Genomic DNA, 72,089 nt, shown 5'->3' with positions numbered 1-72,089 from the left:
AATCCCAAATAAATAATTTGATGCCACAAAAGGTAAATTCTTTGGAAATGTAACACTTGCAGGCATTGCAACATATGCCTGTGTTTCATGCTAGGGGGTGTAATTACACATTGGAAGCAGGCCATTGTGTATCATTTCACATGGTGAGGTTCCAATGGACAAGTTTTATACAATACAATATTGAATATAAATATGTGCACTGAAAATGTTGGGTTAGGCATACGCTGCGTTATTTCAGACATAAGTGGAAATCATTTAGAGTCTTGACCAGACAAAATTCAGTAATGCAGAAATATATTTTTAACCCCAAACAGCCACCAGCAATACTTATTTTATTGCAGACATTCCGCACCTGCTTAAAGGTAGCAAAGAATCTCTGTTGTCAAATGTTACCATAACAACACCAGAAAAAAATTAATCAAAAACATTCTCTTCTCATAGAAACTGTGAACTGTCATCATATGAATTATCTTTACAATTTTGAGAAAGACAGTGACTTATAGCTAGCTCCTAAGATTGCTGCATATACATTAAGACAATGTGAATTTAGTAAGAAGAATGAGTCAGCAGCTCATACATTTCTGAGCCATAACACTACTTGTGGACTGAAGTTTACAGCTACTGACAATGAAAGCTGCGAATAACACCCTGGTTTCTTGAAATGTTGAACAACTGGCTCTCATTAGTGATAAGGAATGCTGTTACTGCTAGCATATTAGTAACACAGATCTGCAAATGTATGAAGAAAACCTGAATTTTCTGCCTGATGTACAAGAGGTGTTTCAGCATATGCTTATTAGGAGTAAATTCCTTCTGTCAGGCAATGGTGCCTTCAAAATTTGTTTTCTTGTGTAGAAGTCGCAAGAGGCTATTCTCATGGATGCATTTCTGCAAGTGGTTGAAATTACCTTGCAGAAGTACTAGTAAACTTGCATAAATTTCTCTTCTAGTGTAAACATCTCAGTAACATGCTACTGGACACACGCCTTAAGATGTGCTTTGCTGGAGTAATTTCCCATGAAAGACGAACCGACAGCCACTGCACTTTTGTTCATCTCAAGCAATATAAGCAGGACAAGGTTAGTTTATTCTACACTTATAATGAGAGTTACAACTTTTTTGTTTAACTGTAAATTTTCTTTTGCCAACTAGCCTCTACTCCAGGAAGGAATGAATGGTTTAATTCTTTTCAGTGTCTAACAAATAACATAATTGATAACTATGCCTTAAGCAGGTGGATTTTCTAACCTGCCATAATATAAAATTCAAATTAATGAAGAGATAGGTTTCATCTAAAAATATACATTTCAAAATTACCAAAAAAATAGCTTCCACAATATAATTTGTGGTAATTTGATGTCAAGAGCAACTTCTGCTAGGTATGCTTTACACGCCCCCCCCCCCCCCCCCCCCCCCCCCCCCCCGTCCCACCCAAAAAAGTTAAACATGTACTTTTGTGTGCTTTAATATCTCTCTGTGCTTTGTATGATGATTCAGTAATACGCCAACTATCCAACTTATCCAACTTGGGGAAAACCCAATATCAGTAAATGACAGTCTCACCTGATATATTTAGCTCTCCTTCATTATACATCCTCCTTTCCTTAATTGTACCATCATTAAATGCAATGTTTTGAAGATGTTCATCAGCTCCAAATTCTTAGATAATTACGAAAATCATCGCATCCCAGTTTCTTAAGTAGCAGAATGGGGGTGAATTCCTTTTGTTCTTGCATTAGGTGCTTCTTTCTCTCAGATCTTTTGACCTTGTTAGCTCTAAAATATCGTTTTTGTTCCTGAGTAAAACCTAGTGGCATCTCATAGAACATAAACACAGTGAACTTAAGATAAACAAATCTACATCTACATCTACATCCATACTCCAGTGTGGCGGAGAGTACCTTCAGTACCTCTATCGGTTCTCCCTTCTATTCCAGTCTCGTATAGTTCGTGGAAAGAAGGATTGTTGGTATGCCTCTGTGTGGGCTCTAATCTCTCTGATTTTATCCTCATGGTCTCTTCGCAAGATATATGTAGGAGGGAACAATATACTGCTTGACTCTTCGGTGAAGGTATGTTCTTGAAACGTTGACAAAAGCCCGTATTGAGCTACTGAGCGTCTCTCCTGCAGAGTCTTCCACTGGAGTTTATCTATCATCTCCGTAATGCTTTCGCGATTACTAAATGATCCTGTAACGAAGCGCGCTGCTCTCCGTTGGATCTTCTCTATGTCTTGTATCAACCCTATCTGGTACGGATCCCACACTGCTGAGCAGTATTCAAGCAGTGGGTGAACAAGCGTACTGTAACCTACTTCCTTTGTTTTCGGATTGCATTTCCTTAGGATTCTTCCAATGAATCTCAGTCTGGCATCTGCTTTACCGACAATCAACATTATATGATCATTCCATTTTAAATTACTCCTAAATCGTACTCCCAGATATTCACAACAATCACGACAACAGGGCGGCACTGTAATCACTGAGTGGAGTCGGTCAGGGCATGTGCATGCTGCCACAAAATTAGTCAGTCGGTATGTTGATTGGCCTATGAATTGGTACACGTGTAGTGGCCTTTTGCTTTGTGCAGCATTATTCCTTTCCAACTAGACACTTGCTTCATATGCACCGTCCGACAAACTGGATGAGTGTCGGCGTTTTGAACGAGCGACCTCTGAACATTTCTTCTCGGGATGTGGGATGAGTAGGACCACCCTAAACTTCCCAAGGTCCACTGTTTCTGATGTGATATTGAAGTGGGAAGGTGAAGGGACACATACAGCATAAAACCATACTGGCTGACTTTGTCTGTTGACTGGCAGAGACCACCAACAGTTGAAGAGGGTCGCAGTGTGTTATAGGTGGACATCTATCCAGACCATCACACAGGAATTCCAAACTGCATCAGGATCCACTGCAAGCACTATGACAGTTGGGTGGGAAGTGAGAAACCTTGTACTTCATTGTCGGGCAGCTGCTCATAAGCCACACATCAAACTGGTAAATACCGAACAATGCCTCACTTGGTCTAAGGAGCATAAACATTGGATGATTGAACAGTGGAAAAATGTTGTGTGGAGTGACGAATCAAAGTACACAATGTGGTAATACGATGGCAGGGTGTGGGTATGGAGAATGCACAGTGAACATCATCTGCCAGCGTGTGTAGCGCCAACAGTAAAATTTGTAGGTGGTGGTGTGCTCATGTTTTTCATGGAGGGGGTTTGCACCAATTGTTTTGTGTGGTACTATCACAGCACAGGCCTACATTGATGTTTTATGCACCTTGTTGCTTCCCACTGTTATAGAGAAATTCGGGGATGGCGATTGCATCTTCCAAAACTATCAAGCACATGTTCATAATTCACGGCCTGTGGCAGAGTCATAACATGACAATAACATCCCTGTCATGGATTGTCCTGCACAGAGCTCTGACGTGAATCCTATAGGACACCTCTGGGATGAAACTTCCTGGCAGATTAAAACTGTGTGCTGAACCGAGTCTCGAACTCGGGACCTTTGCCTTTCGTGGGCAAGTGCTCTACAAACTGAGCTACCAAAGCATGACTCATGCCCCGTCCTCACAGCTTCACTTCTGCCAGTACCTCGTTTCCTACCTTCCAGACTTTACAGATACAGAAGCTCTCCTGAGAACCTCTGGGATGTTTTGGAATGCCGACTTCATGCCAGGCCTCACCGACCGACATCGATACACCTCCTCAGTGCAGCACTCCATGAAGAATGGGCTGCCATTCCCCAAGAAACCTTCCAGCACCCGATTGAACCTATGCCAGCGAGAGTGGAAACTGTCATCGAGGCTAAGGGTGGGCCAACACCGAAATGAATTCCAACATTACCGATTTAGGGCGCCATGAACTTGTAAGTCTGTAACAACAATAATGCTGTACTATTGTACATATAAGTAAATTTTTTTTCCATCTGAATTTTCGATAAATTAGTCTAATTGATGTTCTGATTTCATTTCTTTTTTGTTTCATGCCATTATGTTAAGGAAACTGTAAACAATTTTCAATGTGAATATTAATGTTTATGTCAAATGTCAAACAATATTGTAATAGAATTGAAATGTAACAAATGTTGAAACTATTGTAAGATGTTTAAAATTGTAGCTGTGTGTCTGGTCCATACGTAGGCAATGTGTTAGGATATGTAGAATGCAAAACCTCGGGTGAATACCCTGTCTGTAAGGGAGCAGTAAAAGGTGGATGGCAGGCGAGCGCGGGAAAATGCGCATGGGCGCTGCACGGCACAACGGTCTCAGCAGTAGTAGTTGGAGTTCGGCACTGGTTTGAGTAACACCTTCTGGAGCGAGGAGGCTCTCCTGGAAGACGTAGTTTCATTGAGCCTCGGGTATGCCGTTCCAACACCCATACAGCATGGCAAAATTCCGTAGGCACTAAATGGAAAAGCATTGCGATGCTAAGAAGAATTAAAGTGCCGATACATCAAGAGCCATAGCTGTGGTTGTATGTGTGCTCTGTGCCTCGCCATCTCGCTACCCGCCAACCGCCACATCGATACAAACAGGTTGAAACTTTTAGTACTGTATTCATATGGACCAGTGTTACTTTTGTTCCATTCTGTTCAATAACAACTTAAATTTTACCAGAACTGTCCTATCATTTAATTATCCTCACAACTAACCTAGATAGGGTCCTTTCCAAATGTTGTGCAATCCGAGTGTCCCAAAATGAAAAATTAAATTTTGTGTTAATAATAATTACTTGCAGACCTAACTATGTAAGAATGGTGTTTAAAGAACTGTTTTGTTAATGAACCAGTAAATGAATAACGAAGGTCTAACGAAGTTGAAAGATAACTTTAATATTGATATAGTAATAAAGTTTAATTATTTCGAGACAGATATAAAGGTTTTTAAATGAGCAGGAAATAAGATAAAAAGAGTAGTAACTCATATATTGGAAATCTTGAGTGCATAATGATTTCAGTAATCAATTTTTTTAAAACAGTGATCATAACAGTTTCAGGGTCCACCCCCCTTTTTTTTTATTCATTTGAATTCTGAAGTGTTCTAAATTGGTTTGTCTAGCAAAAGTTAAAGTCAAAAAGCCAAAATTTATCAGTGTTTCACCTTTATCAAAATTGACATTGTGTGTGTGATTCGAAAGTGCTATTTCTAGGGTAACCTATGCCCGATTTTAATCAGATCAATAGACAGTATGAAGTTTTGTAGTAAACATTATAGTGTAGTGTTATGTATTTATGGTTCATCCATATCAGTACAGAAAGTGAAATTATCAGTTCAATAGATTTTCTGGTTCTAAAATTATACTATATAATGTAGTGTTACTACTTGTTGTGTTGCACGAATATCTGCCAACTTGTACAGGGAAGAAACTCAGTTAATGTCTAATTAGGCTGGCGACCGTATTATTAACAAATTGGTAGCATCTTCTGTATTGCTTTTTGTCCGTCCTGACGTGTAGTTGCATTTCGGACTTATTTGATGTATCATCGTTATTACAGAGTGGGTGTAAGTCTGATTAGCCACCATTCAGGTACATGCGGTCAATATCTATACAAAAATCCTGTCTTGTAAGGTGAACCCCACTCACTTACCGTAGTAAAGGCTTTAAGGAGTATTGTGTGCCCCATGCGCATGTTACAAGTCATTTTGTGAAAGGTGACCACAAATTTTTGATCACATAGTGTGTCTCAGTCTGACACACAGTTTTAATCTTCCAGGAAGTTTCGTATTAGTGCACACTCTGCTGCAGGGTGAAAATTTCATTCTGGAAACATCCTCCAGACTGTGGCTAAGCCATGTGTCTGCAAAATCCTTTCTTCCTGGTGTGCTAGTTCTGCAAGGTTTCTGGTGAGCTTCTGTGAAGTTTTGGAGGTAGGAGATGAGGTCGTTTGAAACAGTAATACACAAGGCTCAAGATTAGACAGAAGGGGGTTGGGGTGACGGGGGTGTGGGTGGCGGAAGTGAATGAAATTTTGTTCAGGGAGGAAGGAAAGAAATGGACATCGAGGCAGGGAAGTAGGCAGAGGAGATGGACAGAGGGAAGATAAGATCTGTATCAGTTCCATTACATATCTAGCAATTTTAGTAAGAGCAGATATTGCACTGAAAAGAATTTGTATTTCTATAATCAGGACTTACTAATTACTGATAGTTGAGTGATATTCAGACCTATCTGCGCCTGCTTTTTTTGAAACTGAAGTTATTACATTCTTCTTGAAGTCAGAGGATATTTCGCCACTCTCATAATGCTTCCATACCAGATGGAACAGTTTCATCATGGCTGGCTCTCCCGAGGCTTTCAGTCTGACAGAATATGGTCTAGCTCTGGGGCCTTGTTTCTTCTGTCTTTCAGTCCTCTGTCAAATTCCTCTCCCAATAGCATATCTCCCATCTCATCTTCATCTACAACATCTTCACTTTCGATAACATTACCTTGATACCTTCATCTCCATTGTATAGACTCTCTATATTCTTCTTTAACCTTGACCTGCGTTGCTTAGGACTAGTTTTTCGTCTGAGCTCTTGACAAACATCAGCTGCTTCTGATTTCTCCAAAGTTTTCTTTAATTTCTCTAGGATAAATCCTTCAAAATTTCAACATTCCTTTATTTGCAACATTACTTCATTATACAGAACGCTCAAGAATCATACACCAATCGCACGCTTTGCAATGTAGTTACTTAATGATGTTTATCAACTGTTTATGTTTTTTTTATTATTATTATTCTATTCCCCCCCCCCCCCCCCCCCCCCCCCAAGGGAGTGGGCTGGCAGAAGCTTAGTATGCTGCTCTTCACCCTACAGAATTTTAAAAACAAAATAAGAAGAATATAATGATAAAAGCAGGTCAGAAAGCGGTGACTTTTAAATTTTAAAAATGGTGGAAATTTGTGGGAGTTAAAATATAATACAAGAGTTGGTGATGATAGTTGAAAAACACAATAAGCAGACAGGTACAGTAGTAGACAGACACTTAAAAAACACGGCGACAGTCTCGTTCCTGTTAGCAAGAGATAAAAAAGTCACACCTAGTAACAGTGTGGTTTCTGTTTGCTACACTTCGGAAAAGATGCACAACAATGAACACTCACTTAACCCTTGCATGATGTCTGGAGTCTTTTCAGACCCCGAGGCTCTTTTAACCACAAATAAACATTTTCAATGTGGGTGTAGATTACTCATCCCCCAGATATGCTGTTCACAGACTTTTTATTATAACTGGGTAAAATATTTATGATTATATCACAGTTTGTAGTACAACAATTTCAAATTTTTGCAGTGGGGTCAGAAAATACCCCAGGTATGCAATGTGTGATTTTCAGCATTATATGTTAGTTTTGTTATGAAAATAAATCTTAGCTACAGTGGACCTCATCAACCAACATTCATTTGTACATTGTTCTAAACAATGAATAGAAAACACATTCACGTGCATTGTTACAACAAATTCACAGTTTATAATTGAATTTGGTGGAAAGAAGAAGTGGTGGTATAGTTTATTCATCACGGTGATATACTTTTTGCAAGGGGCTGCAGTCTCAAGCAGCATTTGGCAGACTTAGCAGAAGAGTGATAGAGACAATGAATCAATTTTTGGAAACAAGGCTGACAGTGATGCTGATGGAGTTATGATAGAGACAGATATATAAGTCAGAGATGAAGTGGATATGAGTGACTGTGAAGAAGATGATGATGGTATTCTGGTAACGTTTGTGTCTAGAAGTGGACAGATAACATATAACATAGTACAACTTGATGCACGCATGCTAGGTTTCAAGGAATGTGATATGCGAAACTGTGCATATTCCACGTCACCTTAGACCACAGTTACAGATAAGTACAGAAAGTTTCAAACTTTTTATCACCAATTACATGCAGAGTGCAATAATAATGTGTACCAATAATCATGCAAAAGATAGTAAAATTCTGTGCCCAACTCTTGAACACTGCATTGAACTTGATTCTACAGAGCTGCATGCATTCTTTGGTCTGCTTATAACAGCTGGCTTGCATAAGGCACGTGGGAAGCCTTTGGGTGAATTTTGGTGTACATTCCTTCGAAACCTGGAAAGTGTGGGATAAAACTGTGGGCTGCTGTAGATTGTGAGACCAGTTATGTCATGAATGCACAAGTGTATATGGAGAAATCTGCTGAAGGAAGGGAAATAAATCAATGGAAATGAGTGGTACATGATTTAGTTGATGACCTGAAGTCATCTGGTAGGAACATTACCACTGATAACTTATTCACAATTTTTGATTTGGGACAAGAACTTCTTTCTAAAAAATTGATGCTTGTGGGAACTCTTTAGGTCAACCAAAAAGAGATGCCACAAGAAATGTTGCCATCAAAACAGAGGCATCCATTATCGACCACAACAAAGTACTGTTGTAGCTTCATATGTTCCTACACAAAATAAATTGCTCATTTTGTTGTCTACTATGCACCATACATTTCAAGTAAGTGAGCATGAGTACAAAAAACCTGAAATAATAATGCTCTACAACTCAAGAAAGTCAGGGGTTCATACAATTGATAAGATAACTTGACATTATTCAGTGAAACGTGCAACAAGAAGGTAACCACTAACTGTATTTTTTTTGTATATTAGATTTAGCTTGTCTCAATGCTTAAGTTCTGTATTCCAAATTATTACGTGATATGAGAAGTAAAAATGCAAGGAAAGAATTCCTCTCAGAACTAGGAAATGAAGTAGTCATACCTCACATTGAACGACAAATCCTGTCGCTCCTGTGCAGAAAACAACTCATTCGTTCAGCAGTAATATCTTCAGGCTTCATGGATGATGTTCCAGATCTGAAAAGGTCAAAGGACAAGAAAGTGAATAAAAAATGTGATGGATGTCACAAGTTTGTCTGTAAAAAACATGCTAGGGTAAGTGTGTTATGTAATGATTGTTTGTCATATGACTCGGAAAGTGAATAGTAGTGTATTTCTAATAAAATTCCATATAAGTGATATTACACATAATATAATAAATTACAGTATTGTTACACATTCTGTAGGTGCATTATCTTGAAAAACTGAGGGAGATTAACGTCAGCCCATGTGATATTCTTGTGAGCTTTGATGTAGTATCATTGTTTACCATGGTGCCTGTAAACGAAACTATTTCATATATAGCAGATATTTTGAAGACTGACATAGTGGCTTTATTTAAACACTGCCTGACGACAACTTATTTCCAGTATAACAACGAGTTTTATGAACAGATCGATGGGGTGGCGATGGGAAGCCCTCTCAGCCCAGCTGTTGCCAATTTATTTATGGAGGTCTTCGAACAGCGAGCGCTGCAGACTGCCACTAAAAAGCCTGCTAAGTGGTACTGCTATGTTGATGACACATTTGTAGTGTGGACTCATGGTGAAGAAGAGTTGGATGTCTTCTTGGTGCACCTGAACAACATTAACCCGAAGATACAGTTTACGATGGAGAAAGAGAGCAACGGTCGACTCAATTTCCTGGATATGTTGGTAATTAAACGGAAGGATGGATATGCTGGGCCACAAGGTATATAGGAAGAACACTCACACAGATTGATACCTCCACAAGGAATCTAACCATCATCCTAGGCAAAAAAGAGGTGTAATGAAAACCTTGGTGGACAGAGCCAACAAAATTTGCAAGCCGGCTTACTTACAAGATGAACTGAATCACCTACGGTCATCCTTCATGAAAAACGGATATACCAGCAAGGAAATAGATCGGGCCCTCCATCAAAGAAGAAAAGAAGCCAGAAGACCAGAACAACAACGGACACCTACTGGAAAAGTTTTCCTATCATTCATTAATAAGGTCACGGACCATATCGGGAAAGTGCTGGCCAAGTACGGGATCGAAACAATCTTCAGACCCACCAGGAAGATTAAGGAATATTTAAGAACTGCAAAAGACGCCCAACATCCCCTAGCAACACCTGGGGTATACAAAATTCCATGCAGTTGTGGACAAGTATATATTGGAACAATGAAAAAAAGTGTAAATTTCCCCATTAGCCGAACATAAAAGAAACTGTCGCTTAGGACACATCAAAAAATCAGCCATAGCTGAGCACGTTTTTGCAAGATGGGAATCACGAAATTAAATTTAATGAGACAAGTGCTCTAGCACGAAATTCCCATTATCATGCACGCATGTATAGAGAAGCAATAGAAATTCACAAACACCATAACAATTTTAATAGAAAAGAAGAAGTTTTAAAGTTGGACAAATTATGGATGTCGACGTTGCGCCAGCAGTATGACAATCAATTACTCTTAATCAACAATGATGACACCTTCCAAAGATAGGCATACCGTCGGCATCATGTGACGAATGGTTGTGGCCTCCATATGCGCTATAAATGTGAGAGTACCTGGAGCCCCAGTGGCAGTAGCCAGAAGACCTCAGAAGACGTCTCCTGCAGATGGAGACAAAACGTCAGGTGGAAACTTTATACATTGACCACGGCCTCTCAGCCCGGAAGTTTCAAACTATGTATACTGTGTCACAGACACAGTTCTTTTGACTGTCCTATATACACTCCTGGAAATGGAAAAAAGAACACATTGACACCGGTGTGTCAGACCCACCATACTTGCTCTGGACACTGCGAGAGGGCTGTACAAGCAATGATCACACTCACGGCACAGCGGACACACCAGGAACCGCGGTGTTGGCCGTCGAATGGCGCTAGCTGCGCAGCATTTGTGCACCGCCGCCGTCAGTGTCACCAGTTTGCCGTGGCATACGGAGCTCCATCGCAGTCTTTAACACTGGTAGCATGCCGCGACAGCGTGGACGTGAACCGTATGTGCAGTTGACGGACTTTGAGCGAGGGCGTATAGTGGGCATGCGGGAGGCCGGGTGGACGTACCGCGAATTGCTCAACACGTGGGGCGTGAGGTCTCCACAGTACATCGATGTTGTCGCCAGTGGTCGGCGGAAGGTGCACGTGCCCGTCGACCTGGGACTGGACAGCAGCGACGCACGGATGCACGCCAAGACCGTAGGATCCTACGCAGTGCCGTAGGGGACCGCACCGCCACTTCCCAGCAAATTAGGGACACTGTTGCTCCTGGGGTATCGGCGAGGACCATTCGCAACCGTCTCCATGAAGCTGGGCTACGGTCCCTCACACCGTTAGGCCATCTTCCGCTCACGCCCCAACATCGTGCAGCCCGCCTCCAGTGGTGTCGCAACAGGCGTGAATGGAGGGACGAATGGAGACGTGTCATCTTCAGCGATAAGAGTCGCTTCTGCCTTGGTGCCAATGATGGTCGTATGCGTGTTTGGCGCCATGCAGGTGAGCGCCACAATCAGGACTGCATACGACCGAGGCACACAGGGCCAACACCCGGCATCATGGTGTGGGGAGCGATCTCCTACACTGGCCGTACACCACTGGTGATCGTCGAGGGGACACTGAATAGTGCATGGTACATCCAAACCATCATCGAACCCATCGTTCTACCATTCCTAGACCGGCAAGGGAACTTGCTGTTCCAACAGGACAATGCAGGTCCACATGTATCCCGTGCCACCCAACGTGCTCTAGAAGGTGTAAGTCAACTACCCTGGCCAGCAAGATCTCCGGATCTGTCCCCCATTGAGCATGTTTGGGACTGGATGAGGCGTCGTCTCACGTGGTCTGCACGTCCAGCACGAACGCTGGTCCAACTGAGGCGCCAGGTGGAAATGGCATGGCAAGCCGTTCCACAGGACTACATCCAGTATCTCTACGATCGTCTCCATGGGAGAATAGCAGCCTGCATTGCTGCGAAAGGTGGATATACACTGTACTAGTGCCGACATTGTGCATGCTCTGTTGCCTGTGTCTATGTGCCTGTGGTTCTGTCAGTGTGATCATGTGATGTATCTGACCCCAGGAATGTGTCAACAAAGTTTCCCCTTCCTGGGACAATGAATTCACAGTGTTCTTATTTCAATTTCCAGGAGTGTATATACAGGTCTATTACAAATGATTGAAGCGATTTCATAAATTCACTGTAGCTCCATTCATTGACATATGGTTGCGACACAGTACAGATACGTAGAAAAACTCATAAAGTTTCTTTCGGTTGAAGCCGCACTTCAGGTTTCTGCCGCCAGAGCGCTCGAGAGCGCAGTGAGACAAAATGGCGACAGGAGCCGAGAAAGCGTATGTCGTGCTTGAAATGCACTCACATCAGTCAATCATAACAGTGCAACAACACTTCAGAATGAAGTTCAACAAAGATCCACCAACTGCTAACTCCATTCAGCGATGGTATGCGCGGTTTAAAGTTTCTGGATGCCTCTGTAAGGGGAAATCAACGGGTCAGCCTGCAGTGAGCGAAGAAACGGTTGAACGCATGTGGGCAAGTTTCATGCGTAGCTGTGGAAGTCGACGAATAAAGCAAGCAGGGAGCTAAACGTGCCACAGCCGACGGTTTGGAAAATCTTACAGAAAAGGCTAAAGCAGAAGCCTTACCGTTTACAATTGCTACAAGCCCTGACACCTGATGACAAAGTCAAAAGCTTTGAATTTTCGGCGCGGTTGCAACAGCTCATGGAAGAGGATGCGTTCAGTGCGAAACTTGTTTTCAGTGATGAAGCAACATTTTTTCTGAATGGTGAAGTGAACAGACACAATGTGCGAATCTGAGCGGTAGAGAATCCTCACGCATTCGTGCAGCAAATTCGCAATTCACCAAAAGTTAACGTGTTTTGTGCAATCTCACGGTTTAAAGTTTACGGCCCCTTTTTCTTCTGCAAAAAAAAACGTTACAGGCACGTGTATCTGGACATGCTGGAAAATTGGGTCATGCCACAACTGGAGACCGACAGCGCCGACTTCATCTTTCAACAGGACGGTGCTCCACCGCACACTTCCATCATGATGTTCGGCATTTCTTAAACAGGAGATTGGAAAACCGATGGATCGGTCGTGGTGAAGATCATGATCAGCAATTCATGTCATGGCCTCCATGCTCTCCCGACTTAACCCCATGCGATTTCTTTCTGTGGGGTTATGTGAAAGATTCAGTGTTTAAACCTCCTCTACCAAGAAACGTGCCAGAACTGCGAGCTTGCATCAACGATGATTTCGAACTCATTGATGGGGACATGCTGCACCAAGTGTGGGAGGAACTTGATTATCGGCTTGATGTCTGCCAAATCACTAAAGGGGCATATATCGAACATTTGTGAATGCCTAAAAAAACTTTTTCAGTTTTTGTATATGTGTGCAAAGCATTGTGAAAATATCTCAAATAATAAAGTTATTGTAGAGCTGTGAAATCACTTCAATCATTTGTAATAACCCTGTATATATATATATATATATATATATATATTAAAATTGCTACACCATGAAGATGACATGCTGCAGATGCAAAATTTAATTGACAGGAAGAAGATGCTGTGATATGCAAATGACTAGATTTTCAGAGCATTCACACAAGGTTGGCACCAGTGGCAACACCTACAACGTACTGACATGAGGAAAGTTTCCAACCCATTTCTCATACACAAACAGCAGTTGACCGGTGTTGCTTGGTAGAACGTTGTTGTGATGCCTCGCGTAAGGAGGGGAAATGTGTACCTTCACATTTCCAACTTTCATAAAGGTGAGATTGTAGCCTATTGTGATTGCGGTTTATCATATCGAGACATTGCTGTTCGCATTGGTTGGGATACGGTGACTGTTAGCAGAATAAGGAATTGGTGGGTTCAGGAGGGTAATATGGAATGCCGTGCTAGATCCCAACAAGACAGATGACAGTCAACTTATCTGCATGGTTGTAACATATCGTGCAGCAATGTCTGGATCGCTGAGTCAACAGTTGGGTATGTCTGCAATACAACAACCACCTGCATGAACAGTTCAATGAAGTTTGCTGCCGCATGGACTATCAGGTCGGAGACCTTGGCTGCGGTTACCCTTGATGCTGCATCGCACACAGGAGCGCCTGCGATGGTGTACTCGACGACGAACCTGGGTGCACGAATGGCAAAATGTCATCTTTTCGGATGAATCCAAGTTCTGTTTACAGCATCATGATGCTCGTATTCACGTTTGGTGGCATCATGGTGAACACAAATTGGAAGCGTGCATTTGTCATCGCCATACTGGCGTATCACCCGGCGTGATAGTATGGGGTGCCATCGGTTACATGTCTTGGTCACCTCTTGTTTGCATTGACGCCACATTGAACAGTGGACATTACATTTCAGATGAGTTATGACCCGTGGCTCTACCCTTCATTCGATCCCTGCGAAATCCTACATTTCAGCAGGATAATGCACGACCGAATGTTGCTGGTCCTGAAGAGGCCTTTCTGGATACAGAAAATGTTCAACTGCTGCCCTGGGCAGCACGTTCTCCAGATCTCTCACCAATTGAAAGCGTCTGGTCAATGGAGGCCAAGCAACTGACTCGTCAAAATACCCCAGGCACTAATCTTGATGAACTGTGGTTCCGTGTTGAAGCTACATGGGCAGCTGTACCTGTACGCACCATCCAGGCTCTGTTTGACTCAATGCCCAGGCGTATCAAGGCCGTTATTATGGCCAGAGGTGGTTGTTATGGGTACTGATTTCTCAGGATCTATGCACCCAAATTGTGTAAAATGTAATCGCATGTCAGTTCTAGTACAATATATTTGTCCAATGAATATCCGTTTATCATCTGCATTTCTTCTTGGTGTAGCAATTTTAATCGCTAGTTGTGTGTGATATATGAAGATGATGTAAGCTTGAATTTTGTGTGTGTTTGCGTTTGTTTGTGTATCTATCAACATGCCAATGCATTCGTTTGGTAAGTTACATAATCCTTGTTTTTAGATATATTTTTCCCATGTGGAATGTTTCCCTCTATTTTTTATATATATATTAGAGTGAAACATTCCACCTGCGAAAATATATCTAAAAACAAAGATGATGTGACTTACCAAACGAAAGCACTGGCAGGTCGATGGACACAAACAAATATATATATATGGTTATATATATATATGGTTATAATAGAGGGCAGGTCGATGGACACAAACAAATATATATATATGGTTATATATATATATATATATATATATATATATATATATATATATATATATATATATATATATATATATATATATATATATGGTTATAATAGAGGGAAACACTCCATGTAGGAAAAATATATCTAAAAACAAAGATGATGTGACTTACCAAATGAAAGTATCCCTTTTTTGTCAACTCTGCCAATCTTAGCCTTCCAACCCATAGCAACCAGAATTCCAATTCAACACATACACCTATTTCTCACCCCATATCTGGCAGAAATTTTCAACAAAACATTACAAACATAGTGTCAGCTTGTAAATGGAGAGAAGTACAAGTAACTGATAGTATGTAGTCTTAGCACATGTAATAGTTCATGTGCTAAGACTACATACTTTGCATATGTGCATTCAATAATTAGTTATGGCATAACCTTCTGGGGTACAAATGTGCAGAACATACAAGCAATTTTCAAGCTGCAAAAGAGGGCTGTACGAATAATAACAAAAAGCAGCAAGAGAGCTCACTGTACTGATTTATTCAAAACCATGGGAATCTTGACTGTACCATGTGAATACATCTTTCAGACTGTGATATATATAAAGAAACACATTGACCAGTACACACAAAACAGATCTATACACCAACACTGGACTAGATCCTGCCACCATTTGCATCTCATACGAAAAAACAAAACAAAAACCCAAAATAGTTTATTATTTAATGGAATAAAAATGTATAATAGACTTCCAGAGGAGATCAAAGCTGAAACTGGAATACATGCCTTCAGGAAAGCTGCAAAAAATTATTTAGCAGATAAATGTTACTATACTGTCAAAGAATACTGTAAATGACATGTGTTCACCTCAATTCATGCAAGAGTACCTTTGTAAATTTATATATGTCTGTAATTAAGATTGGTGTGTATTTGTTTTGTGTAATCCATGCAAGAATACATTTGTAAATTTATATTTATTTGTAACTAAGATTGGTGTGTATTTATTTTGTGTACAAACGATTAAGTTGCACCATAGAAATATGTACTACCAGAAGTACTATTATGTATATACTCATTCCATGTATACAGTTGACGACATCCATACAACACAAGTTGTCTACGGATGAATAAATAAATAAATATAATTAAAGCAACCTCTAAATTAGGATACTCTAGATCTGAAGATGTGTATGGCCTGTCAAACTATGTAATTAAAAAACATACCCCCTTTGCATACTGATAAACTGGATGCTCTCGAGTGGACACTTTCCAGAATGTCTAAAAAAAAACAGTTGTCATACCATTATACAAAAAGGGTGACAAGTCCTGTATCAATAATTATAGACCAATTTCACTTGTGCCTATTCTTTCAAAAATAATAGAACATTGCATAATGCAGCAAATATGCATACACCTATCAGACAATAATATATTAAATGATTCTCAGTATGGATTCAGGTCAAACTTATCAACAGTCAAAGCAGTTGAAAACCTTATCTCTTTTGTACTAAGTGCATTTGAGTCAGAATTATCTGCTGAAGCCATTCTAATTGACTTGAGTAAGACTTTCGACTCAGTTAACCACAAATTATTATTAGATAAACTGTGTTGCTATGGAATCAAACACCTGGAACTCTCACTAATTGAATCATACCTCAGCAATAGAAAACAAATAGTAAAGCATAATGACCAACAGTCACAGACTTTAAGTATAAAACGAGGTGTTCCTCAGGGCTCAGTGCTTGGCCCTCTACTATTTATATTGTTTGTAAATGACTTTCTGAACAATTTACCCTGTAAATCTATCCTCTATGCTGATGACACAACATTAGCTAATTCTGGACAGGATATAAACATATTGAAGAAGGAAAGTGAAGAGTGTCTCAAAATATCTAATATCTGGTTTAAAGCTAATGACTTATCTATGAACCATGAAAAGACTGTCAAGATAATCTTCAGTTTATCAAACAGTAACATGGAGTTATCATATGTTAAACTACTAGGAATACACATTGACTCAAAATTAACTTGGGACACACATACAGATTATGTATGTCGAAAGCTATCACGAGTCATCTACCTACTAGCCAAACTACACACATGTGTTACACAAGATTTATTGCTTCAGTCATACTATGCCTTCTTTCATTGCCATCTACAATATGGCATTCTTTTATGGGGTAACTCTCCAGGAGCCAAAAAAATTTTCACTTGGCAGAAGAAAGCAATTAGACGTTTGTACGGAATGACTGACAACAAGACCTCATGTAGACCTTATTTTAGAGACTTAAAAATTCTCACAGTCCCATCTCTTTACATATATTGTTGCCTATTAAACATAAAAGAAAACTTAAACCACTACACTATAAGGAAATCAGTTCATCAACACAATACTCGACAAACAAATATGATTGATATACCCACAACCAGGCTTAAGAAAACCCAATCTAGCTATGAATATATAGGCACAAAATTATTCAACACTTTACCCGTACAGGCTCAATTGGTTTCAATGGGTATTTTCAAAACTAAAACCAAAGTGTGGATGAAGAAAAATACTTTCTACAGTGTAGAAGAATTTCAGAATAGTTGTAAAGATGATCTAATTTATTGATAAACTAAGGCTTACTATTATGTATAGTTATGGATGTAGAGGCAGCTAGCTATAAGCTAATAGGGTACAACACTATCTTTTTTTTCCATGTAATATTTTTGCTATATGAAACATAATGTACAAATAGCTATAATACTTCTGACAACATTGATTGCATGTTAATGCTGATAAATTATGGCTTACTGTTATGTATGGATCTAGGTGTAGAGGCTGTTGTAAGCTAATAGTTTATAACATTGCTATATTTTTACTATGTAATATTTTGGTATGTAAAACATAATGTACAAATAGCTGTAACTCTTCTGACAACATCGATTGCATGTAGGTGCTGAAAGATGGATAAAATAAATAAATAAATAAATAAATAAATAAATAAAAGTGCTGGCAGGTCGACAGACACACAAACAAACACAAACATACACACAAAATTCAAGCTTTCGCAACAAACTGTTGCTTCATCAGGAAAGAGGGAAGGAGAGGGAAAGACGAAAGGATGTGGGTTTTAAGGGAGAGGGTAAGGAGTCATTCCAGTCCCGGGAGTGGAAAGACTTACCTTAGGGGGAAAAAAGGATGGGAATACACTCGCACACACACACACACACACATATCCATCCACACATATGCAGATACAAGCAGACATATTTAAAGACAAACTCTTTGGGACGTGGGATTGAACCGTCGTCCTCCCGAATGCGAGTCCAGTGTCTAACCACTGCGCCACCTCGCTCGGTGTTAGAGGAGGAGAGGATGTCATCTGGAGTGGTATTGGATTCAGGGCAGGTGTACTGGAGAATGGGAATGCGGCTGCCTTGGAGGGTGTGGGCTGAAGAAAGGTTTCATTGAGGAGGAACGCATCCACGCGGTGGGTTGTGAGGGTATGCAGCAGGAGGTTCTTATTGGTGGGAAGGGAATGGATATTACTGAACAAGATACGGTGCTGTCGCGCTATGTCAGGGATTTAGACAAGGATGTCGAGACGGGAGAAGGTGAAGTGGGCTTGGTTAAGGGAGTAGGTGGTATAATTTTTAAGGTGGAAGAGAGATCGGGTGGTGAGGGATATCTGCTGGAGGGTGTGGGGGTGCTGGTATGGGTGGACGTTCTGGGGGACAATGGTGAAAAACGTGATGATAACCTCGGCAGTGGGGGGGGGGGAGGGGGGGAGGGTTAAGGGAATTGCCAGGAGGGGTGCGGGCATCCAGAGGGCAGTCGGGGATGGTGAGATCAGGAGTGGTGTGGGAAGTCGGGCCTTGCTCTTCTGGGAGTAAGCGGGGTGTGGGAGGTTGCAGGTGTTGCAGGAAGGAGTGGACTAGAGGTTGGGACACTGCCAGAGGAAGTGCGCCTGTTTACAGTGCAGGCAGACAGGTGCCTCGCGGCAATCAGATGTAGGGTGTGAGTTATAACGCAGGCAACTCTGGCAGTGGAGGGATTGAGGAGGAAAACAGGAGGAGTCTACTTTGCACTGTTGATGGAATAGGAGGGCACCCTCCTTCAGGAGAAGGTCAATGGAAGCAGCGTGTTTGGAGAAGACCTGCATAAGGCGGGTGATGCTGGGGGGGCCGACTGGATTGAAAAATCCTGGGTACTGCCCTTATTTCTAAGTACGGCTGCATCTTAAACTCCACCAACACCTCCTCCTGTGATTCTCAGACTAAGCCAGGTGATAACAGAGGAACTTATGCCACCACCGTAACCGGGCAGCGGAACAACTATGAATATTCAGGTCGGTGGTGATCATGTAGGAGGAGAAGGTATGGCCAATGATGGAAAGGAAATCAAAAGGAATAGGGTCATTAGGGCAGACATAGATGGTGGCACAGGTAATGGTAAGGCTGGGGAAGAGACTAAGGATGAGGTGTTCTGTGGGGTCGGGAAGGAGGGGTTGGAGCAGAACAGGGATCTGGTGGTGGTGGCCGATGGTTACCTCACCTCGCACTATCGGGGAGGGGTTATCGGAGTGGTGGAGGAGGTAGGGCCACGTGTGTATGGTATGTTGGGGCTGAAAAAAGGTTTCATTGAGGTGGAAGGCATCCACACGGTGGGTTCTGAGGGTGTGCAGGAGGAGGTTCTAATTGGAGGGAAGGGAAAGGATGTTATTGGACAAGATACAGTGCTGTAGCACCATGACAGGGGTTTAGACAAGGGTGTCAAGACGGAAGAAGGTGAACAGGGCTTGATTATGTGAATAGGTGGCATAAGTGTTAAGGTGGAAGATGGATCGGGTGATTAGGGATATCTGCTGGAGGGTGTTGGGGCGCTGGAATGGGTGGACCTTATAGAGGACAATGGTAATGAACCTGATGATTTCCTCAGCAGAGGGGGGAAGGGGGGACAAAGGGAATTGCCAGGAGGGATGAGGGAAAATGGGGATGGTGAGTTCTGGAGCGGCGGGGGGGTGGGGGGGGGGGGTTGGGCATTGCACTTCTGGGAGTATAGGAGGGCACCCACCTTCAGCAGATGGTTTATGGAAGGGGTGTGTTCAGAGAAGACCCGCATAAGTTGGGTGGCACTGGCTGGGATGAAAAATCCGGCATACCGCATGTATTTCTGAGTTCAGGTGCGCCTTAAACTCCACCAACACCTCCTCCTCAGTGATCTTCGGACTAAGCTGAGTGATCACGGTGGTCGGGAGGAGGAAGAAGCTGGGATTTTTTGGGAGCAGGGGAGGCGGGGTGCCGCTGGGACACTTAACCATGATGGAATGGTGAGAATGTGTGTGGGGGACAGGAGCAACCGGAAGATGGCAGGAGGTGGCAGGTCCCAGTGTGGGAGCCGGAGCTGGTGTGGATGACAATGTCAGAGAAGGCGATGGTGATGGTGATGGTGACGGCGACAGTTATGCGTGGGCCATGGCCCTGCGGGACACCACCCTGGCTGGGGTCACAGGACTGGTGGCAACAGTGTGAGGGACAGGAGGGAAGGGATCAGAGGAGGAGGCAAGGGGGAAGGAGCCGGGGACAGGGCGACAAAGAGTGCAGGAGAGGGGAGGGTGATAAGTGGGTGATGCAACGGCGGGGGGGGGGGGGGGGGTTCAGCAACTGGACACACCATGTAATAGTGTTGGCAGTGGTGGACGGCCAAGTAAAGATGATAGCAGTGGTGGTGGCAGTGGTGGTGGGCATAGTCATGATTTGAGGGGAATAAGAAAAGGACAGGACTGGATAAAACGTAAGAAGAAAAGGGACACATAGACGGACGGACCAATGTAGACAGACAGACGAAGACAGACGGACGAAGATGGACAGATGAGGACAGATGGACGAAGACGCTGACTGGGGGCAAAGCCCCACTCCACTGTCGCCGGCGGGAGGGTGACCATCAGGACTGCCGGGCGGCAGGGCTGCAGCAGGGACAGCTGGGCTGTAGGGACAGCTGGGCTGCAGCTGCTGCTGCCCAGGGACAGCTGCTACTGCTCGTGCTGTCTGGCAGGCTGGCTGGCCGGCTGGCTGGTCCTGGAACACCTAACACTTCGATAAATGCCTATGCACTCATAGAAGGGCGGTACTCTTTCGTGGTACCGCGGGAGATGTTCAAACGTACCTACATTCTGTATTTTAATTTAAAAAAACCTACCTGTTACCAACTGTTCGTCTAAAATTATGAACCATATGTTTGTGACTATTACAGCGCCATATATCACAAAACGAAAAAAGTGGTCCAACTAAAACATTCATATTTCTTTACGTACTACACGAATATGTAAAAAAAATGAGAGTTCCTATTAAAGAAAAGAAAAAACGCAGTTGGTATCCGTTTCACCTATGGCATCGCCATCTAGTGGGCCAACCATAGCGCCACCTGGTTTCGTCCTTCAAGCTAGACAAGTTTAGTTCTGAGCAATGTTTTCGTTTGAGAATTATTTCGTGAGATATTTGGCCTGGTCACGATCAATGGAGCATCCTATATACTATGTCTTAATCTATACGAAAAGGAAGCTACCTGAAGCTAAATGCAGAGAAAATATAAATTGCTACAACACTAGGATGAATAGATGTATTTATACTCCATTTCATTGACTCTCAAAATCACTGAACAGTTATGAACTAATTGGACACAAATTATTTAATAACTACCACTAGCTACGCAAGATACACTCCAGCAGATTTCCCATACCACCCGCTCTATTTTCCACTTAAACACCTACGGCACTGTAGGGAAGCAGCCTACTCACGCCTTATAAAATTCTCATCAGTCGTTCCATTGTGCGCCAGCCTAGTCCGCTGTAACTAGCTCTGACGTCATAAATGTTGCGCAATACTTTAAAAATCAAGTAAATAACCTGAAACAGTTCTACCATCTCAGGGGTAATACTAAATCAATATGTGTTGAATATAAGTTCGATAACTTTAACCATTTTCAAAATTTGGACGTTTTTCTGTAAAAATCATTGGCGCAACAGAAAAGAGCAAGAGACTTAAAAATTTACATTTAGATTCCTTTTTCATAATAATTTAATAGAAACAGTCTTCTGGATCGCACAAATTAAGATTTTAGTTGGAATTCATAATTTTCTGGCTTTGTATTAAAAATTAAGGAAGCAAGATAGATTAAGTAGGGTAATAAATAAGGCTAGGATGTTTATATTTAAGTAGAATGGAGATCCGCTATAATCATAAAGATGTGAGAAGTTTCAATTGAATAACTATAAAACTATAGCGATGCGTATCTCCAAAGGGCAAGTTCAGAGCTCGTCTACTGCGTGTAGTGTAATTAAATTAATTCTCTCGCCCAAAATATTTTACTTAGCCACGTCAGACTTTTATTATGATTACTTAGCTGTGTGCTGAATGCACATTTAAATTGAGAGCTTTATTGGCCATCAGTAAAGGAAGCGATGATTTATTCAATTACTTAAAGTGGTGCATTACTAGCCCAGCGGCTAGTTGGGAGAGCCGATTGGATCAGGCGTTCCCTTAGCCATCCGCACCGCGGCTTTATATATAAGAACGCTGCGCGAGGAAGAAAGGTGATCCGCCCTGCAGCTCCTCTCCCCTTCGATTTCATTTCCCATGTTGACCGTACCTTCTCCACCTATGTGATCGCCGCTGACCTCCACATCCACAGCCGTGACCCTGCCACCCTTCGGCGGTGGCATCAGTGCCATGCCACCCTCCATGGTGACCTTGTTCGTCTCCCACAGCACACCCGTCCTGAAAGTAACTCCACCCCCGATGTTATCCTCGCTTCCCCCAACCTCCTTGGTCGCATTGCCGTTGATGTCCTCGATCCCGTTGGTAGTGACCATCTCACTGTCCTTCTCACCATCTCCTCTACCCGTCTTGCCACTGCAGCCACCCGCCCAGCTGCCCCTCCAAAGTCTGTCCATGACTACCACCGTGCAAATTGGGATGCCTACCGCGAATCCATTGCCTTACGGGTCGAAAGCCACCCCCTCACTTTCCACCACCCTGATGACATCACCCATGCCTCTTCCTTCCTTCAGAAGACCATCACTGACGCAGTGGAGGCTCATATGCCTACCAAACTCATCCACCCTCACCGCCCTCCGCTTCCTCCACAGGCCGTCCTTCTTCTGCGTGAATCCCGCAGGCTCTACCGCTCCTTCCTCCACACTCGTGACCAGGATACTCTCACCCGCCACCGGCAATTACAGCGACATATCCGGAACCTCCTTACAGCAAAGAAACTCCGGTACTGGCGTCAGACATGCACACTCCTCAACTCCACCCTCCTCCATGACGATCGACCCTTTCCTGACAACCTCAGTAAGGCTAACCATTTTGCTTCCCACCTATCCGAGGTCTTCTCCATTCCTGACGATCCCCATTTTGATTAATCCCTCTTCCCCACCGTCCTTGACCGCACTGACACCTCTGTCCCCCTGCTCGCCCCTAGCTTCCAGTACTTGGATCGGTTACCCCCCTCAGACATCACACTCGTCCTCCACTTCAAACGCAACACCGCCCCTGGTCATGATAGCGTCACCTACCGTCACCTCAAGGAATCCCCTCCATCCCTCCTGTCTGTCCTTGCTACCCTGTACAATGTCCTCCTCTCCATTGGATTTTACACTGACCTGTGGAAGACTTCCCACGTCCTGCTGTTCCCTAAGCCTAACAAACCCACCTCTGCTACCTCTTCCTATCGTCCCATCTGCCTCACCTCCATGTTCAGTAAGGTCTTTGAGGCCATCGTCTCTCGCTGTATCCACCGCCACCTTAACCAGCACTGCCTCCTCCCTCTTACCCAATGTGGCTTCTGGCCTTCCTTCTCTGCCGACGACCGGCTCCTTAACCTTGCCAATCTCCTTTCCCTCCAACTTAACTCCTGTCACTCTGCTATCTTTGTTTCCCTTGATCTCCAGAACGCCTATGACCGTGTCTGGCATCCCGGGCTCCTTTTCAAACTCCAGACCTATGCTCTCCCCATCAGCTTTGTCCGTCTCATTGCTTCCTTCCTCTTCCATCGTCCCTCCTATGTGACTATCCACAATTCCAACTCCTGTACTTTCTACCCCTCTGCTGGTGTGCCTCAAGGTACTGTCCTTTCCCCTCTCCTCTATCTCCTGTACACTGCTGATATGCCCAAACCTCCCCCTCCTGTTCATCTTCTCCAGTTCGCTGATGACACTGCCTTCCTAGCCCTTTATCCTACCCTTCAACGGTCCCAACGTACCCTCCAAACCCACCTTGACCAATTCACCGCTTGGTGCAACCAGTGGTTCCTCCGTGTTAATCCCTCCAAGACCCAGGCGATCATCATAGGCCGCACCACCCGCTCCTTCCGCCTCCATGATTTCTATCTACCTCACCATTTATGGCCGTCCTATCCACCTCACTCCTACCCTCAAATACCTTGGCCTCACACTCGACCGCCACCTCACCTGGACTCCCCATCTCCTTACCATCCCAAACAAAGCTCACAACCGCCTCTGCCTCCTGAAACTCCTGTCCGGCCGGACGTGGGGTCTGCATCATTCCACCATCCTTCACACCTACAAATCCATGATCCACCCCATCCTTTGTTATGCCAGCATCGCTTGGATTTCCGCCCCTCCCCAGTTCTATAAAGCCCTCCAAATCCTCGAACGCCATACACTCCGCCTCGCCTTCCGCATCCGCCTTCCGTCCCCCACGCGCGTCCTCTATGACCTCATCCCCTTCCCCCACCTTCTCCTTTTCCTTGAACATATCCGCACACTATATATTGTCTGCCACCTTGATCCCCCTCACCCCCTGGTGTCTCCCTTCCTCTCCACTCCCAACCAGTTGCCGCGCCTTTACCATTGTGTCCCTCCCTCTCTCCATTTCCACACCCTCCATCTCCGTTCCCAACATAACTTCCACCGTCTACCCCCCCGGATGATGAGCTTCGCCCTGACATCTACCCTTCCTACCAACTCTAACCTCCTCTTCCTGCCTCCTCCTCAGGGCTCCCTCTCCTCCCCCTCCCTCCTTCTGAGAGGATTTCCCCTCCTACTCCCCCTCTATCTCTTGTGCCTCCTTTCAGTGTCTCTGCGCTCCCTCCTGCCCTTTCTTCCCTTTTCCTCTCCCGCCCCATGTGTCTCCTGCCTCTTCGTGAACCCACAGTTGCCCCTCCTCTCTTCATCCTGCTGCTTCCCCAGCTGTCCCATGCTCTCCCCTCCTTTTCCATCCCCTCTGACCTTTGTCCCACCTGGTAGTTTTATTCTTCGTTGTGTGTGCTCCAAGTGGGTTTTAAGTGTGTCGTTTCGGAGTGTTTTTAATACTGTGGCCAACTTTTAACCTGTGCATGAGCATCCAGTGTCTTCTCTGTGTTTTAAGAATCGCCAACTGTGTTTTTTAACTTTCTGTTGACTTTTTTAACTGTCCCCCATGAACGTCTACATGTCCATGTCTTTTTACCTCCATTTTCTCCCCTTACTCTGTTTTATGTTCCCCTTTTTTATCCTTATGTATGTATTATTTTATTCTTGTTTTAGTTGTCATGTCACTCGGCTGAAGAGCGGCGGATTGTGCTGCTGACAGCCCTCCCCTGCCCATATGGGGCAGGGGAATGAAATCACAATAAAGGAAAAAAAAAAAGAGGAAGAAAGGCGCCCGATTCCGAGCGGAGCAGCCGAGCGAAGTGGACGCAAGTTACAATGGGACCAGCATGTATGCGGGCTTCTGGACGCGTCAAAGCAGCCGCACAGGCGAGCCAGCGGGAAAGAAGATCGCTACGGACCCCCGGACTGCTACGACAGAAATACTCCGCTCCGGTCAACACCACAAACGATGTTGCACGCAAAAAAAAGCAAAACTATCGTGTTTTCTCAGTTCTTTATGCCATTAGCGACACAAAGAAGAAAAGCATATTGTCTGTTTCAGCTACCCTTAAGTGGCTGAAAAACTGTCGTGGCACACACAAACCAGTGTCGTATGGCAGAACAGTTCTGCCTACTCCGAGTATAGGGACAACTCCGTGTCAGGGCCGGTGGCGTCGCCCCGTTTCCCATGCACGTGTTTAAACAGGGCTGCTCAACCCGTGGAGACCTTCAGGCGAGGCTTCTGCCAAAGCAAGGTGCCAACTAAGCAGGTGTGTGGCATACCCCAGTACGACCACACACACAAAGAAGGGAACTGAAACAACATGGACCGCATCAGGCCCCTCAACCATCCACCCTCCACCAGGCAAGAAGGAACAGTACAAAACACGGACTCCCCCTCATCACCAACACCTGACGGCAGAAGGCGGAACATCTCCATCACCAGCCCGCCCTCACTAGCAGGGAGCTGCAGTCCAAATACGCCTGCACGCCCTATGTGCGACCTCATCTGCCACACGTACATGATAACGGGCTTGCCAAACGATATCACGCAACACGATCTCACCTCCACCATCCGCCGTTTCTGCAAGAGTGCGATTGCAACAAATGTTAAAAGCCTCACTGTTACAAGGTTTCAAAAGGCCTTCTTGGAGCTCAGGGTGAAAGGGATGGAAGGGGAACTACAAAAAGATCTTCGAAATTCCGGCTACCCCACGGCTAAAGTCCAGTGGCAAAAACCAAGAGGACCGAGGCCAAATCTCGACCGAAAAACCACACCATCCCTCTCAGTGATTCTGAAAAAATCCCAGTCACCACACCCGAGGAGGAGGTCAAGAATCAAATGGTAAAACAAGGACTACACGTGGAGAAAGCATGGCACTTCATCTCCAGGAAAAGCCAGCAGCCAACCGAGAAGTTTAGGGTCATAACACACGACCAGCAGACTGTCGACCAACTGCTAACAGAAGGCGTCGACATAGATTTCAAAAGAAGAATGGCCGAACCACCACACGACCCCCCACCCCCACCAGCACAGTGTGGCCGATGCTTATCTTTTGAGCACCCCACCAGAAAATTCACACAGCAACAAGCCGAATGTGCCAGGTGCGGAGGGCAGCACAACCTCTCACAGTGCAACCTGAAGGAGGAAAAATGCGCAAACTGCTCAGGACTGCACTCCTCCCTGTCTTACAAATCCCCCCGCAGACCCAAGGAACCATCAAATCCTGAAGTCCGCGCCCCAATCAAAACAATGGACGGGCCAGATCACCCACCTACAAAAGAAGACGAGAACGGAGAGTCGGTCTCAGCGAACCACATCGTCTTCAAGAACGACCTGGTATGCCTCATGACCACCATCCTGATCGGTCTCTTCCAGGACCGATGCGAGGACATAAAGAAAGCCATCGACGGCGCATCCAAAAAAATCCTTGAGAGGGGGATGATAGCAACACAAATCAGAAACACACTACACGTCACCATCACAGAGGCATGGGACCCAGAAAACTACATAGACACTGAACACTCAAGTACAAACATACCTCACCACTCCACCTCTCCCCAACCGTCCCCCATCCACCACTCCACTCCACACCATCCACAGCAAGAAAGCAGCGCCGTAAGACAAACACAACAGTAAACACTAACTCGCACTTACACACACACACACACACACACACACATACACACACATGCACACGCACACACACACACACACACACACACACACACACACACACCACCACCATCATTACCACCACCACCATGGAAAGCACGGACGACAGAAACCACTTGAAACTTCTCTTTGCAAATGCGCAAGGGATAAAAAATAAACGGACTGTCCTCACACACACACTTCACCTCGAGAAAATACACATCGCTGCAATTGCAGAGACCTGGATCCGCGACCATGACAAATGCCACTTCACGAAATATAACACCTACCGCAAAGACAGGCAAGACGGAAGAGGAGGCATTGCAATTTATATAAGCAACTCCATAGCAGCCCAGGAAATTGCGCTCCCACAGGCATACAACAACATTGAGGCCATAATAATTAAAATTAAAGACAGGGACAGAAGGACTCTCCAAATAGTTTGTATGTATAACCCGCAGGCACAGCACTGCCAGCACAATTCATACAACACATCATGACACAAAACCGCACCATCCTCCTTGCAGACCTAAACGCCAGACATCACCTACTAGGAGACAGACTAGACAATGGAAACGGCCGACTACTATTCGACCTCTTAACTACCGAACCCATACTCAGACTACCAGTTCATGAACCCACTTTCATAGGCTTCCAAGGCACATCAAACCCAGACCACATCCTCTACAGCCCAGATCTCCACGACATCATTACTGAACCTAAAGTAGGCGACTCCATCACAAGTGACCACCTCCCCATGACATTCACAACAACGGCCACACAACCACCTCCCCCTCACCCGACCAGCAGAACCATAAAACTATACAGAAACGCTGACTGGGACAAATATCAAGACATACTAACAGAAGAACTAACTGCCCCCGTCATTGTCACAGACCCAGATGACCTACAAATTGTTGCCCACAGACTCGAATCAGCCTTCCAAAGAGCCATAACAGAAGCAGTACCAACAAAAACAATAGAGAACTGGAAACCCTCGATCCCCCCAGAAGCATTAAGTCTCATTAGAATGAAAAAACGACTACATAGACAAATGAGACGTGGACACAACCCAGACCTTAAACGACAGTGGCATAGACTAAATGCTAGGGTCAAGAGAATCATCTCAACACACAAACAACAGCAATGGGACGACACCTGTGCTCATTTAAACTACAGGGAGGGCAGAAAGTTCTGGAATAGATTCAAGACCCTAACAGGACAACGAAAGACGACTCAATCCACACTACTGGTAAACAACGAGCCAACGACCGACCACAAAGAACAGGCAGAAGCTTTCAAACAAGTGCTGCAAGAAGTTTACTCATTTCCAGCTGACGATAAATTTGACGAACAATTCAGACAACATGTAGAGTCCCAACTACCACAAATCCTAGAAACCCCCACAACCGAAACAGAAGATCAACTAACCCTCACTAAAGACATAGCAGAGACTGAAATAGCAGATGCAATATACACGGGACGAAACTCTGCCCCTGGTGAAAATGGTATCCAACGACTCCACCTCCAAAAGGCTCCCTTCATATCCTCACCCCTTTACTATCCCTCAGCTTCAACTTTTGCATGACTCACGAAACTATCCCAACATATTGGAAAACCTGCAGAACAATAATGATCCCCAAACCCGACAAACCAAGGACTGACTCCCGTTCATACAGACCAATATCACTACTAGACGTAATAGGAAAGACATATGAACGGATACAGACAGACAGGATACGGAAATACACAGATGACAAAGGACTAATCCCCCCTATACAGGCAGGCTTTCGACAGAAGCACTCCACCAACGACCCCTTACTGAGACTGACTGACAGCATAGCGAAAGGATTTAACAAAGGACACTGCACGCTTGCTGTACTCCTGGACATCGAGCGCGCCTTTGACAAATTATGGCACAACGGACTACTTTACAAATTAACAGAAATAGGAATCCCAACGAAAATGACAAGAATTATAAAAGCTTACTTAACCGACAGAACCTGCATAGTACATGTAGGAAAAGAAAAATCCGAAGCCTTTACCCCACAAGCAGGGGTACCCCAAGGCGGAATATTATCGCCCCTACTCTACACGTTATATACAGCCGACATACTCACTGTCAGGACACAAACCGAAACCGTAGGACTGTATGCGGACGATACAGCTTACAGGTGCACAGAACTAAGAACAAACACTGTACAACGAAAGACGAACGACTACCTCACACGACTAGAGCAGTGGATGACCAAGTGGCGAATTCGGCCCAATCCCAACAAAACACAGACAGTTCTTTTCAAACACAGACATCTGACAAAAAAACGACAACAAGACGACAACGACATCCGACTAAGACTATGGAACACGCCACTCACACTGACCAACTCAGCCAGATACCTTGGAGTATATTTAGATCGACACATGAACTGGAAAACGCACCTAAATCACCTTCTGAACAAAACACGACTGCGACAAAACTTAATAAGACAGGATCAAGGACGCTTCCACGGCTGCAGCGACGAAACAGCCCTACATACATATAAAACATTTATAAGGCCAATACTCGAATACGCAGTCGCCTCAATCGGGGGAATACAGGCCCACGTAGCGGAAAAACTATACAAAACGGAATGGAGATTAATACGCAGCATCACCAAGCTACCCCATACAACCCCCAGCAACGAAGTATATACGAGCTCTGGTATAGAACCACTCCAAACCAGAATGACCAAACTAAGGGCGAGATATGGAAATCACATTATCCACAACAGACCAGACATGGAGGACATTCTCACCATAAACGCAAGGGAAAACAGAAAACCGAAATACAAATACATTCCCCCATCATGCACAATAGCCCAAAACACAGCCAAAACATACCCTGACCTCATCCCAATCCTACTACCCTTAACCACAGACACAACAACACCAACTCTCTCTCTCTCTCTCTCTCTCTCTCTCTCTCTCTCTCTCTCTCTCTCACACACACACACACACACACACACACACACACAGGAAACACAAAAAATCCAAACAACACCAAACAGCGCTCACCCCCTCTCAGGGAAAGGAAAAGAAGAAACAGGATAAATAATGTATTACATACACCTATTTGTTATGTATTCTTCAAATTAAACTATGGGAGAATATATATATATATATATATATATATATATATATATATATATATATATATATATTGTCTGTATATGTGTGGATGGATATGTGTGTGTGTGCGAGTGTATACCCGTCCTTTTTTCCCCCTAAGGTAAGTCTTTCCGCTCCCGGGATTGGAATGACTCCTTACCCTCTCCCTTAAAACCCAAATCCTCTCGTATATATATATATATATATATATATATATATATATATATATATATATATATATATATATATAGACAGACACACCCACACTCAACTTCACACACCACATTATCAACCACACACATAAGCACAAGACATGCATCTAACTAAATCATCCAATAAATTCCCATAATGTTAACATAAAATTACATTCTATATGTCTTTTGTACCCCATTTATTTTTTATTCTATATATCTCAGCTCTTTCATTGCTAATATACCTGGTTATTTTATCCTCATTCATCTTCACTCATCTTCATTTCTCGTAAACTTAAATTGTATCATGTTAAGAAAATTGTTTATGTTGCTTTCGTAATCTTTTCTTTTACTGTAAATTTAAATTTTATTATGTTAATATACTTGTTTATAATGTCTTCATTCTGCTAAAATACTGCAGTAACAAAATTGTCAACAAATTATAAAAATGCACTTGCAGGAAAAATAAATTGTACCAAATAAAAATAACCATGTAAAAACCCAACGGCTGAAAAGGGACGCCAGCATGCCCTCAAACAGCCCGCCCTCCTCCATCAGAGGAGGGAATGAAAAAAAAAAAAGGGGGGGGGGGGGAAGAAAGGCCCCAGTTCTCTCCAGACGCTGAATAGCACACCATCTGTGTCGGGAGTCGCGTCCCGTCGGTATCATTGCTATAAACAGCCTCGGATGCCGTATTAAATTACTCGGGATACGCGTAACCATGAAATCGTTTTCGAGTGAAGTGTAAATTCTGGGATGACTTTAATGATATATCTTCAGTTTGCGTATGTCGTATTTTCACGTGCCATCGCGGAACAGACATTCTACCATTATTTAGCATGGCGTTTGATGAACATTATCATCAAATTATTGCGAGCATTCATTTAAACATTTAATTTGGACAGTTATAGTTGCATCAGCGCATTAGACTCTGAACGGCTCGGTTAGTCAGGTTGTGTGGATTCTTTTTTTTTTTTCATCTGTGACTTTCAGAATATAACGAAGTTCTTTTTTTCACGATCGTTTTTGATTATGAGTCCCAGACAATCTCCTAATTCCTCAGAGCTATAAGCTGTAACTATAAGTATATTTCTCAGATGAGGTGGGCGCTAGAAATTCTAATTACAGGCTTCACGTTTTGCTAATCACTTTCTGGTTGCCAAAATTGTAGTTAGAGAGCCAGTGTTGAGAACGGCAAAACAACAGCATAAATAATAGGAACATTTAAATAACAATAATTCTACCAGCCGCCCCACATATGGTTAGACGGCAGGGAAATGCATCTTTTCTACATAACATTCTAAATATAATTAACAATTAAATTTCAACCAGCCGCCCCACAATTGGTGCATCGGCCGGGAAAAAACTGAGTTATAGTGAAAGTGATTTTTAAATATTCGGATTGGGAAGTGAAATGCAACACGCAGCTGAGTAATAGAACAGTGATAGTGTTACGTATGCATGTGGACGACGCAATTGGATTAACAACGCATCTGGATTGACGGAGCTGGCACTGAGTCTAGCGGCGCTGCCGGCATTGTGAGAAGCCAGTTTTGCCTCACCGCAGTCGTCCGCCGGAGCAACCAGAGTCGTGCCTGCCATTGCGGGCCACACAGCAGCCGTCGAAGTGCCGTCTGCAGTTCAACACGCCGCGTCGCATCAGTAATCCTGGTATGCCGCGCCGGCAACGCCATACGTCGTGCAGAAGGAACTAAGTTAAGTGAAAAGCTGTTAAAATTTTTACTAACCTGCACTAAAAGACTGTCGGCGATGGAACCGCCAAAAGAAACTGAGGTTAAACTTAAATCAGAACCTATGTCTGTTGAGGGAACTGTAAATCCACACAACAGTTCAAGTGTAAATATGCATGAAAGTAGTAATGTTAAAGTGAAATATGAAGTATTGTCTCCTGGCAGTAGTGTAAAAAGGAGCAATGATTCAATAATAGAGACTCCTGTAGTAAAGCAGAAAGCAGAAATTGTTAATTTATTGGATGATAGTTTATCTGATGAATTATAAACGAAACAGCCATCAGAGGTGGTAGAGTTTAAACAGGAGAAGTTAGATATGACTGATCAATCAGAAGTTTCATTTAGTTTTGATGACTCTGGTGTTGGAGCTAGTTTTTCGTCACCTGAGTGTGAAAAGAAACCAGCTAGTGAGCAACCCAAAGATACTGGGGCTATTAATTTAAATGTTATATTACAAGCAATAGCTACCAGCAATGCAAATGCTGAATTAAAGTCTGAAATAACTGAGGTCAAAAGCAGTAATGCAAAAATGTCAGCCAGTAATGCTAGAATGAGAGCTGAGTTAAAATCTGGTATAATTGAGGTAAATAACAGAATTGTGGCCAGCCAAACTAATTTTAATAAACGATTGGAGGAAATGGACAATACCTTCAAGGCTGGTTGCAATAAGTTGAAAGAGGATCTGGACAGTTTAAATTATAAAATTGATTACAACCATGAGGATATTAAGAAAAAGGTTGCTCAACAATTTTCTGAAATGTATAAAACAGTAAAATCTGAAGTTGTTGAGGTTCGCAAAGACTTCCAAATGGAAGATGCAAAGCTGGAGCACAAGTTAACAAAAAACATCGAGGCGGAATCTGAACTGTGCTCAGATAGGTTTAAAGATGTCAATATAAAAGTAAACATATGTCAAGCAGTAGTAGATGCAATCAAAACTGATACTACTCATATTGTGCAAAGAGTAGATAATGTTGAAATGAAAGTAGAAAATATTAGTACTAACATTGCTAACACTGAGAGTAAAGTAGCTTCAGTAACTTCTGGTAATGGTAGTATGCAACAAATTGTAGCTGCAAACGCCGCTTTTATCGGATGTCGGCAGTTCTTGAGGTTCGATCCAGATAAAAACATCCACCCGCTAGATATCTGGAACGATTTTGAAGATGTGATTCCATCAACTTGGTCTGAACGAGAGAAAATCTCATTTATTAGAAGCCATTTAGCAGGTGACGCCATGCGTTGGTCAGCTGATGTTATGTTGAAGTGTAAAACATTAGCGGAATTTAAAACAGCTTTCATTAATGAGTATTGGTCTAGTAATAATCAAAATGAAGTGTTGAGAGAGTTTTGGAGTGGAAAACGCTTCAATGCAGGCAAGGAATCTATTAAAGAGTTTTCCAGGTCATGGATCTCACGTTTGTCACATTTGGACGAAAAGCTAAAATCTGAAATGGTAATACTAGGTCTTGAAGCCAAACTGCCATGGTATTGGCAAACTAGAATTATATCTACCACTAGAGACAATCTGGATCGCTTCATTGAATATTTGGAACGTGTAGAGCGTGTTGCTGCCAATGAGGAGCAAGCACGTAACAACAGAAATGCTAATAACACTAGTAGTAATTTTAAGAACGAGCAGAATGGCAATGTAAACATCAGAACAGTAGGTGTTCGCCATTCTAAGAGAGGTAGGAATTGGAGAAATAATTATCAGAACCAACAATGGCATCCAAATGATAATAATTTTGTTCCGAACATAATTATGCAGGTAAACAACAGTGCGGAAAGCAATGCTGTGCCAGTTAACTATAATGTAAATAAAGGAAACAGTAGTAGGCCGAGGCAGGAAAACTAGTTCCCGTCCATGAGGACACTGGCGTTCACCAGGCGGTTACTTTTCCTAAGCCAGTAGTTACGGTAATTGGTAAGACAGATCAGAATATTCAGACTGAACATGTGGATGAAGGATCGGTAGCATCTAAGGATACAGCAGAAATATTAGATCACTCACAGTATTTGATAGATACCGTGTTAGAGACGCTTTCTAAGTGGGAAGAGAAAGAGAAGGCGCAGCAGTGTAATGGTAGGGAAGAGCTACAAAATACTGAATTGTCAGGTGAAGAAGCAGAAGAAATTCATGCTTATATTTACGATGAGGATGATGTGCTCTTATCTAAAGTGCCTGTGCAGGATGTTGATACTGTACTAATAGATTTAGGACAGGAGGTAAGTGAGAATGTAGAGGGTAGTCTGTTGGGGGTCAATGAACCCAGTAGCTGTGACCAGTTGTCACTTGAGAAGGAACCTGACGATATTAATGAAAGTGGTTTAGCTGTAACTAGTGTTATGCCCGGTCTGGAGGCGCAGAATCGCTCAGACTACAGAAATTTGGGTCATGTTCAGCAAACTAAATGTAATGAAGTCGTGCAGTGTTTCGATTTGAAATTAATAGTCCGACTGGAAAAGGCGGCTGAAAATGTAATTCAGGAAACCCCTACACACTTTGACCTAAATGTAATGAAGACAGATGTCGATCACTTTAGTTGGAGACAAATACAAAAGGAACTATTTGATGTGTTTGAGGAACCACCTGTACAACCTAGAATAAGCCACCCTATAATAATAGTGAATATGTTGGTTATCAATGTACGTTGTCTCTTAGACAGTGGAAGTGAGGTGAGTGCGATATCTCAGTCCTTTGATGCATTACCTGGTAAAGACAAGCTTAGAGTAATGAGGGTATCAGGACTAAGAATAATTGGTGCTACTGGCATTGTGTCAAAAACGGTAAAACAAGAAGCTTTGCTGCCCTTTGACATTAATGGTAATTTAATTGATCATCCATGCTTAATTGTTAATAATCTCAGTATTGAGGTTTTAATTGGCATAGATTTCTTGTCAAAATGTCAGAGTGTTGTTGGCTTTGAAAGAAGCCAGTTAAAAATGGTCTTGCCGATAACTGGAGTAATTACAGTACCTTTTAGTGATAAACATGTAGTAACTAATGATGGAACTTGGGAGCTGCCTATTACAAGTTCTGAGAAATAGGAGCCATTGGGACGAAGGTGTTAAACTTAGTAAAAGTAAGCTAAACACAGAAGAAGAAGAAGCAATTATTTTGGACAAAATAGAAGTTAAATTTCAGGAAATCAATAAAATTTCAGCTAATCAGAAGGAAGAACTAAGACAGGTTTTAAAAAGGCATCATAAGGTATTTTCAAATCGACCTGGCGTGGTCAAAGGTTACTAATGATTGCTGTAGGGAGGAGGTTGTTCTGTTAACTCTACACAGTGTGGCAGCTGTGCAGTCCCAGCTGTGTGAGATCTTCTTTCCTTTTCCGGTCTCACTCATTCTTCATCTTTCCTATCCACCTAAATTTCGGCTCTTCCTCTCAAATACTAAAATTTTCCGTTATGGTTATCAAACCAATAATAAACTAATGAATGCTGTAGGGAGGAGGTTGTTCTGTAACCTCTACACAGTGTGGCAGCTGTGCAGTCCCAGCTGTGTGAGATCTTGTTTTCCATTTCAGATCTCACTCATTATTCGTCTTTCCTATCCACCAAAGTTTCGACTCCTTCTTTGCAATACAAAAATTATCCGTCATGGCTATCAAGCCATGAGTTCTGTAACCATTCTATCCACCGATTAGTGAAGAAAATACCTAACTGTGACATAAACAATAGAGAAGTATGACATAATTAAGATACAAATGTATTTGAGTAACAAGTATGTATAGAACCCTGGTAATATTGTAAGTACAGAGTGTTGTTTTATTGGAAATGGTCCCACAATAATATTTTAAAAAATATGTACAAATTCGTGTTCAAGCAGGATCTGAAGTGGCAATGAAACCTGTTGTATGCTGTAGAGCTAACTAATTAATAGTAAAAGAGATTGCTTAGTGTTATGAAAAATATGCAGATAAGTTATAAAAATGAACTCACCTTGTGTGGCAAGGAATGGCAGTGTAATAGAATTGAACAGTGTTTGTGGCTGAGACGTGAAGGACACGTCCCTGAAATATTTATAAGGTTGTAGCTGGCCGTTATTTGGTGTACTGTGTGACAGGACACACCTACATGGATTGAGGTTATGAGTTGGAGGCGTGAATGCGACCATAGGTACCCTTATGTTAGATGAGACAGAGCAGCTAATGGTGTCCTATAGGTTTAAGGAATTTATCATTACGCTCGTCCATAATTAATTAATGCACTTTAGTGGTAGGTCGAGAGAGACTACCTGTGGTTTCAGCATCCGATCGAGTGGAAATGGATTGCCACGTGGGCAAACTGATCAGCTGCAATACACTATAGATATGGATTAAATGTGCTATCCTGTGCTTTAAATTTTAATGGAGTGAGTATTACTTAAGTTCATACACTAGCAAAGTAAGTAAGTACATAATGGCAGACGTGAAACATTATTTATAGCTCAGCATAAATACACTTCGATGAAGTAAGTACATAATTGCGGATGTGGAACTGACACAGCAGCAGAGGACCAATAAGTGGATTTAGTAGTCAACTAAACGTAGTGTGTTTTGAACACTCAGAACTGTACTATTACCACAAGTTACTCACATGTACAAAGAAGCTGAGAAGACAATTACTAATCAAATATACTCATACTATCTCTAAGAATAAGGTAATCAAAGATGAGTCAGTTAAGTAAATAAAATACAGATGTGTAAGGAATGTACCGAGCATTGGTTCAGTGTTCCTGCCCAGAAATAATAAATTGAAATTAAATAGAATTTTTGATTGTATGCCTTGAGCATAAATTTTTTTGGTACGTGACTAACGGCGTTTTGAGCCATTTGTTTACCGATTTTATGACAGTTAAGGAACCGCGAGAGTAAAATTGAAAAAAATCCTGTTAACTTTGTTCCAGTAACATATTGGAAGATAAAATGTATATATCCCCATTTCATTGTGACCCACCCTTAGATATTAAGTGAACAGAGTCTGAGGCACTCTTTTTGTTTGTTCTACAGGACAAACCAGATAATGGCAGCCTGGTAGCTGCGTGAAAGCGTGAAGTGACTTGGACACAACTCACAGTGACTCCTCCCCTTCCCCATGTAATTTAGAGTGAACGTGAAGGACGCACACCATAGCAACTTCCCCTCCTCTACCCTTGTAAACGGAAGTGTAGAACACCAGCCAAAGCGGCTACAACCACGTGTGTAAAAATGATTTGTGAAATTTTCTTTCAGGTTTAGAAAAGACTGCTAAGATATAATCATCTGTTTATGTATCTTGAATAACTGTGTTATTTTCTTTGAATTTGTGTATGTAAAAATGTATTTAATGGATTTAAGATTTTCATAATTTTACATATTTTTATGTGTTCGTTTGTCTATGGCAATATGTATGCCAAAGTGTTCCATTGATTTTGATTAAATTTTGAGAGATAATATTGCTTAAGAGGCAGTGAACATGCTAGTAATTTAAAAAATTAAAGTAGGTAATCAGTTTTCTTTTAATATTTCTATATGTTTACATTTCAAATTTTAAATTTTCATACGGAGTTAAGCTGTACTCTTGCTTCCCTTTTTGTAATTAATTTTTTTTTTTCGTTTATTAACATAAAAAAAAATTTAAGTAGAGGGTGATGTAGGGAAGCAGCCTACTCACGCCTTATAAAATTCTCATCAGTCTTTCCATTGTGTGCCAGCCTAGTCCGCTGTAACTAGCTCTGACGTCATAAATGTTGCGCAATACTTTAAAAATCAAGTAAATAACCTGAAACAGTTCTACCACCTCAGGAGTAATACTAAATCAATATGTGTTGAATATAAGTTCGATAACTTTAACCATTTTCAAAATTTGGATGTTTTTCTGTAAAAACCATTGGCCCAACAGAAAAGAGCTAGAGGCTGAAAAATTTATATTTAGATTCCTTTTTCATAATAAGTTAATAGAAACAGTCTTCTGGATCTCACAAATTAAGATTTTAGTTGGAATTCATAATTTTCTGGTTTTTGTATTAAAAATTAAGGAAGCAAGATAGATTAAGTAGGGTAATAAATAAGGCTAGGATGTTTATATTTAAGTAGAATGGAGATCCGCTATAATCATAAAGATGTGAGAAGTTTCAATTGAATAACTATAAAACTATAGCGATAGCGTATCTCCAAAGGGCAAGTTCAGAGCTCGTCTACTGCGTGTAGTGTAATTAAATTAATTCTCTCGCCCAAAATATTTTACTTAGCCACGTCAGACTTTTATTATGATTACTTACCTGTGTGCTGAATGCACATTTAAATTGAGAGCTTCATCGGCCATCAGCAAAGGAAGCGATGATTTATTCAATGACTTAAAGTGGTGCTGCATTACTAGCCCAGCGGTTAGTTGGGAGAGCCGATTTGATCAGGCGTTCCCTTCGCCGTCCGCACCGCGCCTTTATATACTGTATAAGAACGCTGCGCGAGGAAGAAAGGCCCCAGTTCTCTCCAGACACTGAATAGCACGCCATCCGTGTCGGGAGTCGCGTCGCATCGGTATCATTGCTATAAACAGCCTCGGATGCCGTATTAAGTTACTCGGGATACGCGTAACCATGAAATCATTTTTGAGTGAAGTGTAAATTCTGGGATGACTTTAATGATGTATCTTCAGTTTGCGTATGTTGTATTTTTACGTGCCGTCGCGGGACAGACATTCTACCATTATTTAGTGTGGCGTTTGATGAACATTATCATCAAATTATTGCGAGCATTCATTTAAACATTTAATTTGGACAGTTATAGTTACATCAGCGCATTAGACTCTGAACTGCTCTGTTAGTCAGGTTGTGTGGATCCTTTTTTTTTTTTTCATCTGTGACTTTCAGAATATAACAAAGTTCTTTTTTTCATGACCGTTTTTGATTATGAATCCCAGACAATCTCATAATTCCTCAGAGCTATAAGCTGTAGCTATAAGTATATTTCTCAGATGAAGTGGGCGCTAGGAATTCTAATTACAGGCTTCACGTTTTGCTAATCACTTTCTGGTTGCCAAAATTGTAGTTAGAGAGCCAGTGTTGAGAACGGCAAAACAACAGCATAAATAATAGGAACATTTAAATAACAATAATTCTACCAGCCGCCCCACATATGGTTAGACGGCAGGGAAATGCATCTTTTCTACATAACATTCTAAATATAATTAACAATTAAATTTCAACCAGCCGCACCACAGCACCTACTCCCACAACCAGGCCCACTTTACCTTCGACCACCTTGACACCCTCATTTAAGCCCCTCTCTCTCCTTCCCGCATCCTTCCACCTCCAACCTCCTGGCACGTCAACAGGATCATCTCCTCTACCTCAATATTCGCTCCCTCCTTGCAAACAAATACCTCTTCATGCATATCCTCTCCGAGCACCAGGTTGACTCCTCATTCTTAATGAAACCTTCCCACAATGCCACCATGTTGTCCGCACCTCCCCCTATCTCCTTCACTGCAATGATCATCCCCTTCACCTAGCCCGAGGTGGGGTTGCTATAGGCCACCTCAAGCATCTCCCTGTCTGGCCACAACCCCTCCTCAATGACCCAACCGAACACCCTCTCCTCAGCCTATTTTTTCCCTCCCTCACCATCACCTGTGCCACTATCTATATCCGCCCTGCAGCTCCTCTCCCCTTCGATTTCATTTCCCATGTTGACCGTACCTTCTCCACCTATGTGATCGCTGCTGACCTCAACATCCACAGCTGTGACGCTGCCACCCTTCGTTGGTGGCATCAGTTCCTTGCCACCATCCATGGTGACCTTGTTCCTCTCCCACCCCCGATGTTATCCTCACTTCCCCCAACCTCCTTGGTCGCATCGCCATTGACGTCCTCGATCCCGTTGGGAGTGACCATCTCGCTGAACTTCTCACCTTCTCCTCTACCCGTACCACTGCTGCAGCCACCCACCCAGCTGCCCCTCCTAAGTCTGTCCATGACTACCACTGTGCCTACTGGGATGCCTACAGGGCATCCATTGCCTTACAGGTCGAAAGCCACCCCCTCACATTTCACCACCCTGCTGACAATACCCATATCTCTTCCTTCCTTCAGAAGACCATCACTGACGCTGTGGAGGCTCATATGCCTACCAAACTCATCCACCCTCACCTCCCTACGCTTCCTCCACAGGCCTTCCTTCTTCTGCGTGAATCCCGCAGGCTCTACCGCTCCTTCCTCCGTACTCATGCCCGGGATACTCTCACCCACCACTGGCAATAACAGCGACACATCCGGAACATCCTTACAGCAAAGAAACGCTGGAACTGGCGCCAGACATACACATGCCTCAACTCCACCCACCCTGTCAACTCCTCCAGGTACTGGTCAGCCTTCCACTGCCTTACTGGTAGCCATCCCACCCCTCATGACGATCGACCCTTTCCTGATAACCTCAGTAAGGCTAACCATTTTGCTTCACACCTATCAGAGGTCTTCTCCATTCCTGACGATCCTCATTTTGATTACTCCCTCTTCCCCACCATCCTTGACCGCACTGACACCTCTGTCCCCCGCTAGCTGCTAGCTTCCTGTACATGGATCGGTTACCCCCCTCAGACATCAACACTACCACCACCACACAAGACATCACACTCATCCTCTGCTCCAAACACAACACCGCCCCTGGTCATGATGGAGTCACCTACCACCACCTCAAGGAATCCCCCCCCCCCCATCCTTCCTGTCTGTCCTTGCTACCCTGTACGCAAGATTTAGCAGAGCAACCATTCAAACAAGCACTATATGACTTGTTAGTTGCCCACCCATTCTACGAAGTAAAGGATTTCATCAATTGTAATATTATCCAGTAATAACAAACCGATAACTCATTTGCAACAGAAATTATACAGTAATATAAGGATGACTTTGTAGGATTTCACCAATCGTAATATTACACTGTCATAACAAACCTATTGTTCTTTTGCAACATGAATTATATTGTATTATATGTATGACCTTGTCAGTTGTAATATTATACTGTAATAACAAATCTATTGCTCTTCTGAAACAGGAGTTATATTGTGTTGTATGTATGACTTTGTAGGATTTCATCAATTGTAATATTATTTGGTAATAACAAACCTATTGCTCCATGCAACATGAATTATTTTGTGTTACATGTATGACTTTGTCTATTGCCTTAATGGCCTAAAAGCAATAAAATTATTCTATTCTATTGTATTCCTTCACTACTCTGTTCTTACTGCAACTGACTATTAACAATGCACCATTTTCTGACCCAGTGCCGATGTTCTAACCATTTGGGTTTTACTGTCTGTTTGCCACTGAACTATCAAATATTTTAGCAGATACAGCACAAGCTGTAGATGTTATTTTACTTTTTTCCGCCGTAGTTATATGACCGGTAAACTATTTTTCAGCATCTGGTTGTGAATAACCACTTCAAAATACGAAACGCAGGTTACAAGTAGCACGTGCTTAACTCCCAAATCTCTACCAGCTTAATCACATTTACCACTCACCACACTTCATATTTCTCCTGCAAGTTCAGTTAACCTACTGATTAACCAAACTTCTCCAAAATTGTATTGCAATGATCAGTATTAACAAGAATAATCACCTAAGTATCAAAAAATATATATATAGAATCAACCATCATATACGTGAAGCGAGTAGAAGATATAAGCACTATTAATATTTCAGATCCACGTTCGTTTAAAGCCACTCCATAAACGACCAAAATAGGTGTAGTTGTGATATGAGTCTTACTGCATTTACAGCAACAAAGATCTTAAAAATAGGAAACAAATTACGAACTGCATTTGGTTAACCGGCGTGACAAAACATTAGTTTCTCGGTGTGGCCAGCAGATGGCAGCGTAGCAGCGCCGTCTGAATTGTGTCAGCAGTAGGAGAAAGCTTTGTTAAACGTTAACAGCACTAACTGTGGCATAATCATTTGCATACAGAAGTCGTGATGCTCTTCTCTCTTTGCTCTGTCCGTTCATTCATGTGATTTAACAGCGACAATTACATCAAAATAGATTTACAAACCAGCATTTGTAGACTAAAGGTAAGGTGACAATATTTCTGACAGCCGAAACTGACACCAATTTTAATACTTGCTTACATATTAAATATACATACGAGCTTTCACACTCTTGGCAGGTCCCGGGACTCGTACACGTTGAGTGAACTTTTGCGCCCGGAGATCAACGCCTCGTGCTTCTGTGTGTGCCGTCGTTTTGTGCTTAAGTCGTTCAGTGTTATTCATTTTGTGCACCTACGTTCACGTGTGACAATTTTCGTCTCTGTATGTGTCCAAGTGTCTGAACAATTTTATCTTGGACTCTACGCCAGTGAACGGCACTGTGTATTTTAAAACGTGATTTTCTCCGTTTTTATGTCCACCATCTTTTTGTCTCTCTAATTGTCTTCATTTGTATGTTTGTATTTCTCTGAGGCCAAAGAGCGGCGTAGTATGCTGCTGCAGGCCTGCCTGACGCCAGTAAACAGGTTTCAAAATTACAACAAAGAAAAAAAAAACTTTCACAGTATTACATCGTACTCAATGACTTATGATGCAGTGTATTCATAATTTTATGTGGTACAAAATGACTTATGATACATGAGACATACAAAAAAATAATAATAATTTTGTGACATATAATTAGCGTGTATTATACATCAGTGGTTCCTAATTATAGTTAATTTGTGTAACACTGATTTCTGTTGCTAGTTTTTTTATGATGTGTGAGATTTATCACTCACAGGATAAACTTTTGATCACTGTTTGTTAATGTAGCTAGCTACACTATAAAGTTTTCCTTGCATCTGTAACTTTTTAGAGTTGTGGAGAACGTTTTCTCCGTTTTGAGGTCTTGTTATTCCCTTGGCATTGCTTGTATTAACTTGTTACCAGAGTATTTGGGTCCTTTTTCAAAAATACACCGCAGTTGTTTTCTGTTCCTTGTGTTGTGTGTATGAACAGTCTCATTAGTCTTCAGTTTTGTGAGAGCATGTAAGGCACTCACAATGGTCTTGCATACATGCAGTGATGGAAACATTGGAATGTTTAGTTCTTTGAAACAACTTTTACACAATTCTTTTTGCTTCTTTTTGAATATAATTCGAATGGCTTGCTTCTGTAATGTGAATATTCTCTTCATCCCAGTGATGGTTCAGTTCCTACATACTGTGATTCCATATCACACATATGATTCAAAAAGTCCATGATAGGCAGTGCACAAGAGGTCTTGGTGAGTATACTGAATCAGTTGTTTCATTATAACTATCACTGATCTTAGCTTACTGGAAACAATATTTATCTGCTGTTTCCAATGTAGCGCACTGTCTATTGTAATGCCCAAAAACTTAACTGAAGCTACTTTTTCCAGTCCTTTTTCATCTAAGAAAACATCCATATGTTCTTCTTTTTGTTTATTTTTGAAGACCATATACATAGTTTTTTTTTTAAGATTAGTAATTAAGTCATTTTTAGAGAGCCATTGTGACGTACTGCTGAATGATATGAATATATTTGCCTCCAAATTATTGGTAACATTGAGCACAGTCATATCATCTGCATAAAGTATTTTGATTTCAGTTTCACATGTTTGTATATTATTCACAAATAAATTGAAGAGAGCAGGTCCCATTACAGAACCTTGAGTTACAACATACATAATGCTTCTAACATCTGATCTTTATAAGTTATTAATGGTTACATATTGCCTCCTGTTTCTTAGATATGATGTTATCCAGTGTGCTGCATGTCTACGAATACCAGCATTCTCTACTTTCTTTACTAGAACTGTATGTTGAACTGTGTCAAATGCCTTGGATAAATGAAGAAAAGCTCCAGACACTACCATCTTGTTGTCCAAGGTCTGTACAATTGATTCTGTTAATGATTCAGTTGCTGTTTCCGTTGATTTGCCTTTCTGTTGTCCATGCTGTGCTGGAGTTATTACATTATGGAGATCGAAATAAGCAGTTTGTCTGTTTAGCATGAGAATTTCTAATATTTTGGAGAAGCCTGATACTAGCCTGTAGTTGTTAGGGTCATCTTGCTTTCCCTTTTTGTATACAGGTACAAGTTTAACTAATTTGAGTTTATCTGTAAATAGTACTTCTTGGAAAGAGCGGTTGGTAATATCCCGTAGTGGCATAATTACTTCTGCTGCCTCCTACTTGATTAGGTAGTTTGACACTTCATCATGTCCAACAGACTTTTTCGCTTTTAGCATTTTCATATCATATGTCAGTTCCTTTTCAGACACTGGTTTCTCGAACATTGAGTGCCATGGCTTATCTATCATGACAGTTTGGTGAGTTCTTTGGCTATTATATCCATGCTTCAGTTTTTCTATTGCATCTGCATAGTAATTATTGAGGATGTTGGCACTTGTTTTATCTGTGATTATTTTGTTATTTGCTGTCATAGTTTCCATTTAATTTGTTTTCTGTGAGTATTTTTTCTTGCCTGTCTCAGAGTTAATGCTATTCCAAGCTGCTCTCATTTTATTTGTTGATTTTGAAATAGTCTCATTAATTGATTTTGCTTTTTCTTGTATTATCAACTGCCTGTATTTCCTCCCTGTTTCATTTCTCTTAAGGTAGCTCTCTGTTCAATTATTTCTTTGTGATCCACTGCTTATTTTTGAAAATTTTTTTCTTTTCCTCTTGGTTTTTGTAAATGCTTATTTGAAGTAATGTGTTGTGGTGTCTTTGAAAGCATTGTATTTTTCATTTGTTCCCTGGGCTCAAAACGTGTCCATCCACTGTTCTTTTCTTAACATCATTTTGAAGATGTTGATATTTTGTTGGCTGATAAGCCTAACATCTCTTTCTACACTTTTATCTTCCTTTTGTGAGTTCAGATTTCCATATACTTCACAAAGCTGACCAAAATGATCAGAAATTCCTGTTTGCAGAACCTTTGTTGTATATGCATTGCTATCTATATTAGTGATAATATTGTCAATAATTTACTCAGTTTCCAAAGTCACTCTTGTTAGTTCCACAACTCTTGCCTTCATGTTGTATTGTAATAGCAGCTCCTCAAAGTTTTGCTTTCTCTATGTCACTATTCCCATATCAATGTTAAAATCACCCCATATTACACAACCTTTCATTTTGTTTTGTTTTTTTTATAATAGAGTTGACAATTTTTTTGAGGATCGGTACACACAAAATACTCTTGACTCATTGTAACCCATACCTGCAATTTCAAAACCTTTTTCTTTGCATTTTAAACGAAAGCGCTGGCACGTCGATAGACACACAAACAAACACAAACATACACACAAAATTCTAGCTTTCGCAACCAACGGTTGCTTCGTCAGGAAAGAGGGAAGGAGAGGGAAAGACGAAAGGATGTGGGTTTTAAGGGAGAGGGGAAGGAGTCATTCCAATCCCGGGAGCGGAAAGACTTACCTTGGGGGAAAAAAGGACGGGTATACACTCGCGCGCGCGCCACACACACACACACACACACACACACACACACACACACACACACACACACACACACACACACACACACACAAGCAGACATATTCAGAGGCAAAGAGTTTTGCATGTTTCTTTATGTATGTTGTTTTGGTTCCATTTATAATGAGATTGCTGTAAAACTGGTAACAACAAATGAAGTGTCATCTGCATACATGTCGACGCTATCAGATACTGATTTGGTCATATCATTGACATACAAAATGAAAAGTAGTGGACCAAGGATGGATCCTTGGGGAACTAAGTATTTAACAATTTCATAATTTGAAAAGATACTTGTAATATTATTTTTACTTTTTGCTTTATTTCTACACACTGAATTCTATTTTCCAAAAACAATTTAATGATGTCTACTGCTTTCTCCCTTATGCCATAATGATGAAGCTTTTCTAATAGGATGTCATGGCATACACAATCAAATGCTTTAGATAGGTCCAGGAACATACCACAGACTTTCTTCTGTTCATCAAGTGCCTTAGTTACCAGTGCTACGAATTCAGTTATTGCTGTTTTGGTAGATTTGCCCTTTCTAAATCATGTTCATCATTCAGAATATTGCAAATTTGTGTAAAATTTAATAATTTTTCATTGTGGTTTCCATTATTTTATAGAGAACAGATGTAATAGTTATCGGTCTGTAGTTTCCTGGGTCTTCTTTGCAGCTTCGTTGATGTATAGGGATTATTTTACTCTTTTTCAGGCACATTGTAAATATTCCTTTTTATATACATAAGTTTATCAGACTGGCCAATGGGTTTACTACCCATTGTAAATTGCATTTAATTAGTTTAGTGGGTATACCATAAAGTCTCTCAGTGGTTTTTTTTTTTTTTTTTTTTTTTTACTATGTATTAGTTTTACAATTTCTGATTCATTAGTTGGGGTCAGAAATAAGCATTTTGTTTCAAATGGAATTTTTATTGTGTTTATTTTGGAAATATTAATTTGAGTTATTAATTTATCCACAACTTCAATATACTGTTTCTTTAAAATATTGCTGATGTTTTGTGCATCCCTCAGTTCCCTCCCATTTACCTCAAGTGTTATGTTATCAGTGTTTTCCACACCTACACCTTTCCTCTTTTCTTTTATGAGAGACCACATGTTCTTAGTGATATCTGTTGACGTTGCTATCTTGTTTTCATAATATGTGGATTTAGTCTCTTTTCTCTTAGTTTTCTTCTTTTCTCTGTATGTAACCCTATATTCTTGGGTGGCCTTAACGATTTTCACCTCTTCCATCTCTCTTTTTACCTCTACTGTGACCTAATTTTTATTCTTCATCTTATTTATTTCTCTATGTACTAATGGGCATGCAACATATACGTAATGGTCTAATGTTTTGCAGAATGATTCACCGACGGTACACGCTAAAAAAAACATAACCTCAGATGCGGCACTATGACAAAAGAAACATGACTGACGGACGAAATGTGAAATAAGCACACAAACTTCATCACTATGTTCCAGGCATTCGAGTTTGGAAGAACAGTTTGTCCGCAGCTCGTGGTCGTGCGGTAGCGCTCTCGCTTCCCACGCCCGGGTTCGATTCCCGGTTGGGTCAGGGATTTTCTCTGCCTCGTGATGACTGAGTGTTGTGTGATGTCCTTAGGTTAGTTAGGTTTAAGTAGTTCTAAGTTCTAGGGGACTGATGACCATAGATGTTAAGTCCCATAGTGCTCAGAGCCATTTGAACCATTTGCAAGAACAGTTTGCGTTTCAAACCTGTGCATAATCGGAGGACGCATGCCTTGAAATGAGAACCGAGTAAGGTGGCACAGTGGTGAGCACACTTGACTCACATTCGAGAGGACGACGGTTCAATCCTGCGTCCGGCCATCCTGATTTAGGTTTTCTGTAATTCCCTAAATTGCTTCAGGCAAATGCCGGGATGGTTCCTTTGAAAGTGCCCGACTGACTTGGTCCCTAATCCTATGAGACTGAAGCCCTCGCTCTTCCCCCTAAAACAACCCAACAACCCTTTAAATGAGCAAGAGTTTTGAGAGGGAAAGGAAATGCACCCAAACCTGTGCAAACACCTATCGTCGTGTCAGTAGGTGGGTATCGCTCGCAGAGGTCAGATATCTGGGTCGGTCATTGCCGTGCTGCATTTGTCTCATCGGGCAGTTCTCGACCTAAGTCCATACTGTGCTATTCATATTTTTTAAAATGCTATTTTATGTGTAGCTCTTGGTCCATTCCTATATCTACATCTATACTCAGCAAACCACAGTGAGATGCATGGCAGAGTTTATGCCCAATTCTGCCAGTTCTTAGGTTTTCTTCCCATTCCATTTACATATCGAGCATGGGAGGAATGACTGTTTGAATGCCTCTGTTTGTGCTGCAATTATTCTAATTTTATCCTCACAATCCCTATGTGAACACTATGTAGGGGGCTGTAGTATATTTCTAGAATCACCATTTTGTTAATAGACTTTCTTGAGATAGTTTACATCTATCTTCATGAGTCTTTCAGTTCACTTCCTTCATTATCTCTGTGACACTCTCCCATGGATTAAACAAACCTGTAACCTTTAGTGTTGCCCTTCTCTGCACATTCATTATGTGCTGTTAGTCTATTTGGTACAGGCCACAGAGACTTGACCAATATTCTACAACCGGCCACATGAGTGATTTGTAAGCATTCTACTTTGTTGACTGATTGCACTTCCCCAGCATTCTACCACCTGCTTTATCCATGACTGAGTCTATGTGATCATTCCATTTCACATTCCTACAAAGTGTTTCACTCAGGTTTTTGTATGAAGTGGCAGATTCCAGCAGTGACTCATCAGTATTATAATCATAGAATACTGTAATTCAGAGAACAAGCGGTAGTCAAAATTTGAAACTACAGTGCCGTCATTATTGCCTAGTCCGCTACTCCATTACTAGAAAAGCAAGACTCACATGGCATGATAAATTAAAAAATAAGACAGTCCAAGAATAAGGCAAAAACTATTCAGAACATTATTTAACAAAGAAAACTAGTAATCCAGTGAAACTGAGCCCCAAGAAATAGTTGTTACAGAAATGGGGACACTCAAATCATTGGCCACCAATTTCAATCATTAGGGCCCATTTCCTCACAGTGGCTGCACCAAGTAACAAATAATAATGCAATACAGACGTGTTAGATTCACTTGTGCCGAAGCGTCATGCTACACCAGCAGACATTAGTTTCAAAAATACAATACCAAAGGTTATTACATAAGTCGTTAGCTCATTAAAAAGCAGCAGTTCTGCTGACTATGTTCCAGCAGGATATTAAAATCTTGTGCTGACTTGACATAACTACCCTCAAGTTATCTTTGCAATGAATCAGTCTCTTGGGGCATATTTCCTGGTTTTCTTATATGTACTTATTGACTCCCATCTAAAAAAACGAGATAAGGATAACCACCTCTAATTACAGATCTGTATCACACCTTCCAGTTCTTTCAAAAGTATTTGAGAAAGCAATCTCTGATACAGTACTGATGCTCTTCACTAATCAGAACTCATTAACCACCTTTCAGTTTGTCTTTTGTAAAGGAACCTCAAAACAGAAAGCATACTAAAGCTCACAAATGAAGTATTGAAAGAGCTGAACGAGAAAAATCTTCTACACAATAAAAGCATTTACTCTTCAGATATTTTTCCAGGTCTTCTTCAGTATGTGTTGGATTTGTGCTACACTTCTAGATTTTATTTATAAATTTCATGCCCATGCAGCGTACAGTTTTACGTATTGTTTTAGTCTGTGGTTAACTAATGTGTAGCTTTCTCATACTGATGCAAGAAGCAGTTTCCCTTAGAAGGTTGTGAGTTTATATGTACTTGGAATGGATACCAGATCTAGTCTTCAAAATAAGTTTGCACTGTTATTTCTTTTTAGCTTCCATTATGACTCAGATGATCTTTTTTGTAGCCTAAAAGCTTTGAGTAGGCTAGTTTTTCAAATCCAAAGAAAATTATACTGTACCTAATGACTGAAACAAGGTGTGCATAGGATACAGTCTTTACCTGTTTGACAGCAGACTATTGCTGTTGAGTCATTTGCTTAGGGGATGACATCAAACTGAACCTTGCATGGCATATTAATATAATACAAAAATACTGGTAGCCCTAATATGGATCCTTATGGAAGGCCATATTATGTGTGTTTCCAGCCACAGATGAATTTCTCCTCATTGTTATTAACAGGTACTCATTGCTGTCTCTTTGCCATGTAATATGACACCCAGGTAAGAGATTTTCCTTGAAAACCATAGCTTGTCACCAGAATGAGATTTTCACTCTGCAGCAGAGTGTGCACTGATACGAAACTTCCGGGTACATTAAAACTGTGTGCCGGACCGAAACTCGAACTCGGGACCTTTGCCTTTTGTGGGCAAGTGCTCTACCATCTGAGCTACCCAAGCACGACTCGCGCCCCATCCTCACAGCTTCAGTTCTGCCAGTACCTCGTCTCCTACCTTCCAAACTTTACAGAAGCTCTCCTGCGAACCTTGCAGAACTAACACTCCTCTCGGTCCGGCACACAGTTTTAATCTGCCCGGAAGTTTCATAGCTTGTCAGTTTTTGGAGAAGGGACTCACAGTTTGCAGGATTGAAAGCTTTGGTAAGGTCACACAAGATGGCTGATACACAGTAGTGTAAAATAATACTGTGGGATGAATTATAATTTTCTATCTGATCACATGTAGGTCCTTTTGGGGAAAAAAGTTGTTTACAATGAGATAGGTCTATAGTTTCGCATTCCATCTCTCTTTCCTATTTTATGAACAGTATGTTTTAATCTGTCTGGAAAATGTTCATCAAAAGACTGTTGATTATGAAAAACATTGGATGTGGAGTACCATGATTGACAATTTTAATTGTGGGGAACCTTATCCCAACCCACTAAGTTAAAAAGTTTAGTGACATTATGATTTTTCGTAACATCAGAGATGGAAATGTGGGAAAATTTAAAGCCTGAGTAATTTCTCTGCCATTATAGGATATTTACTGGCTGGTGAATAGCCACTGGTTTTATTGAGATTTATGAAAAGGTCAGTGAGGGATTCGAATACGGCACTGGATTCTTACTTATCATTAGTTTCATTTGCAGCACAATTTTTCAATTTACCCATTTTTTTAAAATTTCATTACACATATAAGAAATTCCAATATTGGATAACCTTTTGCCTCCATATGCAGTTTCGTCATCTTAATTCCTTTTGCAACCCATGATCTACTTTTATGAAAATCAGTCAATACTGGCACAAAATGGAAGCATTTTACTGCATATAGACCCATACTCTGTAAACCACAGTCAAGTACATGGCAGAGGGTGCATCCCATTGTACCAGTTATTAGGATTTCTTCCTGTTCGTTCCATATAAGGAGTGCGGGGAGAAATATTGTTTGAATGCCTCTGTGCGTGCAGTAAGTACTGTAATCTTGTCCTCATGATCCGACGTGAGTGACATTGTAGTATATTCCTAGATCATCATTTAAAGCTCGTTCTTGAATCTTTGTTAGTAGGCTTTCTCAGGATAGTTAAAATACTTACATGTTCAAGAGTCTGCCAGTTCAGTTTCTTCAGCATATCCGTGTTGCTCTCACAGGTCAAACAAACTTGTGACCATTCATGCTGCCCTTCTCTGTATATGTCCAATATCCCCTGTCAGTCCCGTCTGGTATGGGTCCCACACAGTTGGGCAATATTCTACATAGATTAGGTTGCACAAGTGGTTTTTACCCTATCTCGTGTGTAGACTGATTGCACTTTCCCAGTATTCTACCACTAAACTGAAAGCTGCCACCTGCTTTTCCCATAATTGAGCCTGTCTGACCATTTTGTTGATCATACCTTTACAAAGAATACCACCCAGGTATTTGTATGAGTTGACTGATTCCAACTGTGACTCATTGATACTCTAATCACAAGATACTACATTTTTTCATCAGGTGAATTGAACAGTTTTCCATTTCTGAACATTTGAAACAAGATGCCAATGTTTGTACCACTTCAAAATCTTATCGAGATCTGACTGAATATTTATGCAGCCTGTTTCACACAGGTTTTTTTTGTGCCACTCGATTGATGTTTTTGGAGCGATGCTGGTTTGCAACGAGAAAGTTATTATGTTCGAGATACCTAATATCTGTGACCTGAGAAATGTTCCAAGATTCTACAACAAATCAATGTCAAGGATATTTTATGGCAGTTTTGTGGATCGTTTCTACTATCCTTGTTGTAGACAGCTGTGACATGTGCCTTTTTCCAATAACTGGGCACACTTTTTTTGTCTGCGGGATCTATGATAGATTATAGTTAGAAGCAGAGCTAAGTTAGCTGCAAATTTAGAATTGAATCTGACAGAGACTCCATCAAACCCTGGAGCTTTTTTCAATTTTAATGATTTCATCTGTTTCTCAAGACCACTGATGCTAATACATTGATTTGATTTGTTTTCATTTTAACAGGGAAGCTAAAATACTTTAGGTCTAACCCACCACTACCTACATCGAAAATAAGTTTATTGTGTGGTATCACACCCTATCTATCTAGTAAAGCCAACTAGTGCCCTTAAATAGTGCAAGGAGACCCTCTACCAGTTTTTTGTTAGACATAATTTCTTGAGGTGTAGTTGTGTTGAAGATTCTGTATCTTTTACTCTCCAGTGCCATGCATCCATAGATTAGGTGTGATGCAGTTTCATCACCCTCATCACAGATCCTACTTTTATTGTCCTCTTTCATTCTACTCATTGTGTGTGTAGGTGTTTTTTTTTAGTCCCATGGCCAGTTATCAGTCCAGTCATGAGTTTTATCTCTTTCCTGTTCAATCCCACGATTACCGAGCTTCTAATAAAACATGGCATGGGCATTATTAAATCACCATGTTTTTATTTATGGACCTTGGTCCAATATCTTATGTGATGTTTCCTAACCCAGTTCCGTAGTTCTAATTTAATCATAGCCTTGGTGATTGTCGGGACAGTTTCCAGTCCAGTAAATGGTTATGTTGCCCCCATCCTAGCCAGTCTGTCGGCTTGTTCGTTGACACAGATCCCTGAGTGGCCAGGAACCCTCACTAGGTTTACCCTTTTGCTTCCCACTAGCTCCACCAGAGCCCTGTGGCAATCTGCAACAATCTTAGATCTTGTTGCAGGAGCTGCCAATGATTTCAGGACTGCCTGTCTGTCCGAATAGATGTAGATGCTACAGTCCTTGTAGCACCTAAGCATATTCTCCTCCACACATGCCCATATTGCAGTAATTTCGGTATGGAATACAGAGGCCAGTTTTCCTAGAGAGATGATGCCCTCCAGTCTTGGCTGAACCCTACACCCCTGCCCCAATGCCTTTGTCTGTTTTTGACCCATCAGTGAACCAAATGATGTCACCCGTACGATGTCGAACTGTTTTTTCCCACTGCTCCCTGCTTGCAATTATTATATATTAAGGCTTGTCAAAGCAGATGGGAGTTATTATATAGTTGTCTGCACCTTAGCAAGCCCCTTAGCTGCAACCCCTTGTTGTACCTTCTTCCACCACACTACAGCCCTGTAGGAAATACTAGGTCTGACCACTGTGGTGTATATCCAGTGCATACCCCTGGGGCTTAGCCCCAGTTTTTGCCACAAAGCCCTTGCAGTACTCACTAGAGTACTTTTTGCCTTGGAGCAGATACTGTTAATGTGAGGAGTCCATGTTAACTTCTCATCTAAGGTTACTCCTAGATAATTCACTATCCCCTTCACAGGTAGAGCGTTAGATTCCAACTTGAGTGTTGAATATGTCTCTTTGTAAATGGCACCTCAACAGTCTTAGCATTAATCCGCAGATCTTGTTTAATGCACTAATTTTTAGCAGTGCCCAAACTTTCTTGTGCCATATTTCTAACTGTGTCAGTAAATTTACCAAGTATTACTATGACAAGGTCATCTGCATATCCTTGCCAGAAGCAGTCTTGAATTTAAATCCATAATGAGTTCATTCACCACAAGATTCCACAATAGAGGGGACAAAACTCCTCCTCGTGGGCAGCCTATAGCGTTGTTAATTACCATCTTTTCATTCATCATGGTAGCCTCTACCTTCCTTCCACCAGCATATAGTAGTCCCCAGGTCATGCACCTCTGCTGCCCTTACCGTGGAATTAAAGGTCATCTTACTGAAGGCCCCTACGATATCAAGGAAGATTCAGAGAGCTATTTCTTGGAACTGATGTGCTGTCTCCACCTTCCCAATGAGTTGGTGGAGAGCTGTCTCACATTATTTACCTGGTTCATATGCGCACTGGTTTGAATGGAGCAGGGTCCTACTTAACCTCCTCTCCCCAGCACATACATTAACCAATTTTTCCGATGTTTTGAGAATGGAGGAGGACAGACTGATTGGTCTCATATCCTTAGCCTTGGTATGCTCAATTCTCCCTGGCTTTGGAATGAAGACCACCTTCACTGCCCTCCAAGCACTGGGAATGATTCCTACTGCTAGGCTAACCCTGAATAACCTGCATAGGACTCATATGAGCTGGAAAAATTCCATCTGGGTCAGGTGAGTTGGACGGTTGGAATGTTCCCACCACCCAATTGATTTTATTAAAGTTCACACACACTCCTTGGCAAATTCGCAGTCCTCTCTTCGAGTGCCTGAGGACCGTTGTCTCTCCAGGATCACATTCTGGACTGTGTTGTCTGGCAGAGCATATTAAGGGAAGTGAGTTTTGAGGAGCAGTTCCAGCAGCTCATGTGTTGTCTTTGTATATTCCCCATCCTCCATCCTCAATGTAACTCCTGGATTGGTTGGTACTCTATTGATAATCCTGTGCAGTCTGGCTTTTGCAGCCATGCTCTACACTTCCTCACAGAATGCCTTCCAAGATGCCTCCTTTGTTTGTCTGATTGCAAGATTGTAGTTGACAAGGGCCTCATGATATTAAGCCCATTGTCCTTTACTTCTTACAATATTAAATAGTATGAGTATCTGTTTTCTTTGCATTTCTAAGTTGTTATTCCACCAAGGTACACTCCTATTTGTGCACTTCTTGGTGATTGTGAAGTTGTCCCGATATGAGGTCACTACGGCAGAGGTAACAGCTTCTGCTACTTCCTCCATTTCTACTGGATTCCTTATCGAGGTTTTAATTTCCCATAATTCTAAATCGAGGCCCCTTCTATATGTATCCCAGTCTGTTTTCCTGGGATTCCTATAGGTCATGGTCTGTCTGATTCCCATTTCATCCTTGAGTTTAATGTATATGTGGTCTGATGAGGATGACTCCAGCACCACATGCCATTATTTGACATAGCTGCCCATCATAATGGAAGTAAAGGTTGTGTCAATTACTTCTTCCCTTCTGCTATTCCTGAATGTGGGTTCATTGTCCCTATTCAGGACCTCTAAGTTGTTAGCTGAAAGGAGTTCAAGAAGGTACTCACCTCTACAGTTGGTGTCCTTGCTGCCCCACACTAGGTTGTGGGCATTGGTGTCACATCCCACCAGCAGTTGGTCACTTTGCTGATGGCAAGTCTCTACCAGTCTCCTCACCTCCAAGACAGAGGAGAGCTGCCTTCGTAAGGGAGGTCTGCTGAGGCCAAAACAATTTCCCTTATGATACCTTCCTCATACTGAGGCATTTTAATGCTCTCTAAATCCCTAGAGCACAAATCCATCATTGGCATGAAAAAAATTCCATTTCTTACATAGCTGTTTGTTCTGGAGTTTCTTAGATTTCTAGCATAGATCAGCTTACCTCCAGTGCCACTGAGGCCCGATACATCACCATTATATAAATAGGGTTCTCGTATCAGGGCCACATCCACTTCCTGCCTTCTCAGGCAGCGACTCTGGGCTGCAGAGGCCCCTTTTACTGTGCTGCAGATTAATCTGCAGCACCTCCAGTCTCCGTCTTGCTTCCATCTTTGAGGTCTTTGAGAAGCCTGACAGTGACCTGCAAGAACCCTAAAAACAATTTCATGTCCTGCTCCCACATCACCTTCAGGGACATATCTCTGACCCCGTCTAGCAGGGTTCATTTTTCCAGTGCAGCCTTCTGGTTGACCAGTCTTCTGTCGATACTTTTGGGTTCTGGGCCCCTGTTTTCCCAAACTATGTCTTAGGAGAGACTTCCTTAAGGATCTTTGGTTCCAATATTGGTATCTTTGCAGTCTTAAGAAATTACACTGCCATCTTAAACAGCAGCTTCGCATCGTCCCATGGGTATATCATGGGCACTTTGTCCTTAAGCCATTCGACCGTGTGCACCCCCTTACAGACAAAAAAAAGGGCTCCACGATCTAGATAGACTCTCCTAATGTTGGGTTCTAGGCCAGCGTCCCCCCCAATCTTTTCAAAGAGGGCCATCTGTACCAATTCCTCCTGCTGTGAAGTGATGGCCACCAGTGGACAGACTTCCTGGATAACTGCCACCTTAAAAAGCGAGAGTGCAGTACTATAGGTCTGTTTCCCTATTTCTTGCCTCGATTTTTTTCTGGACTCTCTTATCCAGGGAGGAGGGAGTCTTTGCTTCCTCCTTATCCACTGGCTACCTGTCTAGGACATAGTGGGGGTTTTCTTATCACCTTCAACCTGAGACAGTTTTTTCCTGGGGGTCTTAGGTTCTTTTAATTCCCTCCACTCTTCTTTAGGAAGCCATTCTTTCCCTTCCTTTTTCCTCTGTTCCCTGAGTAGTTTCCTTCTCTGAGCCCCAAACAAGCCTTTGATCTGGTATAGCTTCTCGGTTACAGTTCCCATTTCTGACTAAGGTCTAGACCGTGATTCAATAATGGGAATGCCTTCCATTGGTACTGATCCTGATGTTTGGATATCTGAAGTCTCAGTTTGCCCCTCAGTTTGTTTTTCTATATTTTCTTTAATTGTGTCCATATTGGTTCCCAGAGATTTGGGGATCTACAAGGTCCACAACACATATATCCCCCCCACGGTGTAAGGCTACTTACTCAGGAAGGTCGCTCGGTATCCCTGAGGCTACTTTAGCGACATCTTCCCATGTGCTTGCACCCCTCGGCACGGATCGCATCACACCTTGGGTTGGGTCAGGGAGTAGGGTAGGACTAGGAGTGGATAGGGAAGATGGGATGTTGTGGGAAGCTGTTAGTCTGATCCATCGGCTGAGACCTTTCCAGCAGTAGGTCCTCTACCTACGGCTTAGAGTTCAGCTTCACGCAGATACGCAAGCCTCTGCATCCACACGGACAGTGCTTCTTCAAGGTGTTGTCCCGCAGAGAGGATGCTAATACCTACCTCATTCGTCTTTTCAACAGTATGAGTATTAAACTGGTGCTATTCTCCTAGGTTTTCCTTTGTAAAGGATCATTTGAAAACAGAGTTAAGCATTTTAGTTTTTGCTTTGTTACCCTCAGTTTTGCTTTCTGTCTCATTTGCTTGTTTCTGTACCCCAAGTATGGTGACACTAACATTCTTTACGTATGACCAGAATTTCTTTGGGTTTTCTAATACATCGTTTGACAACATTCTGCTGTAGAAGTTACTTAAGGCTTCACACATTGCTCTCTTGAAGGCCAGATGTGTTTAATTTGGTACCTGTCTATCTATGATCATTTGATTTGTTTTACACATATTATGCAGCAATCTCTGTTTCTTTAGAAGTTTCTCTACTGGACCTGTATACCATGGGTCCCTCCCATTAGGAATAGTTCAACTTTGTGCATATTTATCCACTATATGGTCAAGTATCCTTTTATAATCGAATATTCTCATTTATTCAGTTGAGAAGTTATTGTAATTGTTATCAGTAGAAATGTGCTTCCTGATCGAGCACATGGCAGAAAATCCTAAGAAATTTTGGTCTTACGTCAAAGCGGTAGGTGGATCAAAACAAAATGTCCAGGCACTCTGTGACCAAAATGGTACTGAAACAGAGGATGACAGACTAAAGTCCGAAATACTAAATGTCTTTTTCCAAAGTTGTTTCACAGAGGAAGATTGCACTGTAGTTCCTCCTCTAGATTGTCGCACAGATGACAAAATGGTAGATATCGAAATAGACGACAGAGGGATAGAGAAACAATTAAAATCGCTCAAAAGAGGAAAGGCCTCTGGACCTGATGGGATACCAGTTCAATTTTACACAGAGTATGCGAAGGAACTTGCCCCCCTTCTTGCAGCGGTGTACCGTAGGTCTCTAGAAGAGCGTAGCATTCCAAAGGATTGGAAAAGGGCACAGGTCATCCCCGTTTTCAAGAAGGGACGTCGAACAGATGTGCAGAACTATAGACCTATATATCTAACGTTGATCAGTTGTAGAATTTTGGAACAGGTATTGTGTTCGAGTATAATGACTTTTCTGGAGACTAGAAATCTACTCTGTAGGAATCAGCATGGGTTTCAAAAAGGACGGTCATGTGAAACCCAGCTCACGCTATTCGTCCACGAGACTCAGAGGGCCATAGACACGGGTTCACATGTAGATGCCGTGTTTCTTGACTTCCGCAAGGCGTTCGATACAGTTCCCCACAGTCGTTTAATGGACAAAGTAAGAGCATATGGACTATCAGACCAATTGTGTGATTGGATTGAGGAGTTACTAGATAACAGGCCGCAGCATGTTATTCTCAATGGAGAGAAGTCTTCTGAAGTAAGAGTGATTTCAGGTGTGCCGCAGGGGTGTGTCATAGGACCGTTGCTATTCACAATATACATAAATGACCTGGTGGATGACATCGGAAGTTCACTGAGGCTTTTTGCAGAGGATGCTGTGGTGTATTGAGAGGTTGTAACAATGGAAAATTGTACTGAAATGCAGGAGGATCTGCAGCGAATTGATGCATGGTGCAGGGAATGGCAATTGAATCTCAATGTAGACAAGTGTAATGTGCTGCGAATACACAGAAAGATAGATCCTTTATCATTTAGCTACAAAATAGCAGGTCAGCAACTGGAAGCAGCTAATACCATACATTATCTGGGAGTACGCATTAGGAGTGATTTAAAATGGAATGATCATATAATGTTGATCATCGGTAAAGCAGATGCCAGACTGAGATTCATTGGAAGAATCCTAAGGAAATGCAATCTGAAAACAAAGGAAGTAGGTTACAGTACGCTTGTTCGCCCACTGCTTGAATACTGCTCAGCAGTGTGGGATCCGTACCAGATAGGGTTGATACAAGACATAGAGAAGATCCAACGGAGAGCAGTGCGCTTTGTTACAGGATCATTTAGTAATTGCGAGAGTGTTACGGAGATGATAGATAAACTCCAGTGGAAGACTCTGCAGGAGAGATGCTCAGTAGCTCGGTACGGGCTTTTGTCAAAGTTTCGAGAACCTACCTTCACCGAAGAGTAAAGCAGTATATTGCTCCCTCCTATGTATATCTTGCGAAGAGACCATGAGGATAAAATCAGAGAGATTAGAGCCCACACAGATGCATACTGACAATCCTTCTTTCCACGAACAATCCGAGACTGGAATAGAAGGGAGAACCGATAGAGGTACTGAAGGTACCCTCCGCCACACACCGTCAGGTGGCTTGCGGAGTATGGATGTAGATGTAGATGTAGATCATAGTTTTGTAATTACTTCCACATTTTCTTGACTGAAGTTCCTACATATTTTTCTTGTGCACTCTGAATTTAGTTTTGATAGTGATACAAATAGCTCTGCATGGTCTGATACTCCTACATATAGAACTTCTTTCCTTTCACATTGCAATTATAGCTGCTTACAATATTATCAGTAAATTTTGGAGCAGTTACTCTAACACTTGCATATTACTGAAAATTTAGATTTAGCCCATTGGTGTCTATCTGCTTCTTAATATGTGAAATAAATTTGCCATCAGCACTTGCAAATGTGTTGAAGTCAGCAAATATAACTAGTTTGACAGACAATTTTCCAGTTTTTAATTTATATAACAATGTTTCAAATTTCTCTAAGAATACCAGGCTTGTGTGGTACCCAGAGATGTGATACATACTGACAATTAATATATTATATGTTTGTCACTTCCGTACAACTACTTTCAAATGTAATTCCTCCACTTAGAGGGCTAAAATTCTCTCTGATTTCATAGTCCACAGAGGACTGAACTAGTACGCAAGAGTGTCTATACCCAGCAGCTCTATATAAACTGGTTGCCAGACCATAGCCTGTAAGTTTATTGAGGAAGTGGATATTTTTAATTTTAAGCCACTGTTCATTTAGACATATTACCTTTACTGATAGTTTCATAGTTTCTAAATGAATTTGCATATCATAAAGCTTGCTAGTCATTACTTCAGACCTACATTCAATCATCAAATACATAATAAAATTACCACTCCGTACACTATCAGGTAAAGCATTTTTAACAGCAAAACAAACATCACAAGCCTAACAGTGAATCTGCAAATGCAACAATGACTATGCTGAAATACTCCAGTGCACAATGAGTGATCATTTATAATTTGTATGTGCATCCAGAGCCCACTGATGTTGTCCAGAAGTTTTTAAATGCTTGAATTCCAAGTTATGATGCAACTCACAAGTTAGTGAAAAAATTTCTGAAATGGGAAGTGCTCATGACAAGAAGTGCAGAAGCTAATCTTGATGACATTGCATATCACTTGGACAATATCTTTAAAAAGTCTTTTGGACGTCTTTCACATTGAACACAAATTTCATGTACCTCTGTACAAAGAACTACTAAGTTATTTTGGCTAAAGTCATATAAAGAAACAGTAGTGGAAGAATTTAAACATGGTGATCGGGCTGTCCGTGTTAATATTTGCAAGTGGGTTTTGAAACATGTGCCTGACAGTGAAGTAGATCGATACCTCATTCTGTTTTCAGATGAGGCATGATTCAATTTATGCGAGTATGTTAATTCTCAAAAATGTCAATGTTGGAACACTGTCAGAGCTATTCTGCTTCATGAGGAACCCATTCATGACCAGAAAATAGTGTGGTGCATAGTTAGTGGTGACAGAATAATGGGCCCAATAATTTTAATGACACATTTCATAGTGAAATATGTGTGCAAGAGTTTTATAACCGATTTTAATTAATAGAGTTAAAGAAAATGAAGCATTGTAGTTTTTCAACAAGGTCCAGTAGAGGCTGATACGGCAAATTTTTCTTTGCATATAATTCACAAAGTATTTAAACAACAATATCTGGCACACTTGAAGATCCAATTTAACCCTATGAAATTTTTATTTGTAGGGAGCACTAAAGGACAAAGTACCACAACAAATCCACATGTTACAGGAACTCAAGAACTTCTCAAAGAGAAGTACATTGTGTTGGGACATTTCAGATAGCGTAAATATGCCAATGCCTGTTTTCCACTTATTGCTTGTGGCACTACTGTAATGTACTAAATTATAGGGTGTTGAAGAAATGACAGTTGTGATTAACCAGATAGTCAGCTTCGAGTAACTGAAGCTTCCTGTTGAAAGGTTGTATTTCCTGTCCTTTGCAATTTTAAGCGAATAATTTGAGTATACACCTTCCAAAGTTAGACCTGTATGCTTTATCAAAATCTTTGTTTCATGTTTCAGGTAGAAGACAGGGATGAAGTGCCAACCTATTCTAAACTGGAAGTGCAGTCTGTAGCAAATTATGTGGAGAGTTTGTATAGCAACAGTAATAATACAAGGTGTCCAAAAAAGGACTCTCTTACATTAGAATTAAATAACATGATAACAGTGCAACAGATGTTATGTTTACTGTGAAAGCAGTAAGAATTTTATACAGAATCTTCGAAATAATAGTTACAAAAGATTCTAACAGATGACACTGTGATAGCAAAACAGTGTGCATATAAATAATATTCAAAAGTCCAGAGCAATCAGTTCCACAAATCAGTTCATCAAATTCAAATGGACAGGCAGCATGGCAATGTTGGGCCAGTGGCAGCTGTAGCTACTCTTGAAGATGTCAGCACAGATTCTGAAAGTATTCAGCAGAATATGAGGAAATTTGCCCAAAGAATATCTATAGAGGCTGGTTTGAAGTGTTCAAGCATGCATATACTACTGAGAAATTGTCCACACATCTTCCTATTGAAAATCCAAAGCCACCAGGTCACACCCATAACCACAGTGTAATAAAGGGCTTACTGCCGACCAAATTCTCACAATAACTGAAGGATTTGGTGCTGGCTGCATCTGGCTCACTGGTTAAGGATACATCCATCTGAATGTGTGGGAGAATAAAAAAACTGGCAATTTTGGGATACCACAAAGCCCCTTTTGTTGAAGCAAAACCACTGCATTCTCCTAAACCTACTGTTTGGGCTTGTGATATGCAGTAGGCATAAAATCAGCCCCTACGTCATGCAAGAATCAGTAGCTAGTAAACATTACTTTATAATTTTTGAAAAGTTTGTCATCAAACAATAAGCTTTAGAGCATCAATGTGCACTGAGTGATTCATGCAAAATGGGTCCTGACCACATCCCACCAAACACGTGTTCCACTTTCTTTAGGAATACTTTGAGAACAGGGTCACTGTGTGGACTATCCCAATTTTATGGACACAAGCAAGGGAAGCCTCTATATTCACTCAGTCTTATTTTTGGGACTCTTTTTCTGCAGCACCTCGAAAGACACAATCAACTGGGACCATCCCACCACACTGGATGAACTTTAATTCTTGCTCTGCATGGCAACTGAATCCATTTCTGTACACTTCATGATGTGATAACAAATGATGAGCAGTGAGCATTTCGAAAAGATTGTGAAGTGAATGCAAGGGCTGTTTGCAAAAGATAAATTTATTTATGCATGCTGATAAAAGCTTACATTATACATTGCCATTAGCAATTCTTCTAATTATTATTCAAAACTTCTGTGTTCAAAATAAATCTACCATTCATTCCATTATTTTCTTTTCTGTGTTATTTAATTATAAACCAGGGAGTCCTTGTTTCACTACCCTATATATTTATAGTTAACGAAAATCCAGCAACTACACAAACAATTCTTCATTCAGCAGATCTTAAAATGTTCACTCCTAGGTATGCCACAATGAAGAAAAGGGAGCAGAATGATGAATATGGTTCTGCAGTTCAGTCAATCACTAACACACTGCAGGAAGCTGATGATGAAACAGATTTTTTTGCTAAATTTTTGGGAGCAGAAATCAGAAAAATTGTGTCAAGGAGGAAAGGGATGTGAAACTAATATTAATGAAAGTTTTATGTAAATCATTAAATGAATAAATTTTATGTTGGAATGTAATTTGCTTCAGGACTATGTTCTGCATGTGTCCCACTATCTGTATGCTACTATTAGCTTCTGGGAGAGAGAAATAGGGGAGCATCCAAACACTTCTGTGCATTGTTCATTCATATAATCAAGCTGAGTGCATTTATTCACATGCTACTGCAAATAATTACCTGTTTGCAGCAAACCTCTGTAGATGTGATCAAGTGGAGGACAGACTTGTTGAATAAGAGTTTTATTTACATTCTTGTGCATCAAGATCAGAACTTATTTGGAGAATGTATTCTTGTATTCAACCATTCAGTGTGAATCATGTTACAAGGAGTATGTTAAGTGTTGTATGATAACATAATCTTCAGGATTGTATATTACTTTATATTTTGCACAGTACAACCTCCAGTAAAACCTACTAAATTCAAAGTTAATAAATATCATACAATACTCTCATTATTAATTCCCCCATTGTGCTTTGGTTTTGTATGACAGTATCCTTTCAGTGAGATGAAATTTATTGCCTGTGTAACTGAATGACAATGTGATATGTAGATCAGTTCAGCCACTTATAAAATTAAAGGGTCACATACAATGTATTTCTATTTGAAAACATTACTCTCCGTGTGGAGCCAGTATGCTTTGTAAATTATTTTGGCTGAAATATGGCCTCTGCTTTGCACACAGTTAAATAACAGGAAATGGCAGTGACCCCTGCATACCATCTCCCTGTTGTAAACCAATAAGTAAGTTCACCTAATGGTGCATATTTATTTCATCATTTTGCATTTCCATAATCCTTGGTATGTCACCAATTTTCTGATAAACTTTTTTTTCATATGTTTAGTTTCACTTTACTCTGTTACTACCTTCATTGTAATTTGAGGCCAATGCACTGCATAGTTTTATCACCTTTCATACTAATCTTTCTCACTGATCATGCATCCTATGACTTATCCATTTTCCTATTTTTTTAAACTATGAAATCTATTCTTCAATATCGCTGTAGAACTTCATGTTACATTCAGTGATATGGTTATTTCATGCCAAGAGCTTGGAAAACATAAATATAATGTTCAAGGCAGCAATTTATTCTGGTATGTGTTATGTTTGCTAAGATTGACTAAATGTTTCACATATAAATATAGCATGTAAAGTTTTGGCAGAATGGAAATAATTTAGGAGTAGAGGAAACAATCTACCAATCAGGAGAATCATTGGATTGTCAACAGATACACAGAAAAGAATGGAAATTTTGCTAGCTTTTGGATATGCCTACCATACACTGAAGACTAGCCCCAAAAGGCCTTTTTCGTGCTGTCTGGGGTTTGAGAATTTTTTGACTGGTGAGCATTTTTTTTTTAAATTTTGGCCCATATGTGCAAAATTACATTTTTAAACATTCTCTTGCATGCTTCTCTCATCCAGTCTTGGAAAAAATGCAGAGAACAGTAAGGAGTTAAGGCTACAGGATCTGCCACAACTTTTCACTTAGTAATTTGGCAAAACAACAGGGGCTATATGTCTGTGCTGTTTTCATGTGTCAAGTGACTCATCTGTGCATTTTTTATCATTTTATCTCTGTTTGTTTTTTATCTTATCATTGAGGAATAGGCAAAAAAAGTGCGTTTTAATATTAATCTACAACAGGAATACAAATTTGTGAAATTGTGTAATGACAGTGACAATGAATCTATTTATTGCACAATATGTAATGGAGAACTTCCTGTTGCATAAAAATGGAAAGGTGATATTAAAGACTATGCAAAAACAACCAAACATAGGAATTCTATTGATGATACTGCTTCACCAAACACAAAAGATTTTCTTAAACTTGTGAAAAATACAACTGAATAAATAAAGCTCAATGTTTCAATAAAGTATTAAGACTTTCTAGTAATTTCAGAAATATGCCCAAAAAATATGGTAAACCTATTTTGGATGAACATTGTAACGGGGAAGAACACACTTGTATAATTGCATCTGCACATCCATCCATCCATATGTGTTCAGCAACAATGACAAATATATATATATGTGTGTGTGTGTGTGTGTGTGTGTGTGTGTGTGTGTGTGTGTGTGTGTGTGTGTGTGTGTGTGTGTGTGTGTGTAGTATGAGAGAGAGAGAGAGAGAGAGAGAGAGAGATTGTTTCAGTATGTAACCTAGCAAATGTATACCGAACAAAGTAATGTAGAATGCCTCTATGTAAGTGATTAATCACTGGGACTTAGGCAGGAATTGATATCAAGAGAAAGGCAAGCAACAACATTTATGATACACATCAAATAGGACAGATTATAGATGTGATATGTCTTCTTGTAAAACTCCAGGACTGTAGAAAGGAAAGTAGCATATAGTAAACAGATTATGGTAGTGGGTCAGCTATTGTCACAGGAGTACAATCCTGTTGCAAACAGACCCCGGTTGCTGGTGTTTTCATTGTACTCTACAGAGCATCCACTTGCTATCAGATTCTCTTGACTGTGTAAATAAAAATCCAAGATTACATCTCCAGAATTTCAAGTGGGGATTAGGTGGATGAACCGACAATGGTCATGTGATAAGGTGGCAGTATTACTGACCTGGGCACCTATGTTTGTGTTACCTACATGCCAGAGTTTGGGTCCTAGATTGTCAATACAGCTGTGCTGTCAGAGTTATTTACATGCCTTGGTCTCCCTCTGCAATGTTTACCCCCACGCTACCCTCCAATAACCAGATTGATGATTCCGTAGTATGTCTTATATCAGCTGATCCTTTCCTTTACCAGATTTGTGCATGAATGTCTTTTCTCTCCAATTCTATTTAGTACCCCATCATCAATAGTTAAGCAATCTATGCACTAATCTCCAGCATTCTTGTGTAGCATCACATTTCAAAAGCTTCTTTTCTCTCTGTGCATGAACTGCTGACTGTCCATATTTTACTTCTGTACAAGCCTAAACTCTAGACAAATACCATCAGAAAAAAGTTCCTAACACATTTTCAAGCAAAAGATAGGTATATACTTAGCATAAAGATGACACATTAAGTTGCAACAGGCACAGTTAAAACACAATTCAGTATTGGCTTTCGGCCACAACCTTCATCAGAAAAAGAAAGAGAAATACACATTTCCTTACTCACCAGTAAATGCTCTCCTCACACCCACACATGACTGACACCTCTTTCATCACAGACCAGAATGCAACAGTCGTGTCAAGTGGAAGGATTAATCAGCAGGGAGAGGGAAAAGGGGAGGGGTAAAAATGTCTAGGTGGAGGGAGAGAGGAATGCTGTCTGGTAGACTGTGCAGGGAATAGAATGACAACAGCCACAGCATCAGGAGGTCATGGGGTAGGCAGATAGGGAAAATGGAGCATAAAAGGAGTGGGGAATGGGTAAGATGGGCAAGTGATTTGGCACAGGGCAGCAAACAAAGTGGGTGGGAGTGAGAATGGAGAGGAGATGATAGCACAGAGGCAGTGGAAATGGTTGGGTGGAGGGTGTGGGGCAGTACGTTATTGTAGGTTGAGTCTGGGATAAGTCACGAGAGGAAACAGTGTGGTAAGAATAACTACGACTGGTCCCATTCGGGAAAGCTGGTGGTGGAGGGGAGGGTCCACCTGGCTCATGCAGTGAAGAAGCCACTGAAATAGAGCAAGTTATGTTCACTTCCATGTTGTGTTGCCTTTTTTGATGTCCATGTTACATCCTTCTTTCACGACATTGTTTACACCATTCAACTGCTCTTTCAAGTTCTTAGCTGTCTCTGACACAATTACATTGTCATCAGCAATCCTCAAAGTTTTCATTTCATTTTGCTGATCTTTATTTCTTTCCCCAAATTTTTCTTTTATTTCCTTTACTAGACGCTCACTGTACAGACTGAATGATGTGGTTAAGCCACAAGCCCGCCTCACTTCTTCACAAGCACTGGTTCCCTGCCATGTCAAACTTTTATGACTACTGTCTGGTTCCTGTACAAGTTGTAAAACATGAGCACACCACCACCTAAATAACCATTTGCTCTCTGTATTTAATCCCTGACACCTTCAGAATCTTAAACAGTGTATTTCAGCCAACATTGGCAAAGACTTTGTCTAAATATGCAAGAGCTATAAACATAGCATATCCAAACTGATCTTCCCTGACATTAGCTCCTACCAGCTTTCCCATTGTTTTGTAAATAACTACTGTCAGTAGTTTGCAATTATGACTCACTAAACTGACACTACAGTAATACACTGTCAAGTCACATTAATGTGACCTCACTGCAGAAGCTGAATAATCAGCTTTTGCAGCCCAGACTGCTGCAAGATATGCAGGAAGAGTGTTGGTGAGGTTCGGGAAAGCACTAACAGTGATGTGGAGACATGCCAACTACATTTCCATGCCCAGTTGCATTATGTTTCTCAGTTGGGAATCTGGCAAAAGCATCCCGATCAGAGGAGTCCAAGAGATTATTGATTGGCTTTAAATCTGGGGAGTTTTGTGGCTGGGGGAGTATGGCTAACTCATCCTGTTGCTCTTCAAACTATGCATTCATGTACTCTGCATGCTGTATGACACATTGCATTGTCCTACCAGTAAATGCCATTCTACAGAGAAAAAACAAACTGCATCTGTGGTTGGACAAGGTCCCCATAGATAGACGCATACTTTTTTTGATTCACTGTGCCTTCATGAATGGTGAGATCACCCTGGGAATGCCATAATAACATTTCCCAGACCATAATGCTCCCTCCTCTGGACTGGGGCTTTCCAGTGATTGTTGCAGGGTATTTGTGTGCATGTTTCACACTGTACATGCCAACAGCAACCTGTCCGATGGAGCATAAAATGTGATTCATCTCTAAAGGTCACATGTTGCCACTCACTGGACATCCAGTTGCAGTAACGATGTGCAGATTCCAGCCTTTGGCGATGATGGATAGCATTCAGCACAGGTGTATAAAGCAGGCACCTGATGCAGATGTCCACATGCAGAGCATTTGCTGAATGGTCGTTTAGGAGACACCGTTGGTAGCCCCATGATTCATCTGAGTAATGAACAGCTCAAAAGCAGCATATCTATTCACCCATACACATCTCTGCAGCTATTGCTCACCCTGTCATCAATGGTGTGTGTTGCACCACAGATGGCTCAGTGCTGATTATAAATAGCACCATTTTACTATACATGGTAGCTTTAACTGTGGAGACACAGTTAGCCATTTTAGAAGTGCTTTCATGCTTCGTCTGAAAGCCAATGATAATACCGTTTTGGATGCCAGATAATTCACTCAATTTCTACATTACAACAATCACTACACTGTTTTCTGCATCCTACACATGCTTTATAGGACCCTCCACTGTTAGTGATACAACCTGCCACCTATAAGTGATCATTGCACATTGACACCGAGCATAAGTGGTAGTCACATTAATGTGACTGGACTATGTATTTATGACCTGTCAGCACCTGCTTTCTTGAGACTGGAATTATTACATTCTTCTTGAAGTCTGGCGGTATTTTGCTCATTTCTTGCACATCATGTGTAATACTCATATATTGGCTGCCTATCCCAAGCATCTCAATAATTCTGATGGAGTGTTGTCTACCCCAGAGGCTTTGTTTGAATTTAGATCCTTCAGTGACATGTAAAATTCTTCTTTCACGGTCATATCTCCCATGTTGTCTTAATCTACTTTCTCTTTCTTTTCTGTAATTTTGTCTTCAAGTTCATAACCCTTGTGGAGCACCTCTTCCAACTTTTCAGTTTTCCATTCTTTGCTTACCACCTGAGCTCTTGATATTCATACAGCTGCTTATCATTTTAGTAATGCATACTTCTACTGCCTTGCATTTGTCCTTCAGCCATTCCTGCTTAGCCATTTTGCCCTTTCTACCAGTCTCATTCTTGAGACACCCATATTTGTTATTCCGTGCTTCATTTGTTGCATCTTTATATTCCACCAAATCTACTGTGGAAGTGCAAGATGCTGTCTGTGCCATGTACTCTACTGTGAAGTGCAGGATCCTCCACAGCCATCTCCTTCTGAAGATATTTTTCAGTTTTTGATAAATAGTGACAACTAACATAAAGTGCAGCTGATGGGGCTAGAAGATTTTTCTAAGAAGGAACCAAAGTAAATATCAGTTTTGAGAAGGAAAGTAAGTTGTTTTGAAACTACAGAACTCACACCATAAACAGAATGTGCAAACCACTCATAGCTCTGTCACAGCTGAAATTTGTATGTGGTTACAAAGGCTGTGACTGTTAGTTAATCACAGTTTTTCACTGACTCCTCAACAAACACTGAGTAGGAAGCTCCAGAATCTCAGTTCTATTCTGGTATTTTACACCAAGTGTCTGCTCTTACCAACAACAAAAGCAAAATCAACTATTCTGTGGCTATAATCCCAAATAAATAATTTGATGCCACAAAAGGTAAATTCTTTGGAAATGTAACACTTGCAGGCATTGCAACATATGCCTGTGTTTCATGCTAGGGGGTGTAATTACACATTGGAAGCAGGCCATTGTGTATCATTTCACATGGTGAGGTTCCAATGGACAAGTTTTATACAATACAATATTGAATATAAATATGTGCACTGAAAATGTTGGGTTAGGCATACGCTGCATTATTTCAGACATAAGTGGAAATCATTTATAGTCTTGACCAGACAAAATTCAGTAATGCAGAAATATATTTTTAACCCCAAACAGCCACCAGCAATACTTATTTTATTGCAGACATTCCACACCTGCTTAAAGATATCAAAGCATCTCTGTTGTCAAATGTTACCATAACAACAGCAGAAAAAAATTAATCAAAAACATTCTCTTCTCATAGAAACTGTGAACTGTCATCATATCAATTATCTTTACAATTTTGAGAAAGACAGTGACTTAAAGCTAGCTCCTAAGATTGCTGCATATACATTAAGACAATGTGAATTTAGTAAGAAGAATGTGTCAGCAGCTCATACATTTCTGAGCCGTAACACTACTTGTGGACTGAAGTTTACAGCTACTGACAACGAAAGCTGCGAATAACACCCTGGTTTCTTGAAATGTTGAACAACTGGCTCTCATTAGTGATAAGGAATGCTGTTACTGCTAGCATATTAGTAACACAGATCTGCAAATGTATGAAGAAAACCTGGATTTTCTGCCTGATGTACAAGAGGTGTTTCAGCATATGCTTATTAGGAGTAAATTCCTTCTGTCAGGCAACGGTGCCTTCAAAATTTGTTTTCTTGTTTAGAAGTCACAAGAGGCTATTCTCATGGATGAATTTCTGCAAGTGGTTGAAATTACCTTGCAGAAGTACTAGTAAACTTGCATAAATTTCTCTTCTAGTGTAAACATCTCAGTAACATGCTACTGGACACACGCCTTAAGATGTGCTTTGCTGGAGTAATTTCCCATGAAAGACGAACCGACAGCCACTGCACTTTTGTTCATCTCAAGCAATATAAGCAGGACAAGGTTAGTTTATTCTACACTTATAATGAGAGTTACAACTTTTTTGTTTAACTGTAAATTTTCTTTTGCCAACTAGCCTCTACTCCAGGAAGGAATGAATGGTTTAATTCTTTTCAGTGTCTAACAAATAACATAATTGATAACTATGCCTTAAGCAGGTGGATTTTCTAACCTGCCATAATATAAAATTCAAATTAATGAAGAGATAGGTTTCATCTAAAAATATACATTTCAAAATTACCAAAAAAATAGCTTCCACAATATAATTTGTGGTAATTTGATGTCAAGAGCAACTTCTGCTAGGTATGCTTTACACCCCCCCCCCCCCCTCGGTCCTGCCCAAAAAAGTTAAATATGTACTTTTGTGTGCTTTAATAATATCTCTCTGCGCTTTGTATGATGATTCAGTAATACGCCAACTATCCAACTTATCCAACTTGGGGAAAACACAATGTCAGTAAATGACAGTCTCACCTCTTATATGTAGCTTTCCTTCATTATACATCCTCCTTTCCTTAATTCTACCATCATTAAATGCAATGTTTTGAAGATGTTCATCAGCTCCGAATTCTTAAATAATTACGAGAATCATTGCATCCCAGTTTCTTAAGTAGCAGAATGGGGGTGAATTCATTTTGTTCTTGCAGGCCCTTCTTTCTCTCAGATCTTTTGGCCTTGTTAGCTCTAAAATATCGTTTTTGTTCCTGAGTAAAACCTAGTGGCATCTCATAGAACATAAACACAGTGAACTTAAGATAAACAAATCTACATCTACATCTACATCTACATCCATACTCCGCAAGCCACCTGATGGTGTGTGGCGGAGGGTACCTTCAGTACCTCTATCGGTTCACCCTTCTATTTCAGTATCATATTGTTTGTGGAAAGGACGATTGTCGGTATGCCTCTGTGTGGGCTCTAATCTCTCTGATTTTATCCTCATGGTCTCTTCGCGAGATATACGTAGGAGGGAGCAATATACTGCTTGACTCTTCGGTGAAGGTATGTTCTCGAAACTTTGACAAAAGCCCGTACTGAGCTACTGAGCGTCTCTCCTGCAGAGTCTTCCACTGGAGTTTATCTATCATCTCCGTAACGCTTTCGCAATTACTAAATGATCCTGTAACGAAGCGCGCTGCTCTCCGTTGGATCTTCTCTATGTCTTGTATCAACCGTATCTGGTACGGATCCCACATTGCTGAGCAGTATTCAAGCAGTGGGCGAACAAGCGTACTGTAACCAACTTCCTTTGTTTTTGGATTGCATTTCCATAGGATTCTTCCAATGAATCTCAGTCTGGCATCTGCTTTACTGACGATCAACATTATATGATCATTCCATTTTAAATC

The 72,089-nt window shown here is 41.2% G+C and overlaps 1 long non-coding RNA gene across 3 annotated transcripts; it reads left to right on the top strand.

The window, feature by feature from the left end:
• The first annotated feature begins 42,495 nt into the window (after positions 1-42,495).
• LOC124770910 lies at positions 42,496-62,946 on the top strand. Of its 3 annotated transcripts, none has more exons than XR_007013235.1 (4): positions 42,496-42,679; positions 44,355-44,493; positions 61,286-61,521; positions 61,624-62,946. It is a non-coding gene; the product is annotated as an uncharacterized LOC124770910 (long non-coding RNA). The 3 variants fall into 3 exon arrangements; XR_007013237.1 differs by lacking the exon at positions 42,496-42,679 and adding an exon at positions 43,163-43,213; XR_007013236.1 differs by lacking the exon at positions 42,496-42,679 and adding an exon at positions 43,804-43,865.
• The last annotated feature ends 9,143 nt before the right edge of the window (positions 62,947-72,089 follow it).

This window comes from Schistocerca piceifrons, unplaced genomic scaffold (genome assembly GCF_021461385.2).
Source record: "Schistocerca piceifrons isolate TAMUIC-IGC-003096 unplaced genomic scaffold, iqSchPice1.1 HiC_scaffold_837, whole genome shotgun sequence".
NCBI lineage: Eukaryota > Metazoa > Arthropoda > Insecta > Orthoptera > Acrididae > Schistocerca > Schistocerca piceifrons.
This window is presented reverse-complemented; position numbering and strand designations above follow the sequence as displayed.